The sequence below is a fragment of the Arvicola amphibius genome, chromosome 1 (assembly GCF_903992535.2).
Source record: "Arvicola amphibius chromosome 1, mArvAmp1.2, whole genome shotgun sequence".
Classification (NCBI taxonomy): Eukaryota; Metazoa; Chordata; class Mammalia; order Rodentia; family Cricetidae; genus Arvicola; species Arvicola amphibius.
In genome coordinates this window covers 66,569,931-66,630,878 of record NC_052047.1, presented here as the reverse complement: position 1 = coordinate 66,630,878, position 60,948 = coordinate 66,569,931, and the positions used below count along the sequence as shown (strand labels likewise).

At 49.4% G+C, this 60,948-nt stretch overlaps 2 protein-coding genes across 6 annotated transcripts in view; both read right to left on the bottom strand.

Annotated features, from left to right (window-relative positions):
- Positions 1 to 1,741: 1,741 nt before the first annotated feature.
- On the bottom strand, positions 1,742 to 31,039 carry Spon2 (spondin 2). Of its 3 annotated transcripts, none has more exons than XM_038335535.2 (6): positions 31,019 to 31,039; positions 7,068 to 7,287; positions 6,437 to 6,660; positions 6,173 to 6,364; positions 5,438 to 5,612; positions 1,742 to 2,465 (listed from the first exon to the last, which is right to left on the bottom strand). In XM_038335535.2, exons 2-6 carry the CDS (start codon positions 7,282 to 7,284, stop codon positions 2,281 to 2,283), a joined length of 993 nt encoding a protein of 330 aa, XP_038191463.1. In that variant the 5' UTR covers positions 7,285 to 7,287; positions 31,019 to 31,039; the 3' UTR covers positions 1,742 to 2,280. The 3 variants fall into 3 exon arrangements, with proteins under 3 accessions (XP_038191463.1, XP_038191482.1, XP_038191473.1); XM_038335554.2 differs by lacking the exon at positions 31,019 to 31,039 and adding an exon at positions 18,252 to 18,270; XM_038335545.2 differs by lacking the exon at positions 31,019 to 31,039 and adding an exon at positions 7,816 to 8,093.
- Positions 31,040 to 45,258: 14,219 nt separating this feature from the next.
- Positions 45,259 to 60,948, bottom strand: part of Ctbp1 (C-terminal binding protein 1) — a 25,021-nt gene continuing 9,331 nt past the window's right edge. For 2 of the 3 annotated variants that reach the window (XM_038335235.1, XM_038335218.1), the window contains 7 exons: positions 57,245 to 57,389; positions 55,013 to 55,219; positions 48,395 to 48,609; positions 47,906 to 48,036; positions 47,141 to 47,268; positions 46,657 to 46,774; positions 45,259 to 46,224 (listed from right to left, as the gene is read on the bottom strand). In XM_038335235.1, coding sequence (XP_038191163.1) covers positions 46,038 to 46,224; positions 46,657 to 46,774; positions 47,141 to 47,268; positions 47,906 to 48,036; positions 48,395 to 48,609; positions 55,013 to 55,219; positions 57,245 to 57,389 — 1,131 coding nt within the window. In that variant the 3' untranslated portion in view covers positions 45,259 to 46,037. The remainder of the gene's footprint in view (positions 46,225 to 46,656; positions 46,775 to 47,140; positions 47,269 to 47,905; positions 48,037 to 48,394; positions 48,610 to 55,012; positions 55,220 to 57,244; positions 57,390 to 60,948) is intronic. The other variant, XM_038335228.1, reaches the window with a different exon arrangement.

The window sequence follows — 60,948 nt, the reverse complement described above, 5'->3', positions numbered from 1 at the left end:
AGGTAATTGATGTAAGCCCCAGAGAACCAGGCAAAAAGGTATTTGTGCCTTGGGGCCTTTTCAGGGATGATGGTGTAGGCGTTCCTGGCAGCTTGCTGGCTTTTGCAGATGCTGAGCTGTGCTGAGAGAGGGACGGTTATTGTCAGGCCTGTTGGCTGAAGGAAGCTGCGGCATGCCACTTTACAGGGATTCTATGCTGCAGTCCAGAGCTGCCCTCAGTGGCCATCCTGAAGTCTCCTGGTTGTCCCCATGGCATGGCAGGAGGTGGAGGAGGAATGAGAGGAGGGAAGAAAGAAAGGGAGATTCGTGTGGGATAAGGGAAGAGGCCATAGAAGTGTGGATAGAGGAAGGAGCGATTGTTTCTGGGACTAGGAGTGTCTGAGAAACGTGGTAGCATCCTGGGCCCTTCTAGTCACCAGGGCTCCTAGCTTTACTCCTCTGCACTGAGAAGTGGGAAGAGCCTGGGTTTTTTGTTGTTAGTTTTGGTTTGGTTTGAGTTTTTTGTTTGTTTGTTTGGTTGGTTGGTTTTTGTTTTGCTTTATTGAGACAGGGTCTCTCTACCTATCCCTGACTACCTGTCCTAGAACTCACTATATAGACCAGGTTGGACTAGAATTCATAACATCTGCCTGCCTCTGTCTCCCAGGTGCCACCATGCCCAGAAAGAGCATGAATTTTAACTGAGTCCTTGCCTTGAGAAGACTCATAAGACGGTGATGTTTTATGTCTTCCTCCTCCTGCTGCTCCTCCTCATGTTCCTCCTCCTACTTCTGTTCGTCCTTTCACTCCTCCTCCTGCTCTTCTTCAAATGAGTCTTGCTGGAGAGGCCAGACTGGCCTTCAACTTCCTATGTAGCCCAAACTGGCTTCAACCTTGTGATCCTCCCGCCTCAGCCTCCTAAATATTGGGCTATGGATGTCCACCACCATACCTGGCTTTTTAAAGCCGTTTATTTTAGAACATTTGTAGACTCACAGAAGTTGTAATAACAGTAAAAGAAGTTAACAGAGATCGTTCTGAGACACAGCTCATGTGTTGAGGCTGGGTCCCTAGAGTGGCGCTGAGAGATGGTGGGACCTTTGAGAAGTAGAGCCTGTTGGGATTCCCTAGGTGACTGGGAAGCGTCCCTAGGAGGAGGCAACAAGACCTTAGTACCACCCCTTCCTTCTCTCATGCCAGTCACAAGGCATGCGGCTTTGCTCTGCTGGGCCCTCCTTGCCATGATGTACTAACCTCATCTTGGGCCCTAAACAGTAGATCTGCAGGACCATGCACGGACATGCTCAAAACTGAGACCCAACAGTCCTTTTTTGTCTCTGGGTCAGTTGTCTCAGACAGTTTGTCACAGTGACAGAAAGCTGACACGAGAGACATAGATGAGGGTAGGGCACCTGCCCTCAGGTTCCCAGGAGACACCTGTTCATCATGGTCAGTGGGGAGGAGCAGAGCGAGGGCCCCTGTGGTTGTGACAGATCTCTGGGTGCTGCTCTGAACGTCCCCACCATGTCATGCTGTCTTTGTGTGGTAGTCTGGAATGTGTGAGGACTGTTTCCATGCCGCCTTGTCTGGCAGCTGAATCCTCAGACCGGGTCCCATGAGTCTGTCTCCTCTCCAGTCGAGGACCCACTTTGCAGCCATGACATCCCTACGGGTACTTGTGAATGTGTGACCTCTACTTATACACACCCGTGAGCACCTCTGCTGCAGGGTGACCGGGAAAAGTGGAACACACCCTCTGGCATTTGTCAGAAACACAACCTTTATTCAAATCCAAAGGGATTGGTGACAGAAGAGGACCAAGTTCCCCAAACTGCCCCCTTCATCTGTTTCTCCCGTGGCCACTCCTATTTGAAGCCAAGAGCGGTGTGAAGCTGCATTGTTGGCCTCCAGGAGCAGGTGCAGGGGTGGCAGTGGGCCTGAGGTATCTGACAGCAGTGTGGTTGTGGGGCTCACAGGCTTACCGCCTCCTCTGCCTGCTTTCAGCGTGCCTGCTCTCTGCATCAACGGCAGCCTCTCGCCTCAGTGATAAGTTACACGGGACATTGTGGAGAGCAGACCATGAGCCTCAGGGACCACACGGTTGGAGAAGCAGCCCGTCTCTTAACCTGCCACTGAGGACCTCTGTGTCCAGAGCATTCATCAGCCCAACCATGGTGGGAAATGGTGCAAAATGCCCCAGCTCCTCTCCCTGTCTGCATGTGCCTCCCGGGAACCCTTTGTGGCCCGGATCTGAGTCCACGGCTTGAGAGGACCCTAAGGGCTGGTTACTGGAGTCTGGATTTAGACACAGTTATCAGGGGTACACTCAGCCTTTTCTTCAAGCTCAGGGCAGGGGGTCCCATTGTTAGCAGGCTGAACACGGATGTAACGAGTTCTGCTCTTGGCTCCCAGCTTTCCACATGGTCCTCCACACAGTCCCCAGGATGACCACAGGGAAACCTCACAGTCCAGCGGTGTCTCTGGAACTGGACAAAGCACAAGGGAGACCCAATGAGTACTATACAAGGATATACTTGGAAAAAGAACAAGAGATTATCCCCATATGTGCACCAATCCCAGGAGACTGCTCCAAAGTCTGAACAAAACACTTGCTTTTCTCAGGAGTGTAGAGCAAGACGCATGATGGGTATCGTGGATATACACTCCAACAAGAACCAGATGACTGGCTGGACTTGTTCCTTTCCAGACATAGGCTTCAGAAAACCTTGGCCAACTTGTGACAGCATGGGTTGTGGGATCTCACCCGCTATGGAAGAGGCATTACAACAGCAGGGACCTCTCTGAGGGGAGGTGACTCTCTGGCCCCAGTGACCTTCATAACTGACATTTCTGAAGTCCTACAGATGCCAGGAAACCCTTTGGGCTGTGGACTCTTACTCTCCACACACACCCAGGAAGCTCAAACATTTTCAGTAGTGTTCCTTTTGATCATGTCTTCTTTGTTGCTATCATATTCACAAATTTAAAAATAATCAGTTTGGGGTTATGGCTAAACAACCTGGTAATTTCCATTTTCCAGAGCAAAATGCAACTGCCCCTATATCCACTATATGCTAAGCCAGCCAGCCAATCATCAGAGAACAATCATCTACAGGAGACCAGGAGACCAGCCACCGCCACTAGTGTCATGAGAGGACAGTGTGGTGCTGGCCGCAGTAGCCAGGCTAGTGGCTCCCAGGGAAGGACACCATTTTTTATGAGTCCTTGTGCTGCTGCAATCAATGTGTGGAGCTCCCAGAAACAAGTCAGATGTTGGAAGAATTCAGAAAGGAACAAAAAGAGATTGGGGATGTCAGATACAGTACCCAGAATATTCTAGAAGATGCAGTAGGCCACTCCTGAAATAGCCCTCTCCTCAGAAGAAAAGGTGGGACAGGGCCTACAAAGACCCTTTGGAAAGATGAACAGACCCAAATTTTGCCCAGAACCTTGCCTGAAAGTGAGAGTTCCAGACAGCCTGCCTTGATGAGACACCTGAGCCCCCATCTTCCAGGTATGGCTAGAAGCCCGAGTCCTTCCCACCTTCCTGACAGCAGAGAAGCAGCTGAGGCTCAGCTTGACTGTCTCTCCCTGGTCTGCAGGGAGAGCTTCCCAAATGGGGCTCTTGGACCCTGCAGATTTCTGAGGGGAGCAGACCCAGGATGACCCGTGTTTGACCAAAATTAGGAGAGGTGCAGACACGGGCCTAGTGGGAGCTTCCTGGATATACTCATCCCAGACAAGGTCTGGTGTCGGCTGCTGGGGAGCCCAAAGTAGCAAGGGAAACTCATGTGGGCCATGCCAGGCATTCTGCCCCTACTTCACTGACAGGTTGTCAGTCACGAAGGCATGAGGGGATTAGGTAGAAGAGGTAGGCAGATGTGAGAAGGCCTAGCTACAGACAATGGCTTTTCACGACGGGGAACACCTTGGGACAATTTACCATGTTGTGTTCCTCTATTATACTGGGTAGAGAAGTGCTCAGCCGGCTCCTATGCCATCCAGTGGTAACTACGGGTAGGCTTGCTGAAGTTCCCTGTCACCAGAGATGTGGTCCTCATCCAGAGCGGAGGGCTGCACCCACTGCCACCCTTTCCTCTCCATGCCATCCCACCTACTGTCTTTGCATGTCCTTCCTTGGCCGTGGCCCCTGCACTCCCAGCATGCTACCTTCCCAGACCTGATCAGGTGGCAAAGTGCCACACTTCAAATGCCTGTGCTACATAGCCCATCAACAAGCTCATCCTTCTGCCTGACCCTGGCCTGGCCAGTGCATCAGGGCAGAGACCATCCCAAGTGGCCAGAGAAAATGAGTTGGCAGCTGAGCCTCTTTCAGCTCCTGCCAACAGGAGAAATGGCTTTGAAGTATGGCAGGTCTTGGCTGATTCCTGCTCCTTAAGAAAATAAGTTATGGCTGTCTGGAGGGGTGCTTGCCCATCCTGGGGCCTGCCAACAGATGAGAGGCACTCTCTGTTCTTCCAGTGTGAAGGACTGGGGAAATACAGCCTCAAACGGCCAGGTCGCTCTCTGTGGCCTCACACAACGGCTGCTGGGCGTCTGACTGGCTGGAGGCTGCGGTGCAGTGAGGGAACTGGGATTCTCACTCTCAGTGCCCAGCTTCTAGGCTCCAGCTGAGGCCCTTGATGGTTGAAAGCCCAAGGTACCTATTAGCGGACTCTCCAATCATTTGTGGAAAGTGGAGAACCCTGGACTGGCCCTAGAGAATTGGGAACTCTTCACTGGCCACAGCCAGGCAGGCCCCAAGTCCCCATGAGAGTGTCATGAATGTCATGTTCCCGCCAATGCCTTCCTCTCTTCTGGCTAACGGAGGCACAGTTGGAACCTCCGTCTGAGTTTTCTCTCCCTCCCCATCAGCTGTGGTGTGCAGGCCACCAGGTACATTTCTGGTGCATGCTGCTTCCTAACCATATCTGGGTCTTTCTCTGTTGTTCTTTCAACAGTAGATATTGTCAAAGTTTTACCTACAGTATTTGAATCCACCAAATCCTAAACCTTTAAAAATTAATAACATCTCCTAAAGAGTGACAAGAATTCCCCTTTGAAATTGCTCAGGCTCAAGTTGGAGGCCTGGGTGAGTCTGTGGACTCAGAAACTATGCTAAAGACAAGGGCTAGCCTGGGGCAGAACGAACTCACATGTTGTACCTTATATTGGATTTTAGGACCTAGTGTACGACATTGGACAAAGTATACCCTACAGGCTCAGGAGCACAAGTTGTGGCTTCTCACCCTAATTCAGCCAGTGGTGACATGTAGCAGTGATATTGGAGTGAGCTCCCGCACGCTTTCCCGGCCTGTCTACCTGGGGTTAGCCTGAGAGCGAGCTCCCGCACGCTTTCCCGGCCTGTCTACCTGGGGTTAGCATGAGAGCGAGCTCCAGCATGCTTTCCTGGCCTGTCTACCTAGGGCTAACAGAAGATGGGAAACATGGAAATTACCTGAGAGGCTGTCGACAATTTCATTGCCCCTGCTGGCCAGGTCCAGGGAAGGTGGGGCAAAGGCCCTAGGACTCTGCCGTAGCCGCACGAAGGTCACTTTGGCAATGGGAGGCAAGGACTTCAGGCGTGGGTAGTAGAATGAGTTTGCTGGGTGACTGGGTGATGAGGATGTTATCTGGATGACAGAGGAGGAGAAGCTGCCACAGGGGTCTGGGAGGCCCACTTTCAAGTGTGTGTTTGACTCAGTACCCAGCATCAAGCAGGACAGTGCCAGAAAACACTCCCAACTTGAGTGTCATCTGAATGATTCTCAAGCCCAGCACAGCTGGAGGTGCCCACATGGCCTCTCGCCAAGACTGAGGAAGACTGGCCATTCCTTCCGTCTCCCAGAGGCAACACTGCAGCTCCACTGAGACACCTGTCTAAATAGTGCCTGCTGATGAACCAGGCAGGACGACATACGCCTCTTCACTGGAAAGGAAGGGCCGTGCAGGCTCTTTTCTCTATAATACTGCCAGATCCCAGGCAGACCAGCACCCTACTTTCAACCAGCAGACACCAGAAACAGGATTATTCTCCAAGGAGAAGCCAAAGTCTGGGATGCACAGAGGTCCCCCTGAAACAGCCTGCCCTCACAAATTTTCTCAGCCATGCCGATGACTTTCTTTGTCCCACCATGCCGTGGAGAATGGCTGTGCAGCCTACACCGTGGGGCAAGGGCTGTGGGCCACTTACTTCTGTCACTGTGTCCTGTGGGATGGTGGCAAAGTTGGGGGAGGAGAAGGTGAAGCCGCTATCCGTCCCCGCATCGTGAGGATAAAGATCGAGGACCACCTGCTCCTTCCAGCGGCCCCCCTCACACAGGTCCAGACTGTCAACGCCCACGAACCAGTCAGGACTGGGGACAATGCGTACCACGAAGGACACCTGGATGGGAGAGGAAGGCTCAGCAGCTGCAGCCCCCAGGACACACCCTCTCCTGAACCCGCAGAGACTTACCAGCGAGTGCCTAGGGTGCACCTCTAGCTCTGCAGAGGTCTGCCCGGTTCCGCTGGGGACCGCGGGAGCTGAGAACACGGCATGCACACTCTGGAGCTTCTCTCCGGCAGCTTCGATCTCTTTCATCAGTGCCCAGGCCTCACCACGCTCGGCAAATTCCCTCAGCCCGTTGCTGACGTACTCGTTCTTCCTCCACATGCTGTAGTCAGAGCTGTGAGCCGCCCCTGTGCAAAGACCTGACCGCATGAGTAGCCAGCTGGGATGGGTGGCACCCCCGGGGGAGCTACAGACTTCAATGCCACGGGACTGACCACAGTGGATACCATACCTCCCCCCATATCGGCTCCCCAGATGAATGACAAGGAGCCACATCCACTCCTGACACAGAGAGACAGTATTATTCTTTACACGTAAGTTGTTAGGACACACCTGGCTGGGTGACTGGTGTCCCACCAGCCTTCCTGTGACCACTGTGCCCTCTGCCAGCCACTAGTATGGTGGGGATCCAGCAAGTGTCTTTTGTGTTGGAAGTTTCTTAGTTGAGAATGACCTGTGCTGTGTGCTGTGAAGTGGGCAGCCAACAGGCACTGTAGCCTCCTGGATGGGGCAGAAGGAGGAAAGGTGCCCTTACCCAGCAGAGAGGACCACTGTGCAGGGGGCCGGAACAGAGGATACTGCTTGGGAAAGGCTGTCTGGCTCCACTTGCCCGTGAAAGTGATGCTGTATCTAGCCAGGGGCCGGGCTGTGCAGACCGATTCTCCCCCCAGCGGCTGGCCTGTGGCGGAGCCTAGCACGGCCAGGAGGAAGGCCCAAAGAGCTTTGTCCAGGGAAAAACTCACGTTTTCCATCACCTACAGCAGAGGGAGAGAGAAGTGTTGGCACCATTAGTTCCAAGAAGGCCCCCTGCCCAGCCAGCCCCAGAAGAGAACAGAAGGAACTTCCAGATTGGTGAGACACCATAAACACATGCCTGGGTCCCCAAAATGTTCCTGCAAGAGTTTCCCCGATTCTATCCAGGAAAGAGAAGGGCGCCAGGTTATGGGGTACGTGGTTAGTTCACTACCTGTCTACAAGAACCTCAGGGTAACTTGCAGATTCACAGTCCCCAGGGTCGTGGCCCAAGACACAGAAAGAACCTAAACAGGCTTACAGCTATCGCACTGCCGAGGGCAGCACACAGGAGCCATGCACCTCCTGACTGCTCCACACTGTGTCTCCACCACTGTGAAGTGTGCCTGGCACATTTCATGTACTAGCTATGCACGAGACTAGACCAGCAAAGCCCAGGTCGTGCCCAACCCCCAGGGTAGTCTCTGGAGTGTCAAGGATTCCTGCTCCAGGAATCCCAGGCCCTCTTTGAATGTGTACACGGCACTCACCTGGCAGGAGCAGCCGGGCAGCCTGCTGGACTGTCAGCTGTCGGACAGAGCCCCTGAGATCCTATTTATGCCCAAGATTAGGAGTGCCTCTGGCCAATAGAGAGGTCCCAGCTCTTCCTGTCTTCTGCCTCAGTGCTGGGGCCCCAGAAAGTGACAGCAGGGACTTGAGACTAGAGGCGTTTCTGCCTGAGTGCTGCAAGGCTTTTCTTCTCAACCCTCCCACAAGTTCTGACAGCCCTGACCTGCTCGGGCTGAGCTCACTCTCCGCCCCCTCCGGCTAGCAGCTGCCCTGCCGCACCCCTTTCTTTGTCTTCCGCTCTTTCTCCGCCCTCCTCTCTCCTCCCTCCTCCTCTGGGTCGTAGTTGCGAGGAGCTCTGTATTCAAGGATAGGAATCTGGGGCCAGAGACCACACTGGGGCCTGTCAGAACTTTGCCACAGATGCTACCAGAATGTGGCCCACACTTTCCACTTGGAGAGTGTATGTGTGTTGGGGGGTTGCTAAGGAGCCCCAGGTCTACCAGCTCAGGCTGGGTTTCAGCCAGCCAGTCACCTCTTTCTCATCAGGGTCTGAGCTATACAACATAAAAGCTCACACGCCAACCAAATCGGAATAGCTCAGGCTGTCAAGGCCCCCCTGTTGGTGTGTTTTCTCCTGGCCTCCAGGTCACTGTTCCTCCTTTGGGCAGGGTAGTAGATTCTGGGGTTTACTGCAGCTCAATGTCAGGAAAATACTTTCAAAACTACCATGGAGCCTGGGAACTACGGAGAGAGAGGAATGGAGACATCTTACTCAGCCTCTGCCGGGTCCCCCAGACACACAAAAATATCCAGAGAGCTGATCCAAACACATTCTGGGTTTTGGAACAAGTTAATGTTTGACTGTCAGACAGACAGTAAGAGAGAATAAATAGAATCAACGAGGCTAGAATGCAAACAAAGCAAATGACTTCACCCTCATTGCAAATAAATAACACAGCCACAGAGCGGTAACTGTGAATACAGCACTTAGGCTGCAGGCCTAGAGGCCAAAGACAAACTGCTCCAGCGCTTCGCAAGCCTCCTTGGTGTGTTGGCACTGGCTTCCAGGCTTGAACGTCAACCAAGTCACCTAAGGCTTCTGTCTGTGGGTTCTAGCTCTCCACTGCAAGTGCAAGGAAAACCTAACTCACTGAAAATAGCAAAGCTGTTCTATGCTAACAGAAATTGCACAATGGCTTAAGCTGAGCGGATATATTTTACACACTGATTAGAAATGTGTGACATGACTCGGCAGCAGTACAAACTCCCGAGAGGAGACGGCTGGATCGCTGTGTCTACTACAGCTCATCTGCTGAAGGTGCACAGCGACGCCATGAAGACAATCCAGCCTGAGTGGACATCAGAACCAAGACTTTCTTCCCTTTTCAGGTAAAGGTTCCCTAAGGCAGCATGGAAAATCCCACTGTCCCTTGACAGAGAACGGACAGAGACAGACAGATGCTCTTATGAGATGAACTTGACTTTATAGACCCTAAAGGATCTTTTTCACTCCACATAAACACTGACCTTTGATTCAGAGGTCTCCGTCCCCCTAACTTGCCTTGTGTTCTGGAATTATCTATGGACCATGCTTGTCACAGGATCCAGGTTTCTCACTTCTGACAAGAGTTCTAGGAACTGCAGGGACCAGACACTCACAGTGATGATGAAGGGAGCTGCAGGAGCCAGAATGCTCACAGTGTTGCTGGAGGAGGCTGCAGGGGCCAGGATGCTTTTTAAGCAGGTGGATGGAATATGCACATAAAGATAAACATACACGTTCCTTTTGTGTGTGTGTGTGTGTGTGTGTGTGTGTGTGTGTAGTCCTTAGGAACAGCTATAGTGCTGTACCTAGAGCTAGCCAGGCCAGTCTCCACTAACAGGAGCTTAGGCTCCTAGGAAGAGGATAGGAAATGACTCCTGCCCAGCCAGGAGTCAGTGTGGGTAACTTCAGTCCAGCCCCTGCCCCGTGTCCCATGCCCCATGCCCAGCTGGAGGCCCTAAGGCTCACTCCATTCCACCGGAAAGCAGCAGAGGGCTCCTTTTCCCAGCCTCCAGCCATGAAGTCTGTGTGACTTGGGGATTCACTGGTTTGGGCAATGAGAATGGGCCAAAGCCAGTTGCCTCCAAGCAGTCAGAGCTGCCTATCCAGGGCTGTCCTAGGAAGGCCGGGCAGGAGGACAGCCAAGCAAGAACTCCCTTTAGTGGTGGGAGTATCCCCTTGGGGAGGAAAAAAGCCTTAGAAGTTTCATGGACGTGATGGAACATGGGAAGGATTCTGCCATGGCATAACAGCGGCTCTTTCAGGGCCTACCAACACCCCTCCCTAGGTGTGGCACAGGCCCCTAGGCCTGACCTAGGCAGAGACATGCTCCCAAGCCACATCTGCTGACTCAAGCTTGGAATCCCCACCCACAGGGTAGCTGTCTCCTGCAGTGCACACATGCTGCAAGCCTGTCTGGTTGCCAGGTACCTCTGCTGTGAATTAAAAAGTCACCCTCAGACACCACACATGCCAGCCCCCACAGACTCACAGTCTGCTCACTGGCTCCAGCCAGGGCTATGATCTGTGCTCTATACAGATCATAGCCTCCACCCATAGGCAGTGTCCCCAGAATGGGGCCACCGGACTGGCTCTCTGGCGAGCTCCCCTTCCCCTTTCTGCTAGGCACTGAGCAGTCCCAGCACTGGGTCTTGGCTTGCAATCCCTCTACCTAAAGAGAGCTCCCCCATCTGGCTTCACGCCCTCCAGGTTTCAGGGAAAGCCCTGCTGCCGCTGCCACCCCAGCCCAGAGGACACTGTGCTCAGGCACACTAGCCTTTTAGCTCACTTTACTTTTCATCGCCTGCAGAGGGGGACATCCATCCCAGCCTTGTGAGCAGCCTGAGTTCTGCTGCAGAGTGTTAAGTGCTCACAGAGGCAGTAGCAGGCTGAGCAGACTCTGCACTAGGCTTCTGGGCACAACTTCTAGAGCTATGCAGGCAGCTGGGCTGCAAAGTTAGCTGCTGGCCCAACCAGCGCAGGGACTTGTCCCAAAGGGCAATGCTGCCAAACTGCCTCCCTCTCTCCATGCTTCCCTCTCTCCTTCCTTGGCTCCCACACCACTATTCTAGGTCAGATTTCAAATAGCACCTCTGACCCTGGGCCTGAACTATATCCAGTAACCAAGGATTCAGCTTTGTGGCCTTTGCTCTCTTGGAAAACACCTAAGAAAAAAGGGAGATCGCGAAGCCACAACACCAATCCCTATCTGCTCGCCTTCGTCTCTGAGCTAGTGCAAGCGGGGCCACGTCCAGCTGCTTCCTGTGTGTGAGTGTGAGCACCTCGCTCTGCAGTCCCCAAAGGAGCGCATGCCCCCCCCCCAAATCACACAGCAACTCTCCCGGTCCTGTAGGACCCCAGGCCAGGCCTGGCACGTGACAGATCTGGAGAAGACCTGCTGATCCTCTCATGCCGGGCAATAGCTGGCCTTCTTTACATGTGAACCTGGGGCAGTGGAATGGCTGCTAAAACCTGGTGACCCGAGTTCAACCCCTAAACCCATGTAAAGGCGAAAGGAGAGAACCATTCCACTAAATACTTCTCATGAGACCCCCCCCCCCCATGGTAGAAAACAAAATAACATAAATGTGGCTCTGGTCATCTCGAGTAATGTTTGCCACAATGTCTCTACACATGTGACGTGAGATGCCAGGATCTCAGGGAGAGAGAAAAGGAGGGAGAGAATGCCTGAGAACTCTCTCTCTCTCTCTCTCTCTCTCTCTCTCTCTCTCTCTCTCTCAAAGCAACAAGAAAACTGAGAAGGATGTCTGGACAGGGCTAGCACTTGGTGTATAGACTGATGGCGTGACTCTTCATGGCATGGTTAGGCTTTTGTTGTAGATATGAGGGAGAGAACAGCCAGAGGCATCTGGAAGAGTCCAGAGCAAAGGGAGAAAAAAGTAGACTGAACAGGGACAGCAGACTGGACCTGACCAGGGCTCTCTGTGAGAGAAGGGAGAATAACAGAGGATAGAGAATAGAGCGAGCATAGTGAAAGAGGAAGGAGAGAGAGAGAGAGAGAGAGAGAGAGAGAGAGAGAGAGAGAGAGAGAGAAGCATAGCGAAACTAGCAGGGTTATAAGGAGAATGAGCAACTGGGGCTAGGGGAGCCCAAGAGCTGGATGGAGTTCAAGGTAGGAGAGGAGGTGAGGACAGAATGCTAGCATGGACTTTGATATGCTGATAGGCACCACAGGTAGCCATGTGTCCCTTCTGCCTTACCTCTGGGGGACACGTAGAGGAGAACTAGCTTTACAGACTCCTGAGTAATGCTGCCGGTTATCTAGCTGCCAGAAATCCTCCTATAGTCTAGGCTAAACTCATTTCTGGGTATTTGAACTGCCTTTTAGAGTTTGGGGAATTGCATTTCCTTTGGTCTGAGGCAGGAAACAGAAAACAGAACTTACAACACGTCCCTAGGAACCTAGAAGGCCACACATTCCAAAGAGCCAGGAAAGTCCAGTGGACTAGGCCACTGAGTTCTCAACTCTGACTGACCTTCAGGCTCTTTGCCAGCGTCCTTATTAAGAACCTGGCTAAGTGTTTTGAGCGTGTCCCAACACGTATAGAGATTCCCACAACTGGGAGATTAACTGATTCCAGACATCTTCAGTCCAGTAATTAACTGACCACTGAGTTAACCAAGGAAAGACTTTACGGTCATGCATGGCAAAGAATAGAAATATTTCAAACTTAAGTCACTAAAGAAACCTCAACAAACAGAAACCCCTGAAGAGGGGAAGGATCTAATTTCCAGAGTTGTCAAATTATACTCTCAAGCTGTTCAGGTTCCAACAAAAATGTACAAAGCATGCAAAACCAGAAGGAAGCACAGCCCTTACACAGGGGGTGGGAAGCAGCTACAAAAACTACTGAGGAAGGCCAGGCCTTGGGTGCACTAGATAAAGACTTTAACAGTCGCAAGTATGCTCAGAGATCTAAGAGCCAGGCGTGGTGGCTCACACCGCCAAACCCAGCACTCGGGAGGCAGAAGCAGGATTGCCACAAATTCCAAGCCAGGCTCTTCTACACAACATGCTACAGGTCCACCTGGACCATGTAGTAAGAGCCTGCCACGAAGGGCCTCCATCCACAGAGGAAGCCATGTCTGATAAAGTGGGGAAGTAATGCACCACCAAGGAATGATATCAGCAAATGGTAGAAATTACAGAGCAACATAAATCCTGAAGTTGCAAAGTATAAAAACTGAATCAAAAAGCTCACTACAGGAGCTCAGCAGGAATCTGAGAAGCTGGGATTTTTAAAAAGTCCATAAAAGGAATAGGTCAATTGAGATTATCCAGTCTGGGAAAGAAAACAGGATAATGAAAATTAAACAAACACCAGAGACTTTCAGGGCACCATCAAACACAAATAATTGCATAACTGAAGTCCCGGAGGGAGAAGAGGGATGGAGAGTGTTGATGTAAAAGCCAGAGTTCTCATCTTAAAGGAAAGAAGGAATAGTTTATTCTGGAGCCAGTTTGAGCAGCCATGGCCCAGGAACACAGATTTTGGTTACCCCAAAATTCCACATTCCAATGTGGAAGCAGTTTCCCAGAGTTTGTTTAGTTTTACAGAACAAAGATAGTCATAAGTCAAGGTGACTTTAAGAGACATTGGTGGCTGCACCAGGGAGGTGGGCACTTTGAGATGGGGAGTTATCTTAGAGGCCGAAGATGCTATCTGATGGTGTCCTTAGCTCTCAGATTGGGAAAAGCTGGTGTTGTACTACATTAGACCCTCAGAGGTTTTTATTTGTTATTATACGATGTTAATTCTAAGATAATAGCATCTAAGAGGTTTTATCACGAGGTGTTAGTTCAGATACTGCTGCAAGGCACGGCTGCTCTGGAAGGCTAGCAATAGCCCAAGTGAAGTAATTAGCCTCTGAGCCAACAAAATCCCAATCTCTCCACAGTGCTAAATTTCCAACTGGCTCCTTCCAGGAACTTTTTTGTTCACAGCCAGACACAGTTTCTTTTCAGGAATTTTTGTTCATGAGAGAAAAATTATGTGAAAAAAGAAACAGCTGAAAACTTCCCAAACTGATGGGAGGAAAAGGGCATCTATATATCTAAGATGTTCAATTGGTTCTAGGCATGAACATACAAAAAGACCCTCACAGAGACACAGTTAAAGATTCAAAAGCCAAAGAGTCCTGAATCAGAAGAGAAAAGCAATCCATCACAGGCAAGAGTTACTCCATTAGATGTAATACGTCACCCTCACCAGAAACCATGTAAGCCAGTAGGCAATGGGGTGACGAAATGGACGAGCAACAAAAAGTCAGGAACTCTGTATCTGAAAAGACTGTCGTTCCACCATAACCCAAACCAGAAGAAGCACTAAAGGGAACTCCTTAGAGTGAAACCAAGGGAGAATAACTCAAAGCCATGTGAAGACATAAATAGCCCCCCAAAACAGTAGACAGGAGGCCCTGGGGGTGAGAGGCTCAGCTAGTGGGCGGGAAACTGTTCCCACCATGGCTAAGTTTATACAGGACAATCTAGGTGCTGTAACTACTTTGGAACTATGAAGTCTATTGAAGGTATGCAGCTTCCGGGGGAGGCTCAAAAATGAAACGCAATTGCTTTCCGTATTAGTCACTGCCCATTTCCCACCTCCAGGCATGTGTGAGCGTATTCCTGGTGAGTGGCCACAAAGGACTCTGTCTCCAGATAGCTATAACCTGTACTCCAATATCTAACCAGGGCTGAGGTCAAAGAAGTTCATAGTGATGGATGGTCACTGCTGTGGTCTCTAATTATTGCAAGCCCCTGTGATGATTTGAATGTAAAATTCCTTCCGTGGGTTCTTGTGTTTGGACTCTTGGGTGGTGCTGTTTAGGGAGGCTGTGGAACACTTAGGGTACAGGGCCTCACTGCAGAGGCTAGTTGCTAAGGGAAGGCCTTGAAGGTTATGGTCTGAGGTTATCCTTCCTAGGTGCCTCCACCATGAGCCTCTACCCTCACAGGGCATCTCGGCCAGGCCTTCCCCACCGTGATGGGGCTGTGTGTCCAATGTCTCTGTCTGTGTCCTTGTTTGTGTCAGGGTTAGTCATAGCAGCATAAAGCAGCTAATACAACCCACTGTCCCAAAGGGTAACATCCAAAAGCTTTAAAGGATTGAGGCCTTTCTCTCTCTGTTCCCATTCGTCGTTCTCTTTTTCCTCTTTTGGAATCCCAGACACCAAAAATTAAATTACCGATGGGGAACTGTATATGTGAGAAAGTTAAAAAGTGATGTCGTGCACACTGGGGAGGTGCAGGCCCTGAGAAGACAAGTCTACATGTCACGCTGGTCCTTGGCCCAGAAGCAACCTGGGACAAATGAACGCAAATCAATGACGCAAACGGCAAACCTTGGGGAGAACCACTGAGTCACGGCATTTTTAGATACAAATTTCCAATTTTAACCAAAACAAAAAAACCACAGTGCCTACAAAGAAACAGCAAAGTATTGTACATTTCAGGGGGAAAGCAAAAAGAAACTGTCAATAAAAAAGATAAACTAGCGGTACAAAAACTCACCAACACTGTCCTGAGGTTTCCAGAGAACTAAAGTGGATACAGAGAAAGCCAGTCACATGATGAGAAATGAAACGGAAATGCAACCTGAGCAGCAGCTGCTGACTATATGTGAGAAGACAATGCAGATGAAAATAGTAAGCTTAACCTAGGGGTGGGCAATGGCCACCCCAGAGTATATGACACAAAATACTCCAGAGGCGGAGAGTTATTGCCCCGCCTGGGGTCTTTGCAGAAGCCATACCTGGCCCAAAGAAAGGTACGGCCCATAGTGCTGTCCCAGAGCCTATCAGAACTGGGTTTCCAGCTGCAGTGTCAGGCACAGCAGGCTAAAGCTGGGTCGTTGGGCCTGAGCTAATCTGGGCAACTCAAGCCAGGCTTTTCAGGATCGTCAGGGTAGGAAGATGCACAGCAGCTGCAGTACCCAGGGATGAAGAGGCTGAATGGCTCATGTAAAATGTCTGTGGACCATGCAGGGATAGATAGCATCCCCCATCCGTGCCTTCATAGCCAGTGTTGCTCTTTTGACAAAAGAATTGATAGAAGTAATGTTATTAACAACCCCTTTTTAGTAGCTCCTTAGCTGCTCAAGACCAAATGGCACTTATTTGGAATGGGTAGCACTTTAGAGATCCTGCCTCCCTCTATAAAATGGTTTATTACATCATGTTAACCCTTGACTAACTTATAGATGTGTAAGAACATCTAGAAGACTAGTAAACAGTAATGAAGGAGTTTAAACAAGAGCATCTTGCATAAACAGAAAAGGACAATCCCGAGTCATGAGGTGGCTGGTAAAAATTCCAGTTACAGCTATCAGTTACCTCCCCATGAATTGTGGGTTGTGCCCCAGAGGCCCCACAACCCATAAGTGCTGTTGCTGTTGCCATTGGCTGTGCACCATGACAAGATGACAAGACCCTATTGCTGAAGACACCACATCATTTCACTTCAAGACGCTGAGAAATAAATCTAAGACTAAACAAGCAGCTCCCTCCTTACTAGCTAGCTTTACAGTGCCAGACAGTGCTATGAAGGCTGCTGGGAGAGAATTCTCACCAACGGTCCTGATCAGCTATGAACCTTGTGAAACATACCAACGTGCCAGACAACATGTGCCCGTTGGCATAATAGTGGCACTACTGATATGACCATAGCCACCGACTTTCCCATTGGATTTATGGTCAGCTCCACATGGGAGAACGTATGACTTATATAGTAAGCAAAGGCAAAAGCCTGTAGCTGGGAGTCCACAGGCCTCAGGGGGAAGTAGCTGTTATTGTTTTGTTGAATAGCTGTGATGTGCCTGACAGACTTCTTTATAAACATTTGTGCCCATCGCTCACTGATGCTGTCAGCTGCACTTATGAAAGGAAGCTTGCTATGGGATAATGCTTTTGTTCACTGTAAAGATTTGTCACTCGTATTTGTTTAACAAAACACCAACTGGCCAGTAGCCAGACAGGAAGTATAGGTGAGGCAACCAGACAAGGAGAATTCTGGGAAGAGGAAAGGCGAGAGATGCAGTCACCAGCCAGATGCAGAGGAAGCAAGATAAGAATGCCTCACTGAGAAAAAAGGTACCAAGCTACATGACTAAACATAGACAAGAATTATGGGTTTATTTAAGTTGTAAGAGCTAGTTAATAATAATCCTGAGCTAATAGGCCAAACCATTTATAATTAATATAAGCCTCTGTGTGTTTCTTTGGAACTGAACAATGTGGGATCCAGCAGAACAGAAACTTCAGTCTACAGAAGCTTCCTTTTTGTAATAGGTGGCATACCACAGAGATGCATAACCACAGGTAAAGATAACAGGTGACTCTCACTGTCCAGTGCCAAGCCATAATTGGACATCTATGCTGCATGCTCAGGGAGCATAATGGAAGAGGTGGCATAAAGAAAGAACTGGAGGAAGGAACACAGTGGAATGTAGCAATTTTATCTCAATTGCACATTCCTTGTTTAGAGAGAAGAAAAGCTCATGAAACTTAAAAAATAAAACTCACAAGTCTCAGGAAGTTCCTAAAACAAGATTCACAAGGTTCTTCCTAAGGTTGTAGAGGCAGTAACAACTGCTGGATAAAGGAAACTCCCCCCAACCTGTTCAGCCACCTGACATCATGCAGAAAGCTCTGTATAAATTATCCAGGAAGATAAATATTATATTATGCATACTTTGCCAAAATAAACATAGTGAGAAAAATTACAATATAATACAATAATAAAGACTTTGGAAATTTATTTTATATTTGTAACTCTTTCATTCTATCTGATTTAAAAATCATACGTAGAATAATAAGTTAGGATTATGTACCAATGGATGATAAATAAAGATCTCATTTTTATGACAATGATACCTGAGGGTTTGCAGGAGCAGAGCTGTATATAAATAAAGAATTTATATATTCCTGAAAGTCAGTATAAATTAAGATATTAAAATATTAATTGTTGGGGCTGGAGAGATGGCTCAGAGGTTGAGAGCACTGAGTGCTCTTTCAGAGGACCCAGATTTGATTCCCACAACTCAGAAGGTGGCTTTCAACCACCTACATCTCCAGTTCCAGGAGACTGAATGCCCTCTTATGACCTTCTTGAGTACCAGACACATCAGTGATGCACAGATATACATGCAGGAAAAACACCCATACACATAAAGTAAAATGTAAGAAATTCAAAAGATATTAACTGTAGCCCATAGGGCCACCACTAAGAAAATAAAAAACACAGTAATAAGCAAAAAATAGCTGCTTTAAAATTAGCTGGATATTTGTCTAATATGAAAGGACAAAAGGATACAAGAAACATGGGAAAAAATGGCAAATGACGCACCTAAATCTTACCTTATTGGTAAAGAATTAAGCATCAGTTAATCACAACAATGTAAAGACAGGAAATAATAAACCAGTTATGATCACACATCCCTGTAGTCCCAGCTACTTGGGATACTGAGGCCATAATGTGCAAGTGGCCAGGTCCCACCTCTAGACTACTCTAATGGACTTCACATCTTCCAGTCCTTCTAGATGTAGGCAGCCAAGCTCCACCCTACAGAGAAAAACACCCCAAACTCAGACCACAAAATCCCACCAATCCCTCAGTTTGCCCTAAGATCAGGCCACAGAATCCCACCAATCCCTGAGCTTGTTCCAATATTAGGCCACAGAAATCTCACCAACCTCAGGCCTAGGTTGCTCACCCTAAAAAACTACACACATACACACACACACACACACACACACACACACACACACACACACGGAACCTATATACAGCCTGCCTTCTGCTCAGTTATTTGCTGCTTCTCCCCTGAGCAGAGGCATCAATCCTCTGTGTCTTTCCAATTGAAAAAAAAAAAACCTCTGTGTGAGGTTGGTTGTACAGTGTGACTCTGTGGCATTCCTTGGCGCTCCCGACTGCCAGAAGACCTTTCTCCTCAGAGCTGTCACACTTACCCAGAGGATCGTTTGAATTAAGAGTTCAGGACCAGACAGTGAATAAGGGGAGAGTGGAGCTGCCGGCCTGTGATCCCAGCATTTGGGAGATGGAGGCAGGAGGTCAGGAGTTCAAGACAAGCCTCAGCTACGAAGCAAATTAAAAGCCAGCCTTGCCTACAGGACACCTTATCTCAAAAGAACAAACCAGAGTCCATCAGGCATGGAGACATGCAATGAGGAAGAGGAGGGTGGAGAATACATTAACCAAAACTAAAGATACACGAATAAACGTTTTGTAATCCAGCTTGTTTGTAAGCTAATTAAACTTTTTTTAAATAAAGTTTGAACAGAAGTACTCCAACCCCACATTAGTGAACAGTGTTGCTTCCAGAAGGCATGTGTTATTAAATGAAAATCTTAGTACCAAGCATGGATTACCTCCCTGTGAGTTATTGGTCAGATAGGTCCTAGAGGCACCGAAAACAATAATAAGCCATTAACGTTTCTCTGGGGTGGCCACCATAACTGGATGGTGAAACCCCATTGCTGAACAAACTATATACTTTGGTTGCAAGATATTTTAATTAATTATTTGGGAATTTCATGCCATGAACCCATTCTCATTCCCCATTCCTCCCAGGTCCACCCTCCCCCCCTCAAAAAAAAAATACCAAGTCCACAATTTTTTCCCCATATACTCATTGTAGTATGGTCAAACTCCCAGTGGCCACCCTCTTAAAAAAATGAGTCCTTTCCCATTCCCCAACCCCCACCAGAAGGCAGCAACTGTGAAGAGTTACTCCAGCATCTTCATCAGTTCTTTAAGAACTCGCTTCAATAGCTTCCTCTCTAGACTATTTTTGCGAGAGGTGGAGGGGAGTGTCACAGAAACCTTCAATGCCTCTCATTCCCATTTATGGGTCTGTAGTCATCATTACAAACTGCAGAAGGAACATCTTTACCCATAGCAGCCGAGGGCAGCATGGACCACAGACATCAACATGACCTCCAGCAGCAGCGCAGATCACAGACATCAACCTGGCCTCTGGCAACAACACAGACCATGGACAACCAGACGGCCTGTAGTGACAGCACAGACCACAGATACCAACATGGCCTCGGGCCAACATCACAAACCATAGAAGTCTTCCAGGAGGCTTAACCCAGAAAATGAACAGTCTTCCTCTCAGATAGCTTGCTGTTGCTCAGAGTCAGGGTGACTGTGTGGTTGGGCAGCATGTTCAGGGAAGGTACCTGCGAGAGTTCCAGGCTGCTGTACCCCACCCTGCCCTTGGCACCAGGGTACTCAGGCATAGCCACCATGTTTGCAGCCTGTGGGCAGGGATGCCCTCCTAGGCTCTCCTCCCCACTACAGGGCAAGCAGCTCAAGAAGCAGCAGCAGTGGCAGCATGGTGCTGCAGGCTGGGCCTGAGGGCTAAGCGGCAGCCCCAGCTTAGCTGGCAGCAAGTGGGGTGAGGTGGCTGGTGACGGCCCAGGCTCCCAGCAGCTCAGTGATGGATAACTTGCTCCTTTGTTCACCATGGCTGCATTCCCGTGCCAGTTGCTGCATCTCGACGTCTCTCCACCGCACACACCACTCCATTCTGCTATCTTTCCTATCTTCCTATCGCACATTCATTTATGAAAGCGCTGTTGTGACCTACAATGTGTCACACAGTGCATTATTTTGTCCAAACCTTTATATGCAAATCATTATTGCAAAGAATCATTGTGTAACTGGAGACTGTTCTTGCATCTCCCGGCTGCCCAGTCCCGAATAACCACACAGAAACTATATTAATTACAACAGTTTGGCCTATTAGCTCAGACTTCTTATTAACTCTTCCATCTTAAACTAACCCATTTCTATTAATCTATGTGTAATCACAAGGCTGCCTACTGGTAAGATTCCAGCATTGTGTCTTTCTCTTTTGGTTGGCAGCTACATGACCTCTCCTTGACTCCAACTACTCTATTTCTGTTCTGATTTCCTGCCTGACTTTATTCTGCCCTGCCATAGGCCGAAGCAGCTTCTTTATTAACCAATGGTAATAAAACATATTCACAGCACACAGAGGGGAATCCCACATCATCATTGATCTGGCTCAAGGTTTCTGAAGTTCCATAAATACTGGAATATTGCTGAGACTTTCTTTGGATATACCGTTGTTGCCCAGAGTTAGGGTAATCATGGGGTTGGGCAGTGCACTGGCCACCCAGCAGGCTCTCCAGCCACCCCGCAGGCTCCCCAGCCACCCCACATTGTGCTTACAGCCCTCAGGCAGCACCTGGCCCCTGCTCTCCTCCTCCCAGAGGAGCAAGCAGCTGATGGCAGCTCCATGCCCATGGCAGGCTGGGCCTTCTGGCTGAGTGGCAGCAACAGCCTAGTAAATAACTGAGAAACCAGTCTTTAACAGACCAGGAAACTCTCTCCAATGGCTAGTTTTCATATTGCTGGAAAGTGATATGAAGGTGAAGGTTGCTGAGGAAGAGACGGTATCGATGGTCCTGCCTACATGTTATGAGACCTGCTTACCAGGTCAGGTGTACCCTCTGTGCAATTGTAGTGAGACTGTTTCTGGGGCTCCCAGCTGCTGTTTTGATTGGATTTGAGGCCTGCTCCACAGGAGAAAACTTGTGCCTGGTACTATAAACATATTCAAAGTCCATGGCCAAAGAAGTCATAGGTCCTGGGGAAAGTTTATTGATAACTGTTTTGCTAAGTAGTCATGTTGTTAAACTGTCCTATAAATATTTATGTGTAGTTGGAATTTTCTTTGGGCTGCCAACCAGTTCCCAAATAAAGACATGGAAACTTATTATTAATTATGAATGTTCAGCTTTAGTTTAGGCTTGTCCCACCAGCTCTTTTAATTTAACTGTTCATATTCATCTATATTTTGCCTCAGGGCTTTTTATCTTTCTTTCATTCTGTATGTCCTACTTCCTCCATGTCTGTCTGTCTGTCTGATCCCTGGCATCTCCCTGGTATCACTTTTTCTTTCTCCCGCTTGAGCCTAAATTCCTCCTCCTCCTACTCTCCCTACTCAGATGACCCACCTATACCTGCTCCCTCACTATTGGCCATTCAGCTTTTTATTAGACCAATCAGGTGCCTTAGGCAAGATAAAACTGCAAAACATCTTTACATAATTAAACAAATGTAACACATCTTTGCATAGTTAAGCAAGTATCCTGCAACATTTATGTTTATATCTATATATAGTTATAAATATTAAATATAGATAGATATTTATGTTAAATCTATGTATGGATTTGTGTTTGTGTTCGATTGCTGTGAAGAGACACCATAACTAAGCCAACTCTTATAAAAGAAAGCATTTAATTGGGGACTGGCTTACAGTTTCAGAGGGTTAGTCCATCATCATCATTGTGGGAAGCATGGCAGTACACAGGCAGGGATAGTGTTGGAGAAGGAGCTGAGAGCTACATCCTGATCTGCCAGCAGCAGGCAGAGAGAGAGAGAGAGAGAGAGAGAGAGAGAGAGAGAGAGAGAGAGAGAGAGAGAGAGAGAGAGAGACTGGCCTGGCCTGGCCTGGTGTGGGCTTTTGAAACCTCAAAGCCCACCCCTGTGACACACTTCTTAATCCTCCTCATCCTTCTCAAACAGTTGAACTCCCTGATAACTAAGCATTCAAATATATGAGCCTATGGGGACTATTCTCATTCAAAACACCACAGTGCAGCTCCCAACTTGGTCAGAGAAACTTTTTATTGTAAAGGCAGTGGTTAATGCAGGGACCCATGACTATTCAAAGTACTCAGAACAAGCGACTGTGGGTACTCAGCTGTAGATGGGACATCTGTATCACCCTCTTTCCCATTCCCCACGGCAGAAGAACTGGCAGAGAGAATGTCACAGCCAGAGGATGGGGAGAATGCTGGGAAATGGCCAGACATGGCATGGCTGTTATACACATCAACTCACAGCTGCTTGGTGACCTGAATAAGGTCAAGCCAGCGACAAACACAGCAGAGTAGGGAGGGCCTCTCTGAGAGGTCCCACCCCTAGCTGAGGCACTACTGGCAGTTGATGACCTCTCGGAGGAAAGAGAGTCACTTTTCTCTGGGAGTGTGGTTAATGGTAAGTAGTGGATAACCCCATGCCCATGTTCATTTGGGCAGCAAATGATTGAACTCAGTGGATTAAATAATTAATTGATTGGTTATATAGGGAGGGCCAGCACAGGAGACTGCCCTTATTTCCCAGTGCAGGTGAACACTCTAGCTAAGCTCCCACCTAAGAAGCTGAACAAGGAAAGGAAATGAAAAGGAAGCAAGAGAGATAGGAAGAATCACAGGAGAAAAAAATGAAAACAGAAGGGTAATTAAGAAAAATCAATACACAATGATGAATCTTTTTTAAAAAAAAAATCAAGAAAATTGAAGAGATAGACCAAGGGACAGGAGGGAGCAAGAAGACTCAAAGTAGTAAAATCAGGAATGAAATAGGAGACATTATCAATGGTCTTCCAGAAATAAAGGTTTATGAGGAACCCCTACAAATAGCCATGTGCCACCTACAAGCTGGCTGAATCATTCCAAGAAAGACAAAACTGGCTGGAAGAAAGAGAAAATCTGAATAGGTTTAATTAGAGATAAAGAGATGGGACTAACAACAAAACAAAACTTCCTATGAAGAAAAGCCAGGAGCCAAACGGCTTCATGGGGACTCAATCAGACCTTTGAAGGAGAATTAATTCCTCAAGTCTTCAAGAAATAAGAGAAGGAACAGTTTCAAACATATTCCTTGAAGTTAATGCTATCCTGATACCCAAACTGGACAGAGTCCTCATAAGGAAGGAATACATCAGGTCAATATCCCTTATGGCTATAGAAACAAATGTGTTCATCAGAGTGACCGCAACTGAATCACGTAACATCAAAAAATATTATGTGCAATGAATGTAACATTGGTTTAACATATGAAAGTCAATCGATGCACTGTGTCATATTAATTAAAAATAAAACTACATGATCCTATCAGTAAAAGCACAAAGTATTTTACAGAACTTAATACATTTCATGATTTTAAAAAAATAGGAAAAAATAGAATTTCCTTAATCCTAGAAATGGCCTCTGTGGAAAAAAATCACTTCAACATACCTAATGGTAAAAGACTAAAGGCTTTCTCACTTAGATTAGGAGCAAGACAGATTCTATTGTCATCACTAGCCAGAGAAATCAGAAAGAAATGAAATTTAAAGCAAACAGATTAACAGAGTAGAGGTCAAACTATATTTGTGTGCACAGAACCACACAAAGTATTAGAGCTGGTGACTTTAACAAGGCTGCAAATAAAGGATCAGAATACAAAGTTCAGTAGTATTTCTGTATACTACTAGTGAGCAACATGAAAATAAAATTATGAAAACGTATTTACAATAACATCAAAAAGAATAAAATACTTAAAAGTGAATTTAACCAAGGAAGTGTAAACTTTTACACTAAAAACTGCAATCATTTGAAGAAATTTGAGAAAACTTAACAATAGAAAGACATCTCATTTTCATCAAATAATTGGAAGAATTAATAATATTAAAATGGCCCTGCTCCCCATAGTTATTCAGATTCAATACTATTCCTGAGAAAATTTCAACTACTTGTTGGACATGGTGATGCCTCCCTGTAATCTCAGCATTCAAGAGGCTGAAACCAAAGGATCACAAGTTCAAAGCTCGCCTGAGCTACATATATAACCCGGTTTGGGGTGAGAGTAAAAAAGTCAGCTGCGGGTGTTTGTTTGCAGAAAGTGTAAAAACTAATGGTAAAATGTGCAGTCCCTCCAGTGAGGTATGTAGGAGAAACTCCAAGTGTCAGGAGAGCCAAAATGATTCTACCCATAACTGCAGCAGGGCCTCTGTAAAGACTGCCCCATGGCTTTGAGAAAAGGTGAAGACAACCTGAGCTCCCAGAATCTACCCCATGCTGTCCCCAGCACCAGCTTCCTTGTTGACTATGCTGAGGATGCTGCCTGTGGGATTTTGTTGGTTTTTTTTTTTATTTTTGTTATGTTTTATTGTGTTAGACACAGGATTTCTCTGTGTAACAGTCCTGGCTGTCCTGGAACTCAATCTGTAGACCAGGCTGGCCTTGAACTCACAGAGATCCTCCTGCCTCTGCCTACCAAGTGCTGGGATTAAAGGTATTCTACCCCAGTGCCCAGATGCTGCCCATGTCCTTTGAGTGTGAGTGTTCCTGGTGAAATGCTCACAGTCCTCACTGTAACACCATTCTCTGAGATGCTCACGGTGTTCACTGTATCATCATTCCCTGAGATGCTAACGGTGTTCACTGTAACACCATTCCCTAAGATGCTCAAGGTCCTTGCTGTATCATCATTCCCTGAGATGCTCACGGTCCTCACTGAATCACCATTCCCTGAGATGCTCATGGTCTTCACTGTATCACTATTCCCTGAGATGCTCACGGTCCTCACTGTATCTGAACCTGGGTTGTTGTGTACAATGCAGGCAGGGCCAAGGCTCCCTGGGACAGAGACCTGCTTTGCCTCTTGGTCGCTTCAGCTCAGAGGTCAAGAATAACTCAAGATCCCACAAGAAGGCTCTGCTCCCCGTGCCACAGAGCATTCTCACGCTCTACCCAACACGTGCCAAGGCCACACACTTCACCAGCTCTACCTGCAGGCAATACCGCCACAGTGTGGGAGGCTGGCTTGAGGCCACAGCCAAGGCCAGAACCTGGAGCAAGAGAAGTGTCAGACCAAAAAGTCAGCCCTGTGTCCAGGCATCAGGATGGCCAAGGTGAGGCAGCCGCATTGGGGCCTACATGGAAGGGAACCTGCCTCCCGCTAAACCCCAAGGGAGGAAGCAAAACCACTCCATGGGGAAGTGTATTAGAACTAGCTATTCTGTCCTTGTGCCCTGACAAGACCCTCGAAATGCATGGTAGGGGCATATAGAGAACCAGAACCCCCATCCCAGCTCCTCTGGGTTGGCTCCACCCAGCCCTCTCCCAGGCCCAGGGAAGCCCAGAGGCCTAGGGAAGGGCACTCCCTCCCCACGGACCCACTTTCCAGCCTGGAAAGTCTGAGCTGCTGCCTCTGGCCTCCCACCTCTGCCTGCCTCCCACCACCCTGGCTCCAGCCTCACTGCTGCCCTACTTTCCGCCCCACACAGTGGAAATATGGGTCAGCATTTGCTCACCAGGCCTGGGGCCAGAGCCAGTGGAAGGAAAAACACCAGGCCCAGCTGCCTGGCAAAGCCCCAGCCCTACAGCAGCCTCCTGCCCACACTGGGGCTCAGGAGTCAGGGCTGTGGGGAGAATGCCTCTGCTCCTGCTTAGCTGCAGAGAGAGCTCTGGATGCAGTACAGCCCAAGCCCACCCTACGGCCGTCTCCCATCTCCACGGCTCTCTGTCTCACATTCATTTTCTGGCTGCTTATTCCCAGGCAGCCCCCAGGAGCAGGCAGGTGATGTGCGGCCCACACTAAGGCACTTCTCTGTCCATATCTTTTCCTCCCTAGAGGCAACTGGACCAGCTGCTGACCCCTTGTGCGTTCCTAACAGCACAGCCTCTAAGATATTGGGAAGGCCCCTGTATGTCCTCCAGCTTCCAGCAATGGGACCTTCACCCCTTCCCAGTGCCCTCAGCTCCTCGGGGCTGCCCATGGGTGCCTCATATCCAGGCTCCAGACTAAGCGCCACTTCCCTAATGGAAAGGGACTGTATCCTGGTCCCAGGGCAGCTCTGAAGCAGTTGTCCGATGCAACACCTTCTGCGGGGTCCTCATTTGTCTCAAATGGGAAGATGGATGGAGCAGTCTAGACAGATGCCTGAGGCAAAGGGGACAAAGCCTTGACCTGGGTCAAGCCCAGGGTGTTCCCTGCAGCTGCTAAGCTTGTGTTTTATGCAGCATCTGGCTCCTCTTCCTTCTAGGAATTCTCAAAACATGTTTTTCACTTTACTTTATCGAGACCGGGTCTCACTGTGTAGCTTTCCATGCCCTGGAACTTTCTATGTAGATCAGACTGGCCTGGAACTCAGAGAGATCCACCTGCCTCTGTCTCTCAGGTGTTGGGATTAAAGGTGTGTGCCACCACACCTGGGAAAAGATGTTTTAAAGGGTGTAAACAATAAACTTTACTCCTATTGAGCCAAAGAAAAGGTTGCCCTCCAACCCAGCACCACCAACACTGCCTCCCCTGCATTTGGGCTGTTGGCACAGCCTGCTGGAGGCTGGAGAGATAACTCCAAGGCCAAGGTAGTTAAATAATACCTGGCAGTCTCACAGGGAAGATGCAGAAAGTGAAGTCCCCTTTGTCCCTATTCTGGCTGACATTCCATCCCTGGCCCCTACCAAATCGTGGTCGCTGGATGCTGTTCTCTCAGCTCACAGCCATCTCCTTTCCCAGTTTTTTTTTTTTTTTCTTTTCTGTGAACTATTAAGCAAACCCATCAGGGTACTCTGTGCATATTGGAAAAGCGGCAGGTTTTTTTTTCCCCTAAGCCCTTCTTGGGTGCACTTTCTCAGAGGCCAGAGAAATGACAGAATTTCAGCTGTGTGTCCCCAAGAAGGTGACGTTGTCTCTCTGAGCCTCAGCTTTCCCCATCTGGGAACACAGGGCACTATATATAATGCTCCACCAGGACTTTCCACCTCTTTCGTTACATGGTGAAGGCAGCCATTGTGGAAATGCACAGGAGGGTGTATGACCATGTGCCCACTGAAAAACTCTGGCAACCCATGAAAGGATGAGGGATGGGGAGTGAGCCTGGGGAGCCTGGGCCATTACTAAGAATACTATCCTCCCCCTCCCAGGCCTTCCAGAGTACAGGGGAAATGTTCTCACTTGCCAACAGAGCGAGCTGCCACCTCAGAAGCTCTGACAAGGTCTGGAGTTCCCATCCTTGGACAGTGCCATGTCATCTAGGGCCCGGGCACCCCATACCAGCCCAGAAATGTCACCAGGAAGCACGAAGGAGAATCTCTAGCACATGTCATCCATATGCCCAATCCAGCAAAAACAAAGAGCGGCCAAGCCGGTGGCCACAAGCCAGAGAGCAAAGCAAGAATCGAATCAGAGCCACCAGTGAGCATGTGCTGACGGGAGTCGCTGTGGCACAATGTGCAAGGCCATTGGGGGGTGGGATGCCAAGGACGGGGTCTTAGTGGACAGAAAACGACAGACAGGTGCATAACACAGTAGTGCCCATGCTGTCACAGAGGAAATAAGTCCACGTTTGCTGTCAGTGAGCTGAAAGTGCTTTGATCTAAATGATCTTACAATCCAGTTAATTTAAAATAATCGGAAATATCTGCAACTTTAACCACTCAGAAATGAAGTAATACACTCCTAGTGACCATTTGTTTAAAGCAGGAATTCCCATTTGCTTCTAGAAAGCCATGGAAATGGACAGCCAGAGTACCAGAACTGGGTGGAAATACATAGAAAGGATCCTATATCCATTATTCTTTTTTCTTTTTTTAAAAAATTAAAGCTTTATTTATTTAGTATGTATACAACATTCTGCCTGCATATATGCCCACACGCCAGAAGAGGGCGCCAGATCTCATTACAGATGGTTGTGAGCCACCATGTGGTTGCTTGGAATTGAACTCAGGACCTCTGGAAGAGCAGCCAGTGCTCTTAACCCCTGAGCCATCTCTCCAGCCTCTTCTTTTTCTTCTTTTTTTTTTTCAAGACAGGGTTTCTCCGTAGCTTTGGAGCCTGTCCTGGAACTAGCTCTTGTAGACCAGGCTGGCCTCAAACTCACAGAGATCCACCTGCCTCTGCCTCCTGAGTTCTGGGATTAAAGGTGTGCACCACCACCCAGCCCTATATCTATTTTAAGAAAATAAATTGGCTAGAAGGTGGTGGCACGCACCTTTAATTCCAACACTCAGGAGGCAAAGTCAGCCTGGTCTACAGAGTGAGTTCCATGACAGTCAGGGTTTTTACACAGAGAAACCCTGTCTCAAAAAAACAAGAGGGAGAGAGGGGGGGGAACGGAACTAGGTGTGGTAGTGCACACCTTTATTCCCAGCACTCAAGAGGTAGAGACAGGTGGATCTCTGTGAGTTCGAGCCTGATCTACATAGTGAGTTTCAGGACAGTCAGAGTTACATGGTGAGACATCATCTCAAAAAAACAAAAACAAACAAACAAAAGAAAGGAACTCTAAGATCCATCCTGAAAACGAGAGGACTGCGAGGGTAAAAGGAAAGAATGGAGCAGGAAACAAGAGGCAAAGTGATTTCTTCTTTCTGAAACCAACTGTCTTTGCCAGAAGTCCCAGTACAGGACGACCATCACTATCCAGGACTTGCTAAATGTTGACATTTCAACCTGCATACAATCAGGGACAAGAAAGGAGTCATGAAGAGGGAAGACTCCAGACCGGATCACAGTGTCAGAGCTCGGAAGCCTGCAGCACACAGGTAATCAATCCTCTGTGGATTCAAACGGCCTAAGTCACAGCATCAGGAAAACATAGCCGGACAAGACACTGGAAAGGATCTTAGAATATCAGCCCAGGAAGCCCTGGAGAAGCAGATGCTCACACTGGCCAGGTCTGACTCCACTCCGAGCTGGAAGTCAGCCTGGCATCACTCCAGCCCTTCCCATGCATGAAAAGATGGAAAATCTGCAGCTCAACTCATGACTCCACTGTCACTTAATACAAAAACGCTTCATGGAGAAAAAGAGAAAACCAGATCGGCCTCACTTTTAAATGAAGATGCAGAAACAACCAAACTGAAAGCAGTGACATCTGCAGAAGCTTGCGTAAGACCGATTAGAGCAGGGCCGGCTCTGCCACCATCTCAGATCACTCCACCAAACATAAGCTTAGAAACTTCACAGACAAATCAATATACTCCAAAATAGGTTTGGCCAACTAGCCATTATTGTTAACAATAAAATTAGCAACAACAAAAGCCCTAGAGGTTCCTGCCATGGTTGATGTATGAAATGTCCCTCACGGGTGCATGTATCAAAGGGTCGGCCTGCAGCCAGTGGTCCCATTTTGGAACGTGGTCCAGGCATCTAAGAAGGTGGGCCCAGCTGGAGGATGGGTCACCGGGGATACACCTCGTCCTGGACCCTTCCTGGACTGCTTCCTCTCTCCTGGATGCTGTAAGATGAGAAGATCCGCCGCGCCTCAGCAGAGGACCACAGTGAGGGAACCAGACAAACCTGGACTTACACCCCTCCACTGCGAGCCAAAACGAACCTGTACAGCTTTTTAACTTTCTTTCGGGTGTGTGTCACATGACAAAAAAATTCTGAAACAGCTGTGTACCATTCGGTGGCCAGGACAGCAGTGCCGACCACTGCAGTTGCTGTACAATACTTTCTTAGATGTTCTGGCAAGGTAAAAACAAATGACATGAACATAAGAAAGCATAGAGAATAATGATTGCAAATCTAGAAACTCAAATTTTATTAAAATACTAAAACTCAAAGGCCCCTGAGATGGCTCAGCAGGTAAGAACACTGCTACCAAGGCTGAAGACCTGAAGCCTGGGACCCACATGAGGGACGAGGACAATGCCTCACTCCATAAATTAAAATGTAGTATAACGTTTTAATTAAAGAAATAGTTACTGAATGATAAAGGCACACACCTTTAATCCCAGCTCTTGGAAAGCAGAAGCAGGCAGATGTCTATGAGTTCGAGGCCAGCCTGGACTACAGAGTGAGCTCCAGGACAGCCAGAGATACACAGAGAAACCCTGTCTTGAAAAAAAGAAAAGAAAAAAAGAAATAGTTTACCTTTTGTTCCAGCATTTGGAGTCAGCCAGAGGCAGGTAGATCTCTAAGTTCAAGTCTAACCTGGTCTACAGAGCAAGTTTCAGGCCAGCCAGAGCTATATCATAAGACCCTACCTTAAGAAAAAGAAATTTTTAAACCATTATGAAATTAATGCAAAATAAATATCAATAAGCACTATCGTGGTTTGCTTTCTGTTGTGATAAATACCATAACCAAAAGCAACTTGGGAAGCAAAGGGTTAATTTTATCTTATAGTTTATAAGTCATGAAGGGAAGTCAGGGTAGGGATGGGAACCTGGCGGCAGGAACTGGAGCAGAACCACGGAAGAATGCTGCCTACAGGCTTGCTCTCCACGGTGGTATCAGCTTGCTTCTGTACACAACCCAGAACTACTTGCCCACACACGTCACTCACTAATGAAGAAAATGCCGGAGACATTTCCTCAGCTGAAATCCCCTCCCAGGTCACCGTCTGTTGTGAAAAGCACAGAGCAACCAACCCTGCAGCAATGCTCCATTGATAGCATAGACAGAGCAAAGGGCAGCAGAGAGCTAGGACCTGCTCCAAACAGCTCAAACAGGCCATGCCCAAAAGGCAAGACCGACTTCTCCCCCTCACGGTTGCTCGGTCCTACAGGTGCATAGCTACCTTGTAAAATGCCTGTTAGCAGCCCTTGGTGTTATGGGGTGGGGTGTGGGGCAGAGAGGAAGGCAGCCAGACCACACTCTAAAGCAAGGTCACAGAAGTAGCCCTGTGATCAAAACAGCATGGCCTGACTGCTGGGGGACAGAAACAGTGCCCCACGTGGAGGTTACTATTTCAGCAGAGTTAGCAGCGAGTGGTCTTCTCCAGACAAGAAAGCACGTGGAATCCTTTGACAAGAAAGATGGAGATTTGGCATGAGGAGAGCCATGAACTCAGTGCAGGCCACACAGAAGCATAAGCCAGAGGAGATCCAGCATGTTCTTGGGAGGCCCTGACTCCCTCCTGGAGAAGGAACGGTGGCTGCCAGTCACAGCGGCACTTGAGGTTCCATGGATGAATGAACAGGAAATCCAGTAAGTGTCTCTGTCCCTTTTCCATGTTTGCTCCCCACACAGTGGCCCCTGAACCTGTATGACTGCTGTGCAGGGACACTGGTAACTGTGTTGAAGAAGTGCCAGGTAGCAGGGCTGGAGAATGGCTCAGGGTTAAGAACAGCTGATGTTCTTCCAGAGGACCTGAGTTCAGTTCCCAGCACGGCACACTTGGGCAGCTCACAACTGTCTATAATTCCAGCTCCAGGGGTCCTGAAAATCTCTTTTGGCTTTTATGGGCACCAACACACACACACACATATAAACAAAAATGAAAATAATGGTTTTTCAAAAGAATTTGTGCTGGGGAGATTGCTCAGTGGTTAGGAACACTTGCTGCCCTTGCAAAAGATTGGGGTTTGAATCCCAGAACCCATGTTGGGTGGTTCACAACTGCCTGTAACTCCAGCTCCAAGGGATCTGACGCCCTTTCCTGGCCTCCACGAGACTTCACACTCAGGTGTACACACCCACACACTGACCACACAAATGCATCATTTTAAAAATCTTTAAAATTAAAAAAATGGGAGGGGCTACCACATGGCACCACGTGCTGGCTCATGTTGAGTTCTCTGTAGGAGCCCAGGCCCACGGGGGTCCAGGCTTTGCTACCCACACCCAAACTGCTCCACTCTCCACAAAGCTTAGAATCTCAAGAGCTTAGGAACAGCAAAGTTGGAGTTAAGACAGTTGAAAAACTTGCTGTGAGGGAAGGCAGTGACGGGCAGGTGATATGGGGGTGACAGACGACAGAGGAAAGGCAGGAGCAGGGCACTTATTAGACAAACTGCAGGGTGGCAGCGGCAAGCGAGACAGGAGAGAGCCACTGTCGGGCTTTGAGAAAGGCTGCTATTACGGATGGCCTGTCGGGCGGTTTTAGTGTCTCAATGCAATGGAACAGTCACAGAACTTACTGCGGTTAGCAACATCCTAGCCTTGAGGCAACCACAGTTTTGTCCTGAGGAAAAACAGCTTAAAAATGGCTCACCATCCTAAACCAGCATCCACAAAATGGTGTTTGGTTGTCATAAATAAATACTTGTCAGAGGAACGGAGCAAGGAAATGGCCCTCAATGGAGTTCCTGGGGTTTGTCTGAGGCCTGGCTCTCGGGAAAGATGCTGGGAGAGATGAAGGTTGAGCTGAGGGAGGCCCTACCGTGGAGGACAGGGTGGGTGGCACCAGGATCCTGGGCTGCCAGCGTTGGACAACCCCAAAGGCCCCCAGACTTCTGGCGTGGGCAGGGCTTGGCTCCTCAGCCCAGTGATGCTTCCAGCTCTGAGCTTCTCTCCTTTCGTGACCTTATCAGCCTTCTGGGATGTGTAAACCATGAGCTAACTATGTGGGAATGCACTTTCCGCTGGCTGCCCCTTCGGAGCCTGCTGGTCCCCATCAGCACAGTGCTGACCTCCACCTCTGTCCACTCCCAGTTTTCCACTGAGAAGCCCAGGGTTACAGAGCTACAGGCCAGGTGTGACTAGACACTAGTTACATCCATCCATGACTGGGGTACAACAGGGTACCTCTGCTCAGAAGAGCCTTCGTCCCTGCTTCATGCCTGTTTTTGTGGTGAGGAATCAGGGACCCTCAGATCCCTAGGGTAGGGTGGAGCTTTGCCTGGCTAGGTGCCTGTAGCTCAGAGATGCCCTCTTACTTAAGCGGGGACCACAGCGCCACTGTCCAACATCAGTGTGTCTGGATTGGGTCTCGTTCCCAGGGATGCTGGGCTCTCTGCTCTGCTGCCTGGGACAGGGATCAGGCATTTCCTGCCAAGGTCATGGAAGACCCTCAGCCTGGGCATGCCCTTTGAACAGGGTGGCCTGGACCCCGCAGAACTAGAAGGGCTGTATTTGCCTCTCTTGTGTGGCTTCCACAGTGACACCGAATTTGGGGGGCAATATGTGGACCTTTTCTAAAGCCAGCTGTACAGCATAAATGCCACCCCTTCACAGTGAGCAACTCAATGGCATGTCAGCACACTGTAGTCTCAAGGAGAGCCCTCTTTTCACCCCAAGAAGAGACTCCACACCCGAGCGGCTGCTTCTGCCGGGTAGGAACGTGTGTCTCGATCTGTACTGCTGCCATGTGTGGTGGTTTTCGCCTAGGGATGGGCCGTCCTATCTTGAGTCCTATGGTCACCTGCACTGGGATCATGTGACCCAGCTGCCATTCCCTTGTGAGAGGAGGATGTGCTGGCTAGTTTCTGTCAACTCCATACAAACCACAGTCATTTGGGAAGAGGGAACTTTAATTGAGAACACCCCACCAGCACCACCAGATTGGTCCATGGGCCAGCCTGTGGTGCATTTTGTTTACTGCAAATTGTTGTGAGAGGGTCCAGCTCACTGTGGATAGTGCCGCTCTGCACTGGTGGTCCTGAGGGCTATGATAAAGCAGGCTGAGCAAGCCAGTAAGCAGCAAGCCTTCTGCTTCAGGTCCTGCTTCCAGGTTCCAGCCCCGATTTCCTGAGATGTGGATGTGTAAGTGAAATAAAACCCTTTCCCTCCCAAGTTGCTTTTCAGCCATGGTGTTTTATCAGAGCAATAGAAAGTCCAATGAAGACAGAGGGGGAGGGCTGTGTGACCTCCACAAAGCCCCTCCCCTTCCAATTACTAATTTCTACTGTATGAGGTCAATAGCAGGATGGGGTTGAACAGTAGTGTAGCCACCTGCAAGCTACTCAAGGTCTTACGTGTAACCCCTAGTGAACTTACTGACACACTGAACTGGGTCTAGATGGAATCCTCTCTTTAGTCTGTCAAGGCCTCCCTATGTGGAGGAATAGGCTCCTCTAAGTCTTCCAGGAGATGTGCTGTAATCGAATGCCAGAGCTTGATTACTTAGCAGTAACTCAGCTTTTCACAGTGCTAGAGGTAGGAGGCCCGAACACAGGCATCTGCAGGTCGTGCCTCTTTCTTGTGACCGTAGCTTGCACCACGTGTCCTCACTTGGCAGGAGAGACAGCCTGCTCAGTGCTAGGGTTCCAGCTCACCCGTTACATGTGTGCGTTACCACCAAGCCATCCTCACAGCCCCACAGCCTTACTGTATGAACATTAACCCTTTCAGAAGGGAAGCCCTTACCTAATCACCTCTTTTTTTTTTTTTTTTTTTTTTTTTTTTTGGTTTTTTCGAGACAGGGTTTCCCTGTAGTTACTAGAGCCTGTCCTGGAACTAGCTCTTGTAGACCAGGCTGGCCTCGAACTCAGAGATACGCCTGCCTCTGCCTCCCGAGTGCTGGGATTAAAGGCGTGCGCCACCACCGCCCGGCTCCTAATCACCTCTTAACAATAGTAACATTATAATGAGCTTACCAAGTTATAGAGAAATCCTTTGTTGCTTTCAGTGGCATCGTCAGACCAATGCATTGGCTTAGAGTGAGCTATGTCACTACTGAAAAGCTTCTGCCCAGCTTCCAGCAAACATCCAAGACCTTTTGGGTATATGGACGCAGGGGGGCGAGGTAAAGCTTCCAGAAGAACAGCTGTGTGTCATCAAGCAGTGTATCACTGTATCATATGAGCAAAACATCTGTCTATTGCGGGGACCAGTATCCCACAGCAGCCCGATAGGATTTCCCTATAGCTCTGGCTTGCTACACTTGTTCCCAGTTTATAAATTCTAGAACTGTTGTCGATCGGGCCTTTCATTGTGGCTTCTATTAATGTAAGTATTGGACTCTGAAAGGGTCCCCGAATATTAACTCTCAGCACAACTGCCTTGCTGAATTCACTGGGCCTCTCAGCTTTCCTGGGGACCTACCTGAAGTCTTAAATGGGTGTGTTGAGCTTGTGTCCAGGTGTGCGTGTGTGTGTGCGCGCACGTGTGTGCGCACTGAACCTCTCTGGCTAATCACTTGCTGAGACAGGAGACCTGACCACCCAGCACTGGATTTCTCCCTCAATACCACCCAAGCTGGGCTCTGGGCATGGTCCCTGGGGCCTATGGGTGTTGGACTGGCTATGGGTGGACAAGGGAAGAAGCCATACTCCACACATCTGAATGCAGACTATCTGGCTGGGTGAGGCCTGGGCACATCAGCACTGTGTGGTGGCACTTCAGTTGGGCCTCTGAAGCTGTGCCTAGGGCACGCCTGTGAGCCTGTTTCTCATTTGACAAGGGGTAGCTGTTATTCTAGAGCCGGAGCTTGGTGAAGGCATGGTGCCTGGTACTGGGGTTACAATGTGTACTGGGAATGGAGACCTAAGTAGGGAGCCAGCACCTACTACCTACCATCCTGAAGCCTGATCAGAGCAATCCAGTGTCCTCACATGTCGTGCTGCTGGGACAGTGGCCTCAGACACGAGGTAGCAGGGCAGGGGGCACAAGTCATCTGGAGTTGCTTGGCCCATCTTTGCCAGGACCAGGCCTTTCTCTCATGACTGTCCTCGCTCACTCCAATGCTCCACCCATAGGTGCCTGCCAGGGCCCTTACCATGCCCCACCCAGCGGTCCTACTTGGGCATCTCCCACAGCAAATCTACCTCAGTCCTGAGAGGTAGGGACAACTAGAGACCCTCAGCTCCGATAAGGTAGAAGGCTGAGGGCTTGGCGGCCATCAGAAACCCACACTTGTCTCTTGTGCTCTCCTGATGGCCTCTGGTTTCTGCCTCCCCACACCCTGCACCCTGGAGAGGAGTGGCTGGGGAGCAGAAGAGGGAGAGGGAACTGTGGGTCTGCGGCTTGAGGGAGAGCCAGGCCCAGCATGTGGTTTTCATTTTGGGTGTGACTGACTCCTCCAGCCTGGATTCCTCTCCCACATGGGGCTGGGGGCTGCCAGGGTGACCCTGCCTTGCCTGGGGCCAACATAGACTACAAGAAGATGTCCTGTGTGCCTCCAAGGGGCCACTGGGCAGTGATTGGACCTTGGCCACCTCTCAAGGCTGTCTCCAGGACCAGAAAGGAGCCTGGTCAGGGCCAGTTGGGGATCACTCATCGTGCCCAGGCCCCTTTTCTGGGCTGATTCCTAGGCCTACAGAACTAATGGAACCAGGGGCTGCTGGGCCTTGTGGCCTTGCACTACCCTCTGCTCTGCCTGTGGCCAAAGTCACCAGCCTGGTGAGTGAGGAGGCACAGAGAAAGCCCTTGACCCCACCCTTCCTATATGTCCATCACTTACCACCTGGAATAGCCCCAAGCAGGGTACGTTTGTGGTCATACAGACCAGTGTCTTCCCTGCGGGGACTATATCCTGGGAAGAGAGTTCTACAGATAAGGTATATAGAAGAGGAACGAGGGAAAGGTGGGCCACTCAACCACTGGCAAGCATCCCGATTCCCAGGAGAGCAAGGTTTGCCTTCTAGCATCACAGAGGCTATAGGGTACCAGTCTGTGGCTTTGTGACAGTTAGGGTCTGTGCACTAATCTCTCTGCCCAGAGCCCTGCAGGAGAGGAGGAGGAGCTGGGCTCTCTGAGGGTGAGCAGGCCCTACCTGAGACTGGCCAGGCCAGATAGCCAATGCCCCAGGAGGACTGTAGTTGGAGTACTTGGGGGCAGCCATGCTGACAGCGGCTTCGGTCAGTAGTGGACGTGTAGGAGGCAGGACAGGGAAAGAGTAAGGGACACTCACAGGGCAAAGCCAGCTGAGGCTGGACCACCCCCAGGGTGTGGCTACGGAGGGGAGCAGATGTAAAGTCATCGCACAGGTCCCCCGAGGAGGCCTAGCATGGTCCTATACTGCATCCACCTTGGCCTAGCAGCCATCACTCCTCCATGTCCAGGAGCCAGGAGCTCTCCCTATGTCATTAACCAAGCTGGCTGAGCACAGGATTTTTTTTTTTTTCCTAAGCAATTTCCAGGATTCGACATCTGCTAAAACATTCACCACTTTTATTGGAAAGCTGGCTTCTGGCCCTGAACCTTAGCTTCCCTGGTCCTGGCTCCCTCTCCAGTCACCAGGCCCCAGGGCTAGTGTTCAGGCCTGCTTTCCCTGGTGGTAGGCTGAGCCCTGGAGGGGTGCTCCTCCCCATCCCACACATTCACAGATGGGGGACAGGGGTTCTAACAGCTGGCTCCTTGAAACCCCTCTGTGCCGTAACAGGGTGTGCTGGATCGTTTACGTCAACATGACGCAAACTGAAGGCATCTGAGAGGAGGGAACCTCAATTAAGAAAATGCCTCCACAAGGTTCAGCTTTAACCAGGCCTGCAGGGCATTTTCTTAATTAGTGATTGATGGGGGAGGGTCCAGCCCATTGTGGGTGGGGCCTCCATTGTGGCTGGTGGTCCTGGGTGCTATAAGAAAGCAGGCTGAGCAAGCCATGAGGTGTAAGACAGTAAGCAATACTCCTCTATGGCCTCTGTATCAGTTCGGGTCTCCGGGTTCCTGTCATATTTGAGTTCCTGTCCTGATTTCCCTGGACGATGAACTGTTATATGGAAGCATAAGCCGAATAAACCCTTTCCTCTCCAAGTTGTTTTGGGTGTGGTGTTTCATCAGGGCAATAGAAACCATAAGACGGAAATTGGTACCAGGACAGTGTGGTATTGCTGTGACAGACATGACCTTGCTGTTTTGGGGAGGATTGTGGAAGGACTTCGGAACTCTGGGAAAGCCATTGTGTTGAGAGCTCAGTGAGCTGTTCTGTGGGAGCCTGGAAGATTAGAATGTAGAGAGCAGTGCAGACAATGGAGACCTGGCTTGTGAGGTTTCAGAGGAGAGCAAAGACTGCTGGGTTTGTGTGCCGCGTTCATGGTGTCTGGTCAGCTGGAGCTGAAGACAGTAAACTGTGATTAACACGAAGGCACAATCTTTGCTTCACTGGGGCAATGGACGCTGGTTAGCTAGAGCTACATGCTGGCTGTGATTAACAAGACACCAGCATCACTGGGGTGAAATCTGGGAAGTGTTTTCTGAGAGCACAGAGATGCTGGATTCCAGAAGCAGCTGACGCTGTACCCATGCTGACAGCCGAACTTGGTCATGTGTAAGTCTCCCACATACTCGTTTGGAAGGCCTGAAGGGGTCAGCTGAAGGTCGGGACTGGAGGAGGCCAGGAGAGGCCAGTGGAGAATGTGCACCCTCAGTAGCAGCTGAAGGAAGGCCCAGGATTGAAGGGGTCGTGGAGAGAAGTTGAAGCTTGGTACCATAAAAAGAGCCCAGGAGAGGCTATTGGTGAGAGAGCAGCCCAGTTGCAGCAGAAGACCCCAGATTTTGGAGATGCCAACACCATGGGACAACCACCAAGAACAGCAACAGCCATGGAGTAAAGCTGGCCTGAGCCCAGAAGACAATCTGAGTGTGTTGCAAAAGGCAGAGCCAGGAAAATGGCCCAGGTCCTATGGAGGAGCCCAGAAGATTGTGAGTGAATCCGAGATATTGGATAATTAGTGATTATATTGTTGAAATTTGATTTTGCTTCCATCTAATTGTGACTGTGTCCTGGTTCTTCCTCTTGAAATATGAAAGTATTTAACTTATTTTTGACTTTATAACCATAGCTTAGAGATTTGGGATTTTAAAAGAGACTTTGGCCTTTTTTTTTTAGATTAAACTTTTAAAGTGTTTGAATTTCTAAGACTGTGGGACTCTAAGTTTATAAAATGTCTTCTATTATGTTGTCCATAATAATGTGCGATCTCAGGGATAAACAAGAAAGAAAAAGTGTGGCTGAACAATGACGTGTTTGTGCATCTGTCAGGTTGACAAGAGCTCAGTTATACTGGGTAGTTTTATGTCAACTTGACACAAGCTAAAGTCCCCAAGAGAAAGGAACCTCAATTAAGAGAATGCCTCCATAAGATCCATCTGAAGTCTGCAGGGTATTTATTAATAAGTGATTGATGGGGGAGGGCTCAGCCCATTGTGAGTGGTGCCATCCCTGGGCTGGTGGTCCTGGGTTCTGTAAGAAAGCAGGCTGAGTAAGCCATGGGGAGCAAGCCAGTAAGCATCACCCCTCCGTGACCTCTGCATCAGCTCCTGCCTCCAGATTCCTGCCCTGTGTGAGCTCCTGTCCTGACTTCCTTCCGTGATGAACAGTGCTGTGGGATTTTAAGCTGAATTAACCCTTTCCTCTCCAGCTTGCTTTGGTTATGGTGTTTCAGCACAACAATAAAAACCCTAACAAGGCCAGGTGGTGGTGGCACATGCCTTTAATCCCAGAGGCAGGCAGATCTCTATGAGTACGAGGTCAGCCTGGTCTACAGAGTGACTTCCAAGACTGTTTCACAGAGAAATCCTGTCTCAAAAAAATCAAAATCAAATCAAAACAAAACAAAATGAAAAACCCTAACTAGGACAAAACAGGGTCCTCATAGTCAACCATGGCTTTGGTTGCTCCAGCTGACCCACCTCCCCAAGATGCACTTAACCTTGGCCAACCCTAGCTCCCAAACTGAACGTCTTCTGCCTATCCCCCACTTCCTTGCCTAGCCCCTGGCTCCACCCACTCCTGGCCAGGTGGGGATAGAATCCTGTGACTTTCCATCTGGTCTGTATTTGCATGCTTCTTGCCCTGGCTATTTCCTTGGGGCCCATGGGGTTCATCTCTAGTCAATTCTCTTGCCAAGCAGTACCCAAAGGTCAGAGGCCCAGATCACACAGGTCAAGGTGAGTAGGCCGAGGGCAAAGGCAGGAATGCAGAAGTGCTGGGTGCCACCAAGATCCTGGAGAACAGCTTTGGGCTGTGTCCTCGAGTAGGCTGAGATGCACAGAGATGCACAGAGATGCACAGAGCATATGGGATGAGACCCTGCGGAGAGCCCACGGGGTTTCCAGGATATATTGCCTGGGGTGTCTGGGGGTTCACAGGACAGATGGGAGGTAGCAAATTGGGTTGCACTGTCTGGTTCCCATTGGGCAGGGGTCAGCAGTCTTGCCAAGAACACAGCTGAGACCTCTAGGCTAGGAAAGAGCAACCTGGGAAGCTGACCTTTCTTTTTGCAGGGCCTCTTCCGGTTTTATGTGATGTTGAGCACTCTGATCAAGGTAAGAGCCCACTCTGGGAGACCTGGACCACAGTGTCCCCATTTGGAGAACCTGCTTTCCAGGGCCCCTTGGCTAAGCCTGAATCCAGGATGCAAGGGCCAAGTCAGGCCCAGGATGGATAATGGGTAATGAACAAGGGGTAGAGGATGGGGGCAAAGCAAGACCAGGAGGGGGTCAAAAAAAACTTTGATCTTGTGGGGAGGTACTCTTACTCAGTGTGAAGCTGGTCCAGAGCAAATGGACCAGAATAGCTGGCCCTGGGCCCTGCTTGGGTGTTGTCCACACGGCTGGGCCACTGTTCACCCACCATGCATACAGATTACCTCAGCCCTACCCACTGCCGTCATAAACGTCCTCCCTATCTACCCCACAAAGCTGGGGAAAGGGCTGTTGGGACGAAACAGCCAACAGAGTACCTGAGGATAGGGACCTGTGGTGCCAGGCCTGGTCTGGCAGCCGTACTCTGATGGACATCAATAGAAGTCATATAAGTAAGGGTTCCTTGAGGAATCCAACCTCTACAGGACAGGCAGCTAGTAGGAGGGCCATTTCACACAGGGCTTTCTGGGGAGGGGCTGACAAGCATGTTCTGCAGCGGGATCCTGGAGGACCAGAGTAACCCCCAGGAAGAACATGCTGAAGTCAGAGAAGGAGCAGCCTGCATCCTGGGCACTGAACGGTACCTTGCTTTAGAGAGAGCCTAGGTGGAGACCCTGCCTTACAGTACCCTAAAGCCCCACAGGCTCTCAGCTTTGGGAAGAGACAAGAGAGCTAAATGCTAGGACCCACCACTTCCACCCTGTTAGTGTTAGATCATTCCTTGTGGGCAACCTTTGCTTCTGGACCCAACTAATCCAGACATCAACTGTCTTGGCCCAAAGCCCCTTGTTCCTCAACAAATCGAGGAGCCTGTCCACTTGGTGGTGATCACTTTGGGGCCTCTTAGATGCTCTGCATGCTTGGGTCACCCTGGCATTCACTTATCCCCACCTCCACCTCAGCAGACTTGGGGTCCCCAAGGGCAGATGGCCTGAGTTCTGACTCAGTTCCTCTCAGGTGAAGAAGACATGCAGTTCACATTAATATAAACACAGAACACCCACTGTGAGTAAAGGGGAGCTATTCCTCATCCTGCTCACACAGCAGCCAGGAACACGTGAGTCATAAACAACAGATTAGAAAATGATTTACATGGGGGTGTGGGGGCCTAGGGGGAGGAGGGAAGGGAAACTGCAGCTGGGATTAAAATAAGTTTATATAAAAAAAACGATTTACAATTCTTGCCGCATATAAAACTATAATTTCCAAACTATGCAAAGAGCACTTACAAATCAGTAAGAGAAGGCACTCACTAAGTAAAAAAATGAATGGGGGAGGGGGCTGAGAAAGTAACAAGGGGGTGAACACAAAGGTCATGACAACATGCATGGAAATGTCATATGAAGCCATTACTATGTACAATGAATTTACACAATAAAATGGTTGAGGGGTTGGGGAGATGACTCAGTAGGTAAATCACTCGCTGTTCAATAAAGAACTGACATTCAGATCCCCAACACTCACATGGCAGGTGGGCGTGGAGGCAGAGACAGGGACTCCCTGGAGTAAACTGGCTATTTAGATGGGCTCCGGATGCACTTGAGAGACCCTGCCTCAGTATACAATGTGGAGCGAGGTCAAGGAAGACACTCAGTATCAACCTCAGGCTTCCACACTCATGTGTACACATTTACACACACACCTATACACAAGTGCACCACACACATGAAAACTTATACACACACACACTGGTACAAATGTGCCTACCCATGGGAACATGCATATACATATGTACAGCACACACACGCACACACACATGCACAGAGCAGGCAGGCAATATGAAGGTGTACAACTCTGGAAGTGATAGATAAGATATGGAAAGCACAGGTTCCGTATCTCCACACGCCTGGACTGTGGCACTGGAGGACGTCCATGTTGAGGGCTGTGAGGGACAGGTACTGAAGATGAGGAGCATGGGACTGTCTCCCCAGCTGGCTCACAGCTGTCTTTGAACTCCACCCCTGAGAATCCAAGCCACACAGCTGCTCACCCGTGACAGCCTGCTGACCCAAGACCAGCCATACACCAGAGCGCAACTGAAGCTGTGAGTAATGGTGCTTCATCTCCATGCTCTGTGGGACCCCAAGGACATCACAAGATAACTGTTTAAACAGAAGACACACTGCCTGTGGGAGGGGACAAGCCAGGATGACACACGCCAGGCCAGGCCTGACAGGGCCTGTGACCTTCCACCCTTCTGTATTTCTTGGATATTGTTCAAAGTCATCTATGAACAATCTATTAGATATTTCTAAGTCTTTACACATTGTCCCAGTAGGTTTTAGTCACCTCAACAAAAACTCAAGACATGTCTGAGGATTCTTAACTGAGCAAATGCCTCCGTAAGATTGGCCTGATGGGACATTTTGATTAAGGACTGATGGGGGAGGGCCCAATTCACTATAGGTGGTGCCACTCCCGGGGAAGGTGGTCCTGAGTAGTTTAGGAAGGCAAACTGAACAAGCCAAGAAGAGCAGGCTAATAAGCAGCATCCCTTTACGGCCTCTGCAGCAGTTCCTCCCTTGAGTTCCTACCCTTATGACCTCAATGATGGAGTGTGAGCTGAGAATTAAATAAAACCCTTTCTTCCCCGAGCTCCTTCTGAACATGGTGTTCTTTCACAGCAGAAGACACTAAGATATTACATAATACCCTTTGGCCACTGGCAGAGGCGGAGCCTGGGGAGCAGGAGGCAGCCATGGCCACCTGGGTAAGTAGGGTTCAGGTCTGTGTGGTGGCTGGGAGAAGGGGAGCAGGTGTGGACGCAAGTGGTGTTGGTACGGGAAAAGATTTAAAGTTCCCAGTTTGGTCAGGACTATGATGACCCAGGCTACCCTTGCAGGGCTTGGGGTCAAGGTGGGAGCAGGCCAGGCAGGAAGAGGCTCTCACAGGGCCAGCTGGCCGTGAGTGGTGCTGCTATGAGGGACTGGAGATCCCCCTCTGGGGCCTGGGCTCAGGCCCAGCAGAGCAGATGGTTTTCTTTACTCAGAGAGAGCCAGCAGCCAGAGGAGGGACTGGGCAGCTGGCCTTCCTCCATCCTTCCGTTTTAATAGTTGTTTTTTGCTGGAAAATCCATTTCCAGAGTCCCTTTGGGCTCTGACCCAGAGCAGTGGGGAGCAGAGGGTGTTTCCTGGCCTCCTTGGGCTCATTCTGGGCTCAGCGTGAGGCCAGACTAGGGTGGCCACTGGGAGGAGAGCCTAGCAACAGCTGCGCCCCTGCTCAAACTGCCTCAGAATATCCCCTCCCCAACTACTGTCCAAGCAGAGGGGTCGAAGATAGCTGTAGACAAAGATAGGTGCCCAGTCCCTGAAGCGCAGTCTCTTGCCTACTGTCCTCAAGTCCTGGTTTGCTCCTTGTCCAGCATGCCCAAACTCTGCCCTGAGCCTCAAGAGCAGCCTCTCACTCCTGCTCCAGTGGCTAAGCTCTGCTCCTATTGCTGCAGGGCCCTTGCATGCTCTACCATTTGGGTATCTTGGCCCAGTCTTTAAATACAAATCAACTCAGTTTTTTCCCCATGACTTGTGCTTTTTGATCCTACTTGAACAAACTACCATCTCTGACAGTCATTCTATAGCTTCACCCACCCAAAGGTGAAGCTCTTTGATTTGCTCCCCTGATCATGAGTGTGGGTACATGTGCCTGCAGGTGGAGAGGACAGGGCAGGATGTCGGTCACCTTCTTCCATCACTTTCTACCTTGCTCTCACAGAACAGGAAGCTCCTTGTTTGGGCTAGGCTTGCATGTCAGCAAGTTCCCCAGCTCCACCTGTCCCTTCAGTGCTGGGGTCACAGGCACAAGCAGCCATGCCTGGCTTTTCACATGGTGGTGATTTAAACATAAGCCCTTGTGCTTGCAGTGTACTTACACTGAGCCACCTCCCCGGCCGCCACCTGCTTCTACCACGTCCTAGTCTTCATTATCCCTTATAAATCTGGCCCGTTGTGAACACAGCTGAGCCGGGGATGCTGTACTTGTTCACTCTACAGTTCTACATACAAGGCGTGTCTCTAGCTTCACCTATTTCAGCATCCACACAGGCAGTGCCTCTTTGGTTGAGTCCTAGGCTGGACGAATGGTGCTATGCTCAGACCCTTTCGGGAATCACTGTCAAATCAGATCAGTGGATCAGAGGCCGCACCTGAAGACAGCGCAGTGGAGGAGACAGGAAGCAGAACCGTACACTGCCTGGCGCTTTGCCTGTGTGCTAAGACTTCTTTTTAGGAATAATTTTCTGTTGCCATTTTCTTTGTGGGTTTGTCTAAAATGTCAGGACAAGTGCTGCCGGCCCAGGAGCTTGGGCAGAAGAAGTGGTCAGAGCTGTGCAGTCCCCACCCAGTCCTCCCTGTAAGTTAGGGTGGCCTCCCCAACTCAGGGCCCTCTGCTCCCTGCAGACAGTGGGGACTGCAGCCCAACTTGCTGCTGCCCTCTTCTGGGTCTCCCCAGGACTGCCTGCCTGCTCCACAGAAGCCAAGCCAGGCCCTGGAGGTCATGACAGGCAGGACCAGAGGAACCTGCCAGTGCTCCCACTAGATGAAGCCACTAAAGTGGTACCAGGCATGCTGGCTCTTTCTGGGGTTTTTATTTCTTTAAAATAATTCATACAAATGGTTACAGTCACAAACATGATTTTAACCAAAATATTGCTAGCCTACCACATCAGCAGGACGGCACCACGCAGGCAAGGGTCTATAACCCCTGCCTCCCCCAGGACACACACAGATGGTCCTGAGCACACTGGGCACTGCAAATACTCCTCTGAGCCACTCGCGATGCCGTCTTCATTTGGAACAAAGGGGTTCATGCCAAAATTAGGAAAAAACAGCTTTTGTTGTTTTTCTAAATTATTCTAAAAATAAGACAAGCAGGTAGAAAAACAATGCACTGTGTGGCATAAAAAGAAAAACGGGAAGGATTCATTGTCCTGAGAAGTGTGCCGACGGCCACATTCCGGGGCACGTTCCAACGTAGAAAAGGAAAAATAATCTCAAACTGACTTGCTGAATGCTCCCTCAGGTTTTCTTTTTGTGGACAGCTAAGCAAACAAATCCTTTGTAATGTTCTAAAAACTGTACACAGACAAGAACATTCGTGATAGAATTAGCTACTAACTTCTTTTGCTTAACGAGGAACGCAAAGGACACAGGACAGTGAGCCAGCCCACAGGACGGGACAACTACAATCGACTTGGGGACGTGCTTCCTCTTGCCCCGCCTGGTGCACGCCCGGGTCAGTCTCTGGAGCGCCAAGGCCCACACTGGATGCCACCTCTGCACACTTGGGTCCAAGGGCACGCGGCGCCCTCCACCAGGCGCCAAGGTTGGAGAGCTCCTCACAGGCTACAACTGGTCACTCGTATGGTCTCTATCCGCCTCAGGCTTGACAGTCTGGCCAGGAGAAGGAGCGTGCGGTGGGTGGGCCACGGGCGGCAGGCCGTGGGACAGGGACATGGCGCTGGGAACAATACCTTCCACAGCAGCTGGGATGCCAGTAGGGGCCACACTCACCACACCTGGAGGGTACCTGCTGGGAGAGGGCAGACATGTGAGGTCATCTATGGAGCACCCCACCTGCTACACACATGCATGGGGCATCAGTGACCCCTGAGGTCCAGAAAGATTGGGAACAGTGAACACTTGGTGAGTGCTGGGCAGTATCCCTACCTGGCTTCTCACTTATTAAGTCTTTCCCAAGCCCCATTCCCTGTCTCCTTGCTATTCTCTGCCCCAACAATAGTTCTGCCCAGTACTCCTATCTAGGAGGTTCCTAAGGCCAACCCTCTTGATATCCTTCCAAAAAGCTCAGGAAAGTGGACTGCACCATCCAGCTCAATCCTCTCCAGTCACAGGGGCCTACATAGGGTATCCCCAGCCATATCACAGCCCACATTAGCTACAGCCAAGGTCCAGGTTTAAGCCTCACTGTCCTGGAGGCTGTCCTCTGCCCCTGCCTGCTCACCTGTAGGCAGCCCCATTGAGTTCAGGGTGCACCACAGCAGGGTCCATGCTGGCCCAGTGGGTGGCAGCTGTCAGGTGGTCCTTGTTGACACAGTTTTTCAAGCTATCTGGGATCCGGCCTGGGAGGTTGGGAGGTACACCGGAGAGAGACGACAGCAATGTGGGTTAAAACTGCTGCCTCTGCAGAGGCCAGGAGGCAGGCACTCAGTCACCCTTCTCCCCAGAGCCCTGGATTACTCCCTGTGAACACCACAGGGCTCTGTTCATCTAAAAACTCAGCTCCTAACTTGAAGACCCAGCCTTGCACATGTGCCCTCTGCTCACAAGCAGCTGACAGCACTCAGCCTGGCAGGTCTTCATTCATGAAAATGATACATGTGCTACCCAACTTCACCCCAAGGGATGCCCAGTAAGAGACAACCAAGTGCCACCTCCCCTGAACTGGCATAAAACAGACTTATCAGTCTGAGAGCAAAGCCACCCACCTGTAATGGCTCGCCGGATTTCCCGGGCTGCCTCCTCTCGCATCTCAATGGACGCCTGCTCACTGTACCATGCAGCATGAGGGGTGCAGATGAGGTTGGGTGCATCCTTTAAGGGTCCCTGGCTAAAGCTGAGGACAGCACATACCCAGTCAGAGAGGTCTGAGCACCCATGTCTGGGGAGGTGCAGAAGGTAGCCAGTCCTGAGATCTGAGGGCCCCTGACCCGATCCCAGGCATCTGTGAACGTGGAGCTGCAGGACTCTCAAACCTACCCCAAGGTCTTAGCAATAAGGGTAGAGAGTCTTCCAAGCCTTGGGGTATTACACAGCCCTGCCCAGCAGAACAAACCCTAGGACTGTGGGCTCTCAGACACAGACTCTCACTGCTAGCTCTTCCAATGGCTAATCACTCAATTGGTTACCCCCAAGATAGGCTTTGTCAACTGCTGGAGCCCCAGAAAGTCTGCCCCAACAGGACTAAAGACTACATGCTAAGCCAAACTAGCCCTGGCCCCATAGTCTCCAGAGGTTGGTGACTATGGGACCATCACAGACATCAAGAGACAAATTGAGAAACAAGTCAAGTCCTAAGCCTAGCCCATAACTGTGGCCAAGGTCAGATAGAATCTTGAGGTTCTTGTTCCCACCTGAGAACAGAGAGTAAACCCTCCCCAAACCCAGCCAGCAAAAGGCCAGAGCTGAAGGACAGACTCCAAATGCTAGTCAGCAGGCTGGGAGGCATAGTCATCTTGGGGCTCAGAGGGCACCTGAAGGGCTCTGATTCATGCACGTCCAGCGCTGCGCCACGGATCCGCCCTTCCTTCAGGGCCTGGGCCAGAGCCTTCTCATCCACCAGGCCACCACGGGCCGTGTTCACCAGGAAGGCTCCTTGTCTCATCTGAGAAGACAGACAGGACGACCATGTGAGTGGCTGACATTGGAGCTTCTCACCGGAGTGGCATACCCACAGCAAATCTCACTTCCCACCCACCTGGAACTGGCCTACTACAGATCAGCTCTGGGAGAGACTCTGGGCCAGGGTGGGCAGTGGCACCAGCAGGTACACCCTGGAGTATCAATGGAATAAGACAGACCCAGGTATCTAACTGCTGTTGCTGTCTTGAGCAAAGGTTCACTTGCCTCCTGGGGAAGGGGGGGGTACATCCTGAGGGAAGAGTGGGAGCCACACTGTAAGGAAGGGACAACATCGCTCTGGAGGAGAAGGGAGGAGGGTGGAGGATGCCGCAGCAGCGCACCTGCTTGACGGTGAAGTCATTGATGAGGTGGTGGTTGTGCTCATTGAGGCCGCAGTGCAGGGTCACGCAGTCACTGTGGAAGAGCAGGTCCTGCAGTGTGCTCACACGCTGCAGCCCCAGGGCCCGCTCGATGCCATCGGATAGGTATGGATCATAGAAGAGGACATTGAAGCCAAAAGCCTTTGCCCGCAGTGCCACCGCCTGGCCCACACGACCTACAGAGTCAAGATGAAGTGAGACATGCATCCTGAGGCCTTGAAGCTGCCTCACAGCCGGGATTCAAGGGCCTCAAACATGACTTTGCCAGTCTGCCAAAGTTTTACCAGATCCCTGAGGCCTCCATCACAAATACTCCGCCGAGGCACCTGCTCCCAGGTGCTGAGGCACCACAATTGAGGGGTGGGAGCTAGCTGCCACCCTCCAGCAGCCTGCCATTGATCAGTTCTACTCACTGCTCTGTAAAGCCAATACATAATCAGCTTGGTCCCCTCCCTTGGTCACTGGCTCACTTATCAGATGTCCTTGGAATCTCAATTCTGATCACAAACCGTATATGTGGGGACCATTCTGGACAACACTCCTCCTAGAGATTCATATACCATTGACTCTAGCAGCACAGGAGTGAGGGGATGGCTCAGCAGTTAGGAGGGCCTGCTGCTCTTGCAGAGGAGCTGAGCTCTGTTCTCAGCATCCATGTCAGGAAGCTCAGGACCACCTTTAACTCCAACCTCTGGCCTCTGTAGGCACCTGCACTCACATGAACATACCCTCTACACACACACACACACACACACACACACACACACACAAAAAAAAAAATAATAGAAATAAATCTTGAAGGGGAAAAAAAAAAACAAGAACGTAGCAATAAAGAGGGTACAATGCACACAGTACATCTGCCACCTTTCTGGCACAACTCTGCAGATCTACACCTTATGCCCTCTGAGGCAGGCCTGGCTCTGGAATGGGAGCCACTGCCTAAGGGTCATGGTATGCAGACAGCTCCACATATCCACACATCAACTGATGCTGGATACAGAGGGAGCACAGACATCACAGGCGGCTAGTAGGAGAACGCTAGGAACATAGTCTCTCCTGCAGCATCCATCAATACCGGACAGGAAAAGAGCTGAGGAGTCAGGCATACTGGCAGGACATGGGCACAATTTTAAAGAGTACCACAGAAATTAGAATAAAAGAAAAACAAGCAGATCCACAGACAACCCAGATGGTGGGATTAGCTGAAGGACTTCTGATCACTGCTGAGAACATGTGTCATAGGCACATGTGATAAATTTGAGAGGACAATGAACTCCAGCAGAGAAACTGTCCTCTACAAAAGACCTGGACACACATTTTGAGCTGGAAAAGCTGTACCTGCAGTAAAGAGCCCATCACAAGGTCTGACACCAAAGACAGAACAATGGCCAACAGAAATGACCCTAATTAAAGCAGAAGGGAAACTGAATTTTAAAAAAGCCTTTTAAAGAACAAAAGGCACAGTCAAGTTTGGGAAAGCAGGAGAAAAGATGTGCCATATCAACATTTAGTCAGAGAAAGCTGTATGGTAACATTAACAGGCCAGATAACCATAAGAGACCACAATAAAGGATGGAGCTCTACCCCACTGTGGTCTAGCCTATAAAGCACTGGTCATCACTAATGCCAAAAGGACAAGAACAAAGAGTGGGAGCAAGTGAAACACGCTAGAGGAGAGAGCAGGGTGCTGGGAAATGCCCGGAGAACCTGCAAACCAGAATTCTGGGAAGTGCAAAGACCAAGTGTGTTTCTGAACACCACAGGGAATGGGAACACATAAATTATAACAGTAGTCATACCAAACACCTGGTCAGAGGGGTAATGCCTAGGTTCTATCACCACCAACATGGGGGAAGTACATTAACAAGGTGAACAAGCTCTGTGCAAATGTTATGTATTGATCACTACAGAATGCTGCTAAGAGAAATCAAAACATGAAATAATAGGATGATGTATGTCTTGAGGACATGTGTGTGATTTTCAGAGACCAGTGTCCCAAAACACTCAAGGACTAAACAAAATGCAAACCAGTGAGCTGATTCTAAAGAAGAACTATCAGAAGTGAATGAGACAGCTAGGTGTGGTGGTGCACGCCTTTAGTCCTGGCATTTGGGAGGCAGAGGCAGGCAGACCTCTGTGAGTTCAGGGTCAACCTGGTCTACAGAGCAAGTTCCTGGACAGCCAGAACAACACAGAGAAACACTGTTTTGCAACACCATCACCAAAAAAAGGAAAAGAAAAGAAATGCATGACAAACAAGGTTTCGCCAAAAAGTAAGGTCTCTTGACCCACAGCAGTGTGTGCCTGCTATTGAGTAAGGGACACTGTTATAGAGTAAAGAGAATTGGAAAGAGGAAACACAACTTTGTTCAAGGATACACTGTGGATGCCAAGTGGAGCACTCTCAACTTGATTATTGTAAAAAAGAGAGAGGGGAGGGGAGGGGAGGGGAAGGGGAAGGGGAGGAGAGGAGAGTATTTCTGAACTGACAGATACTACTTGGAAGTTAGGAACCAAAAGAGCTAAAATCCAAAACTTTTCACTCTCTCTAAAGAAGATGAGATCTGCTATGGTGGTTTGAATGATGGCTCCCAAAGGCTCATGTATTTGAATGTTTGGTCCCTAGCTGGTAGAACTGTTTGGGAAGGATTAGGAGGTGTGGCCTTGTTGGAGGAGGTATATCACTGAAGGTGGGGCTTTGAGATTTCAAAAGTCCACACCACTCCCAGCTATCATGCTCATACCTGGCTGTGTTCTCTCGTTTCTCTCTCTCTCTCTCTCTCTCTCTCTCTCTCTCTCTCTCTCTCTCTCTCTCTCTCTCTCTGCCTTGTGCTTATGGATCAAATGTAAGCTCTCAGCTACTTCTCTAGCACTACATCTGCCTGCCTGTTACCATGTTCCTTACCATAATGATCATGAAGGCAACCTTCTAAAACCATGAGCCTTCAAATTAAAGACTTCATGACTTCATCTTACAAGTTGCCTTGGTCATGGTGTTTTGTCACAGCAATAGAAAAGTGACTAAGACATCTGCCATAATATTTTTAGAGAGCAACAAAACAAAGAAGTAGCTCAGGACCAAAGCCCCCAAGACTCAGCATCTTGTTACTCCATGTGTCCTGCAATACAAACACCAACACACGGCTTTAAAAAAAAAAAAAAAAAAAAAAAAACAGCTCACTAAGAAAAACAAGGAGGAAACTGAAGAATGTGCAAAGCTTTTAGCCAAAAGAGTGAAGGAAGCCAAAGAAAAACACCAGGAGCAAACTGCCAGGAGATGTAGGCTGTCCTTGCTGAGAGCTTCTACTTCTAAGACTGAGTGAGTCCAGCTGGACCAACAGTCGGGGAGCCTGCGTGAAACTGACATAGGCCCTCTGCATGTGTGTGATAGTTGTGTAGTTTGGTCTCTCAGTAAGGCTTCTCACAGTGAGAGCAGGATCTCTCCTGGTGCTTAGCTGGTTTTTGGTAACCTGTTTCCCATGCTAGATTACCTGGCCCCACCTCGACCCACAGGGACAGTCTTGGTCCTGCCTCAACTTGATGTGCCATGCTTTGTGCAAGCCCATGGGAATCTTGTTCCTTTCTGAATAGAGATGGAGGAGGAGCAAATGGGGACAGGGGTAGATGGAAAAGGGGAGGGGACAGGAAGTGAGGAGGGAGGGGAAACTGGTTGGTATGTAAAATAAATAAAAAAAAAGAGTGACAAGCTGGGCAGTTGTGCCACATGACTTTAATCCCAGCACTCAGGGGACAGAGGCAGGCACATTTCAGTGAGTTCAAGACCAGCCTGATCTACAAAGTGAGTTACAGAACAGCCAGGGCTACACAAAGAAACACTGTCTCAAAAAACAAAAACCAAACAAACAAAAAAACCCTGTATTCACCTTAGCCAGATTATGGAGGGAGAATTTTGTAGCAAATTGTTGCCACTAAAACCACTGGGCCCTGAGAATTTATTGTTATCGTGGAAAGACACAAACATATTTGCCTATGTTTCTGGCATAGTATACTCAGCTCTAAGCAAAGTGTATGATCCAGGTGGTCTGACACCTGTAAAATCCAAACTATGAAGCTTCTAGAAAGCAGAATCCTCATGCTTTTCTTTTGGCGAAAAGCTGAAGCAGACAGAGACTACTTAAGACACACAGGAGACAACTTACAAGTAATAAACTGATTTCTTCAAAACCAGAATCTGTCCTCATCACAGATACTAAGTGGGCAACCGGGTGTCAATATACTTGTCTGACGAGGCCCTGAGACAGAACATAGATGGAATCTTGTAGATCCACACCAAGACAAAGAGACCACGACAGGCACCATACTTCAGAACACAGGCAAAAGGTTCTCTAACAGACAGGCATTCTGGCAAGAAAGGCACTCAGACACGTTAGCTGTCGGAGAGGTGCACATAAAAACACTAGGGCAGCACTAGTGCTGACATTAGTGTCAGTAAAGTTCAAAACTCCAATTAGCCAGCTGAGAAGTGCCAAATCCACACACCTGCTTGAAGAATGCCGTGGTGGCCTTTTGCCAGCTCTATAAAGTCACTTCACTTCTGGTTAAATCAAAGAAAAGAGTCCCATGCACAAAGAGACAGGTCTAAACTGATCAACAGAATCCTGCTCAACAGTAAGAGTTCCTGAGCAGGACAGACGTGTGCAGAAGCGAAGGAGCACAGACCCAGGGCCCCTGCCCTGTGGGTTCATTTCAGCTGGACTGATGAACCTAGCAAGCTGTGCCAGATGGAGCGCAGAGACAGCAGGCAGGAAGGGCTAGCTGGAAACAGTACAGGGCTGTCCCACACCGAAATACGTTCCATACTCTGTGAAAGGAGCAAAGTTTGTTTCAGTTATAAGAGGACAAGAAGGAGGGAGGCAGAAGCCTATGGATGGAGAGGCCAACAGCCATGGGAACGTAGTTGGCATGTTCAATATAAAAGCAAAAGTTAGGGGGCTGGAGAGATGGCTCAGAGGTTAAGAGAGCTGACTGCTCTTCCAAAGGTCCTGAGTTCAATTCCCAGCAACCACATGATGGCTCACAACCATCTGTAATGAGGTCTGGTGCCCTCTTCTGGCCTGCAGGCAAACACACAGACAGAATATTGTATACATAATAAAATAAATAAATATTTTTTTAAAAAAAGCAAAAGTTACAGCCCACATTGCCTGTGCACCCTCACTGATGAGCCAAGAACTCACCACCATATTCCACACAGAGGTAGCCTCAACAGGTTGAAGAAGAGAAGAACAGAGATACAGGTTCACTAGGGGCACATACCCATCTCCCTTCCAGAGGGAGGCCACAGTGCGTGGAAGCTAGCCTCAGACCTGGTCTGTAGTGGGTAGACAGCAATTACATACAAATAGGAGGTCCTTAAGGTAGAGGGTGCAAAAACTCAGGAGCCCTTGTTGAACCCAGAGGGGACAAAATTCACCCTCCTTGCTTGTGTAGACTGTACACTCATACACAAGTATGCTCACATGTATAGCTCTGTCTCTGTCATCTACATCATCCACATGGGATACATGTTACCATCCATGTATCCTGAGCTCTAGGGAGCTCTGGGCTGGCTACAGGGGACAACCTGACACAGCAGAGAGGACAGCAGTGTAGGCCAGTAGGTAGTCAGTGGCAGCCATGTGATACACTGGACAAACAGGGTACAAAAGGGACACATGGCTCAGTCCCAAACACGAGTGACAAAAGCAGAGGCAGAGCCACTCTAATAAGGAAAGCCCAAACAGACTGCTGGAGGACAAGATCTGAGGGTGAGGTTGCCCTGACAACCCAGACCTGCACAGTGACACCCTTCACCCCCTCACTCCCCCCATGCTTATCTTTCCTCCATCTTTCAACACATCTTGGTGCTAGGACCCTGAGGTAGGAGGTGCTATCTTGTCCTATACACTGGATGGGGACGGTTGTGGCATACAGGGTTATAGAGCACCAAATAGCCCTGCTGTGCATGTCCATTAGGACACCAACAACCATATCCCAGGCCCGCCTCTTCCTGTAACTGAGGTGACCTACACACACTTCCCATCTCTTGCTGCTGGCAGCAGGGTTGAGGCAGGAGTACAGCGCAGCCAGAGTCAACCAAGGGTAGGCAAGGGTGACAAGAGAGCTCTCAAAGGTGACATTCTAGCACAACTTACTTTGCCATCTCTGTAGTACACATAACAGTCAGATACCCACAAAAAGGTGACGGCTGTGAAAACAAGCCAGGTGAGCATAGGAACCAACTACTATCTTAGCAGGGCAGAAACAGGCTACTCCAGAGCTGCGGGGAATGAGTGTGTATGTAACCGTGCTTGTATAGAGTATGCACATATCTGTGCCCATGTGTACACCATGTCTGTTTGATCCACATGTGGCACATGTTATCACCAATGCGTGATGTTCACTTGTGCTCTTACATGACCTCCATGGAGGTGAGGAGACACCTGTGAAAGACTCTAGCCCTGCCTAGGACTAATTATCCTATGCCCTCAACACAGCCAGCAAGTCAAGGGTCTTTATGGAGTAGGAGGGTGGCAGATGGGCAAAGACGATTTGTGCTGAGTCACAGTGGCCACGCACCTAGTCCAATGATGCCCAAGGTCTCTCCACGGATCCTGGCAGCTCCTGAAGCCACCTCTCGAATCTGCTCTACACTCTGGACCCGAGTGCCTTCCCGAAGTGCTTGGTGCAGCCAGGTAGTTCGTCGGTACAGGTTCAGGATGTGGCACAGGGTGGAGTCTGCTGTCTCTTCCACAGATGCTGCAGGCACATTGCACACTGCGATGCCTACAAGATATGTGAAGGCACATGTTCCAGGCCCACAGCCTCCTGTCATCCACAGTCAGAGGTGCTGCTGTCACAGCATACCCTTAGGGTGGTGCTTCGGTAGTAACATGTCAGAAAACATGCCCCACAACCACCTAGGAGACTACATGTCATTGGGCTGTCCCACATGACGTATAGGATCCCCCTCTGCATGTTGTCAATGTTTTATTATCACTGGTTAATAAAGAAGCTGATTTGGCCTGTGGCATGGCAGAATAGTGCTAGGCAGGAAAACCAAACTGAATGTTGGGAGAAAGAAAGCAGAGTAAGGGGAATGCCATGTAGCTGCCAAAGAAGACTGACGCCGCTGAACCTTACCGGTAAACCACAACCCTCCTGGTAAAATATAAAATAATAGAAATGGGTTAATTTAAGATTTAAGAGTTAGTTAATAAGAAGCCTTAGCTATTGTCCAAGTAGTGTTGTAATTAATACAGTTTCTGTGTAATTATTTTGGGTCTGGGCAGCTGGAAATGAACGAGCAGTCTCCACCTATACCCACTCTTGCAGAACACTGATGTGGCAGCTACTAAGCAAACAGGACAGGGGGCAGGCAAATGCTGTCCTGATCACTTCCAGACTCAGTTATCTGGGCAGGCAGGTGGTTGAAAAAAAGCCAATGCTACTAATGCCCAATTCTTCCCCATCTGGATCACGGGACACACAACATTCCTGAGCAGCCATGGCTCTACTAGCAAAGGGCTAGAGCCAAGGTACATCCCGGGGCTGGCTGGCCCCTCCTTATTCACACTACACGAATCAATCTTCCAGTTCCCTGGGGCTTCTCAGGCCAAGCATGCCCTGACTACATGGCTCCACGATTCTTACTGTCCTGGGAACAAGTCAGATGGAGCTTTCTCTCCCCTAGCCATGGTCTCCCAATTTACCCAAGGGCCCATTCCAGGCACTAAACTGATGGTCTATGCTGCCTTGGGCTGCCCTTAGCCCTTGTCCCCAGAGGAGGGCCCCATCGTCCCAGCCATGAGCTGATCCTCCACAGTGGCCTTAGTTCCAACTCTACTTCCCATCCCAGCAGGATGCTTCTGCCCATACTTTCCACTGAAGTGTGAGGACAGGATTGTTTTGGAAACTATCTTAAAAATTAAAGGTATCTGACACCACAAAGAGGAATCAAGACAGGACCCATGCACCCTCCAGAAATGACTCCCTTGAAATAAAACAAGGATACAGGGAACAATAGCATGTAGCCTTGAGATTCAGAAACAAAACTGATCCCCCAAGAAGGTAGATGGTAAGACCTGCCCCACTTTCCACAGCTGGGTCTAAAGGAACCAAACTTGGCCCAGCACTAGGCCATCCCTAGCTGAAAAGAGGAGCCTGTGAATTCTAGGAACTATGGTGGGACCTTGTCCAGGGAGGGGCAGACCAGTCACCAAGGTTTTGTCCCCTGTGGCTTTCCAGGGCAACATGAGCCAACAGAACAAGACTGACTTTCCCACCCACTACTGCAATCCTCAGTTGCCCTGTGGTTCTCAGGCAGGTTAGCTCCCTCCCTCTGCAGTCATAAGGGGCAGAGCAGCAGAATGATGTCAATAGCACACTGTAGAGGGCAGCCTTGCTTTGACAGTGGGCCACTAGCACAGAACACAGGCTACTCTAGAATGGCAAAGTATGGTTATGCTGTTTCAATATAATAGACTTGTGCACAAGTGTCCACTTTGAACACACGTTGCTTCATGTGTATACATGCATGGTTTCAGCACACATTCCATTTTCTGCTTTCTTAGAAGACAGCAATGAGCTCCCTGACTGGCCCTGTTTCAACCCAGTCCCTAGGGCCTGGTAGGCTGGTGACAGCACAGGGAGTCGCAGCCACATCCTGTGCTGCCCACCACAACCTGCACTACCCACAGCCCAAATCACCTTCAATTCAAGGAGCAGTCCCGGCTCTACTGATTGCCCAATAGAGCCTGAGGTTAAGTGAGACATCTTGGTCAATGGAAACGGGGACTTCAGCGCTCCTACCTAGATCCCCAGCTGACTTGATGTCAATGTTGTCAAACCCGCTGCCAATTCGGACGATGATTCTGAGAGCTTTGAATTTCTCCAGATCTTCTCTGGTCAGTGTGATGGTGTGGTACATCAGGGCGCCCACAGCCTCATTCAGTACCTGCATTGAGGGAAAACAGGCTGCTTACTAAGCTCCTAGGGCCCACCAAATGTACCCAAAAAGGCTGAGCAGCCAGCCTCCAAATGAGAGGCATGGGAGGCAGGGGAACAAGGGAAGACACCGGGAGCACAATGCAGGGGCAGTTGTGTTCTCTCAATTGTCTCAGACAGCAGCATGATACAGTAGAGCCTCAGCAGAGGCTGTGGGTAGTGTCCAAGGGCCAGAACTGATGGATGCCCTTAGTTTTGAGGGAATCAGGGTCACATACACTACTTAGACGTGTGTGGAAAAAATTGGGTACTCATTTGCCAGTGGAGAGTCATGGAGAGCCCAAGTGGGAAAGAGTGAATGGGGAATAGGCAGCTGACAGCACAAGGAGTGAGGAGATTTAGGGGAGTCCATATGGACTTCAGATGGACAATCATGAGGACAGGAAGGACTGGACAGCTGGGTAGAACAGGTGAGGCTGGGGGACATGGGGACCAACCCCATACAAATGATTGCTTGCTGAGGCCCATGGCAGGTATAGCAGTACAGAGCAAAAGTGACAGATCTCAGGGTAGTATCAGAATGAGTCTGTAGTTAGGGACAGATTTAACATGGGTCCCTCACTATGTTTGAAAAGGGTTGGCTGTGGACAGAACAGAACCATAGCCTGCAGGCCTATGTTGTATGTCAACATGTGTGTATGTAGACAGCCAACTGGTTTCTTACCCTTAGCACTTAACTGTGAGAGTAATGTCTTTCAAAAGCATGTTTTCAATGTACTGCAAATGTGCCAACAGAGAAGGGCGAAATCAAAGCATCTGACCTTTCAGTGCACTGTCTGTCTTCCAGAAGCCAGTGTGCTTGTTTCCTTGAGTTAATTTCCTACAAGTGGAGGGTCTTCTGAGACTCTAGACCCTGTTGTCCAACTGTCAACGGACTTCCTCATGTCACCACTGAGCTTTCTACAAATAAACCACAGCCTACTGTCCATCCACCGCTTGTGCTTAAACTTCCCTTCCTGGGTACAATCTACCTATGTTTCTCTATTTTTTTTCATGTTTTTTTCTTTTGTTTGTTTGGGGTTTTTTTGTTTGTTTGTTTGTCATCTTGAAGTTACTTGGCTGCAGAACAAAAGCATACTAGGAGTGGGCTTGCTAGGTAGTGGGCGAACCAGACAGTTCTACAGCCCCAGTCACCACCAACAGCTGTTCTGTAGGCCACAGATCTACCCCCAACCCCGTCCCTCTCCTATACTCCCTTCAGTGTTTCCAGGGAAGTTTGTTGAAGGCTGCCGCTAGGCCTGTCTCCAAGAGTACTCTCTGCAAGCAGCCACTCACATGTCCCCATCCACCAGCTGTGTGACCACGTTAGTGATCTGATTCTAGGGTACTTGGTGTCCTCCCTACCAGACTGGGAATGACATGGGCCCTAGATGTTCATGACAGGCATAGCATAGGTTGAGTGACTGACGCAAACGGGTCATGAGTGTACCAGTGGTAGCATGTTCTGAATGGAGCTCACGCTCCAACCGCAGTGAGGTTTCGTGGTCAGGGTAACACTGGGCTCTCTGTGCTAACCTCCCTCTGAGAAAACACTGGATGGTTTTATCGCCTGGTGTGCACAAAACAGCTACCATGTGACACTGTAGCTCCTCCCACCTCACCATCATGCCTGACATTTTTCTGCTGACGTAAGTCACACACAGGCAGAGCAGACACTGGCTGAAACCTCTGCACACTATCCAACTCCACAGGCACCAGGTAGCTTTGCAGCTGTTCTTCTCCACAGAGGGAAGTGGTATCCAGGCTTTCTACTGTGCCAGTGATTGATCACCCGGCCACCTGGTGGTGAATTGTGGGTTTTCAGGGGGCCACAGAGAGGCTTGCTGAAGTGGTTTATATAAGCAGTTCTTCTCTGACCAGCTTTCTGCAAAGATTTCCTTTTCCTGCTGACTGGGAAGGCCTGAAGGTCTTACATGTACCCTAGGGCCAGGGTACAAAGGGCAGTGCCCACTTGACCTCACTGAAATTTTCCCACAGTTTACTTTCCTCTGAGTCATTTGAGCATGCCCACAGACTCCTTTCTAAAGCAGTATGTCTTCTATGTGTAAGAAAAAAAAACTCCTCCGCTCTTCCAACAGCTGCCATCCAACCGGAACACCATCCCAGCCTGTAACTGGTTTACCAGCATTTTGTCCATATACCTGAAGGCCACACCCATTCCTGGGTCTTCTGCTTTGTCCCATCAAGGCACTAACAACGGGTCCCAGAATCTCAGCATACTCTCAAAGGGGGACCTGTTGACCCATGGCAATGGACTCCTGCACACAGTGAAACCCCCTCCTCTCAACCTTTGTCCTGGTTCCAGGTGTGTCCGCAACACGAGCCCAAGGTCAGTGCATTAGCAGCCTGTTGGCCACAGGAGACACTTCTGCCCACTTGTTTCTTAAACATCTTAATTGTAAGGGGCCGTCCTCTGGCCTGGGATGTTCTGCACCCATGAGTCATGAAGTGTCATTCTCCCATCTCCAGTGGGGACTTCCTGCTGCTCTAAGTCCTCACTCAGCACATGCTGGGAGCAGTGTCCCTGGGTTCTCCCTCGGTACATGCAGCCCTGGGCTGAAGGTCATTTGGCTGAGAAGTTGTACAGCACCCAGCCAGGGGTGTTCTGAAATTCCTCCCACACCTAGTGGGCGTCTCCTAGCCCCTCTCAGAATCCTCCTGGGTCCATGGCAGAAGAGCCAGGGTCTCTGGGAAGTTTTCATCATGTTCTTCCTTGCTAGTGTAACATTCTCATCTGCAATGTAGACAGTGACACACAGCCAGTTGTGAGGACTGCTTGTTCTGAAAGGCGGAAATTCCCACGTAGCAAGGATACATAAGACAGTTACTTCCTCTCCACACCTAGAGACAGGTGTCCCATATGTTTGGTTACATCTTCATAGTCATTTGGGCACATGATCCCTGTCTTGTGACTGTGTCATTCCCAGTATATGGCTTCCCTCTTATGGTACACGGTACCTACCCAAGGCTTCAGCCATCATATCCAGTTTCCAGCCAGCAGGAAGAGGGAAGGTGACTTCCCTCAGTGATATGCGCCCAAGGTGCTGTGTGCCTGTGGGTCATCCCGTTCCTGAGCCAGGAAGGATCTGGGGTAGGATACAATCTGCACAGCCGTATCACCAAAGGGCACTGGGTGGCTGCCCAGTTTGAACGACTGTGAACAAGCTGCCATACCTTCAGGTAGAGATGACAGCGAGAACGATGTCATGTCTGTGAGGACTAAGCCCAAGCATGGCTGGTAGAACAATGAAAGGTTGTGTAACAATACAGAGTGCGCTATTACTGCCAGGGTTGTGCTCACTGACATACTACTTCCTACTGTTCGGGGGAAATCTTCCACCATTGTGTCCCCAGCTTTGGCATCTAGTTCCTTCTGAGTTCTAGGTTCTGTTAACCTTCCCACTCCTCGCTCCTTCCTTCTGAGTTCTAGGTTCTGTTAACCTGCCCACTCCTCGCTCCTTCCCTCTGAGTTCTAGGTTCTGTTAACCTGCCCACTCCTCGCTCCTTCC

Bases quoted from the DNA above. Each gene is read 5' to 3' on its own strand.
- Spon2 (XM_038335535.2), bottom strand. From the start codon at position 7,284: ATGGAAAACGTGAGTTTTTCCCTGGACAAAGCTCTTTGGGCCTTCCTC. The intron at 6,661-7,067 runs GTAAGGGCACCT...GTCTTTGCACAG, and splicing joins ACAGTGGTCCTCTCTGCTGG to GGGCGGCTCACAGCTCTGAC. The intron at 6,365-6,436 runs GTAAGTCTCTGC...TCTCCCATCCAG, and splicing joins TGCACCCTAGGCACTCGCTG to GTGTCCTTCGTGGTACGCAT.